The 65,067-nt window shown below is 37.2% G+C and overlaps 14 protein-coding genes across 16 annotated transcripts; 3 read left to right on the top strand and 11 right to left on the bottom strand.

Annotated features, from left to right (window-relative positions):
• Positions 1–886: 886 nt before the first annotated feature.
• LOC17876866 (protein CROWDED NUCLEI 4) lies at positions 887–5,381 on the bottom strand. Its single transcript, XM_006279882.2, has 8 exons — positions 4,996–5,381; positions 4,456–4,665; positions 4,115–4,368; positions 3,759–4,029; positions 3,563–3,646; positions 1,748–3,459; positions 1,434–1,653; positions 887–1,332 (listed from the first exon to the last, which is right to left on the bottom strand). Exons 1-8 carry the CDS (start codon positions 5,206–5,208, stop codon positions 1,291–1,293), a joined length of 3,006 nt encoding a protein of 1,001 aa, XP_006279944.1. The 5' UTR covers positions 5,209–5,381; the 3' UTR covers positions 887–1,290.
• Positions 5,382–5,707: 326 nt separating this feature from the next.
• Positions 5,708–8,467, bottom strand: LOC17876144 (lysosomal Pro-X carboxypeptidase). Of its 2 annotated transcripts, none has more exons than XM_006280247.2 (10): positions 8,009–8,466; positions 7,736–7,922; positions 7,508–7,641; positions 7,302–7,414; positions 7,096–7,219; positions 6,817–6,966; positions 6,570–6,725; positions 6,400–6,479; positions 6,268–6,317; positions 5,708–6,050 (listed from the first exon to the last, which is right to left on the bottom strand). In XM_006280247.2, the coding sequence occupies exons 1-10, from the start codon at positions 8,414–8,416 to the stop codon at positions 5,896–5,898; spliced, it is 1,557 nt and encodes a 518-aa protein (XP_006280309.1). In that variant the 5' UTR covers positions 8,417–8,466; the 3' UTR covers positions 5,708–5,895. The 2 variants fall into 2 exon arrangements, with proteins under 2 accessions (XP_006280309.1, XP_023637807.1); XM_023782039.1 differs by having other exon boundaries at positions 5,953–6,050; positions 6,404–6,479; positions 8,009–8,467.
• A 1,006-nt stretch (positions 8,468–9,473) lies between these two features.
• On the bottom strand, positions 9,474–13,936 carry LOC17875115 (2-oxoglutarate dehydrogenase, mitochondrial). The gene is made up of 9 exons (XM_006279506.2): positions 13,848–13,936; positions 11,878–13,522; positions 11,523–11,749; positions 11,116–11,448; positions 10,790–11,036; positions 10,586–10,714; positions 10,281–10,496; positions 10,071–10,194; positions 9,474–9,977 (listed from the first exon to the last, which is right to left on the bottom strand). Exons 2-9 carry the CDS (start codon positions 13,435–13,437, stop codon positions 9,736–9,738), a joined length of 3,078 nt encoding a protein of 1,025 aa, XP_006279568.1. The 5' UTR covers positions 13,438–13,522; positions 13,848–13,936; the 3' UTR covers positions 9,474–9,735.
• Positions 13,937–14,128: 192 nt separating this feature from the next.
• On the top strand, positions 14,129–16,133 carry LOC17874760 (E3 ubiquitin-protein ligase FANCL). Of its 2 annotated transcripts, none has more exons than XM_023786855.1 (10): positions 14,129–14,284; positions 14,374–14,444; positions 14,598–14,676; positions 14,755–14,829; positions 14,915–15,010; positions 15,105–15,162; positions 15,225–15,309; positions 15,429–15,565; positions 15,663–15,786; positions 15,863–16,133. In XM_023786855.1, the coding sequence occupies exons 1-10, from the start codon at positions 14,171–14,173 to the stop codon at positions 15,933–15,935; spliced, it is 912 nt and encodes a 303-aa protein (XP_023642623.1). In that variant the 5' UTR covers positions 14,129–14,170; the 3' UTR covers positions 15,936–16,133. The 2 variants fall into 2 exon arrangements, with proteins under 2 accessions (XP_023642623.1, XP_006279667.1); XM_006279605.2 differs by having other exon boundaries at positions 14,915–15,029; positions 15,229–15,309.
• A 1,171-nt stretch (positions 16,134–17,304) lies between these two features.
• Positions 17,305–18,680, bottom strand: LOC17877144 (probable xyloglucan endotransglucosylase/hydrolase protein 6). The gene is made up of 4 exons (XM_006280833.2): positions 18,468–18,680; positions 18,281–18,381; positions 17,937–18,133; positions 17,305–17,821 (listed from the first exon to the last, which is right to left on the bottom strand). Exons 1-4 carry the CDS (start codon positions 18,664–18,666, stop codon positions 17,437–17,439), a joined length of 882 nt encoding a protein of 293 aa, XP_006280895.1. The 5' UTR covers positions 18,667–18,680; the 3' UTR covers positions 17,305–17,436.
• A 1,082-nt stretch (positions 18,681–19,762) lies between these two features.
• On the bottom strand, positions 19,763–21,601 carry LOC17875342 (cysteine desulfurase, mitochondrial). Its single transcript, XM_006280378.2, has one exon. The coding sequence runs from the start codon at positions 21,471–21,473 to the stop codon at positions 20,100–20,102; it is 1,374 nt and encodes a 457-aa protein (XP_006280440.1). The 5' UTR covers positions 21,474–21,601; the 3' UTR covers positions 19,763–20,099.
• Positions 21,602–21,837: 236 nt separating this feature from the next.
• Positions 21,838–25,412, bottom strand: LOC17875334 (LRR receptor-like serine/threonine-protein kinase HSL2). Its single transcript, XM_006279884.2, has 2 exons — positions 22,447–25,412; positions 21,838–22,356 (listed from the first exon to the last, which is right to left on the bottom strand). Exons 1-2 carry the CDS (start codon positions 25,055–25,057, stop codon positions 21,974–21,976), a joined length of 2,994 nt encoding a protein of 997 aa, XP_006279946.1. The 5' UTR covers positions 25,058–25,412; the 3' UTR covers positions 21,838–21,973.
• Positions 25,413–30,974: 5,562 nt separating this feature from the next.
• On the bottom strand, positions 30,975–34,516 carry LOC17874817 (leucine-rich repeat receptor-like serine/threonine-protein kinase BAM1). The gene is made up of 2 exons (XM_006279881.2): positions 31,804–34,516; positions 30,975–31,688 (listed from the first exon to the last, which is right to left on the bottom strand). The coding sequence occupies exons 1-2, from the start codon at positions 34,403–34,405 to the stop codon at positions 31,276–31,278; spliced, it is 3,015 nt and encodes a 1,004-aa protein (XP_006279943.1). The 5' UTR covers positions 34,406–34,516; the 3' UTR covers positions 30,975–31,275.
• Positions 34,517–37,521: 3,005 nt separating this feature from the next.
• Positions 37,522–39,178, bottom strand: LOC17875771 (COMPASS-like H3K4 histone methylase component WDR5A). Its single transcript, XM_006279588.2, has 2 exons — positions 38,413–39,178; positions 37,522–38,085 (listed from the first exon to the last, which is right to left on the bottom strand). Exons 1-2 carry the CDS (start codon positions 39,076–39,078, stop codon positions 37,798–37,800), a joined length of 954 nt encoding a protein of 317 aa, XP_006279650.1. The 5' UTR covers positions 39,079–39,178; the 3' UTR covers positions 37,522–37,797.
• Positions 39,179–39,436: 258 nt separating this feature from the next.
• Positions 39,437–42,330, top strand: LOC17877349 (probable starch synthase 4, chloroplastic/amyloplastic). The gene is made up of 13 exons (XM_006280313.2): positions 39,437–39,608; positions 39,839–39,872; positions 39,949–40,027; positions 40,116–40,244; positions 40,331–40,535; positions 40,626–40,760; positions 40,853–40,957; positions 41,091–41,189; positions 41,290–41,419; positions 41,521–41,568; positions 41,648–41,758; positions 41,842–41,930; positions 42,016–42,330. Exons 1-13 carry the CDS (start codon positions 39,481–39,483, stop codon positions 42,116–42,118), a joined length of 1,395 nt encoding a protein of 464 aa, XP_006280375.2. The 5' UTR covers positions 39,437–39,480; the 3' UTR covers positions 42,119–42,330.
• A 250-nt stretch (positions 42,331–42,580) lies between these two features.
• On the top strand, positions 42,581–45,707 carry LOC17874917 (probable sphingolipid transporter spinster homolog 1). Its single transcript, XM_006280275.2, has 13 exons — positions 42,581–42,829; positions 43,144–43,275; positions 43,373–43,474; positions 43,569–43,673; positions 43,760–43,835; positions 43,923–43,997; positions 44,088–44,193; positions 44,292–44,388; positions 44,476–44,746; positions 44,825–44,944; positions 45,046–45,174; positions 45,282–45,360; positions 45,440–45,707. Exons 1-13 carry the CDS (start codon positions 42,735–42,737, stop codon positions 45,544–45,546), a joined length of 1,494 nt encoding a protein of 497 aa, XP_006280337.2. The 5' UTR covers positions 42,581–42,734; the 3' UTR covers positions 45,547–45,707.
• Positions 45,708–46,060: 353 nt separating this feature from the next.
• Positions 46,061–49,266, bottom strand: LOC17877231 (phosphoenolpyruvate carboxykinase (ATP)). Its single transcript, XM_006279421.2, has 9 exons — positions 48,797–49,266; positions 48,348–48,520; positions 48,093–48,246; positions 47,859–47,943; positions 47,195–47,768; positions 46,857–47,101; positions 46,606–46,775; positions 46,351–46,519; positions 46,061–46,265 (listed from the first exon to the last, which is right to left on the bottom strand). The coding sequence occupies exons 1-9, from the start codon at positions 49,093–49,095 to the stop codon at positions 46,122–46,124; spliced, it is 2,013 nt and encodes a 670-aa protein (XP_006279483.1). The 5' UTR covers positions 49,096–49,266; the 3' UTR covers positions 46,061–46,121.
• Positions 49,267–51,791: 2,525 nt separating this feature from the next.
• LOC17874766 lies at positions 51,792–54,613 on the bottom strand. Its single transcript, XM_006280025.2, has 2 exons — positions 54,006–54,613; positions 51,792–53,909 (listed from the first exon to the last, which is right to left on the bottom strand). The coding sequence occupies exons 1-2, from the start codon at positions 54,402–54,404 to the stop codon at positions 52,146–52,148; spliced, it is 2,163 nt and encodes a 720-aa protein (XP_006280087.1). The 5' UTR covers positions 54,405–54,613; the 3' UTR covers positions 51,792–52,145.
• A 5,629-nt stretch (positions 54,614–60,242) lies between these two features.
• On the bottom strand, positions 60,243–63,176 carry LOC17876026 (auxin-responsive protein IAA9). Its single transcript, XM_006279586.2, has 6 exons — positions 62,979–63,176; positions 61,829–62,412; positions 61,512–61,738; positions 61,263–61,404; positions 61,050–61,111; positions 60,243–60,722 (listed from the first exon to the last, which is right to left on the bottom strand). The coding sequence occupies exons 2-6, from the start codon at positions 62,371–62,373 to the stop codon at positions 60,679–60,681; spliced, it is 1,020 nt and encodes a 339-aa protein (XP_006279648.1). The 5' UTR covers positions 62,374–62,412; positions 62,979–63,176; the 3' UTR covers positions 60,243–60,678.
• Between the last annotated feature and the right edge of the window lie 1,891 nt (positions 63,177–65,067).

Raw genomic sequence — 65,067 nt, 5'->3', positions numbered from 1 at the left:
CAGTATATCTCAAGGCATCTATCTCTCTTCTATGATTCTTCTCCCATTTCTTTTCTCTTACTTTTCTTTTTTTGTAGGATCCATTTTACTTTTTGGAACCATTTTAAAGATTAAAATGTGAGAGTTCTTTGATATGACTCTCGTGACAAATGTACTACACTCTCCTTTTGTTACATGCACTAATCTATTTAAAATAGTTTATTAATACTATAAAGCATGCCATTATATCGTAATCATGAGATAATCATGACATCCTTTTACATAAAAAGCTTTACGTCTCCTCTTGTCGCGCTAGAAGCGTAAGACCCTCTCAGGTATAAAACGTTCTAATAATCACAGATTCGCTTGGAGTTCAATTTCAGAAATTAGGAATTAGAAGGATTTAAATCAGGATAGGAGGGAAATGAATGTGTCGGTCATAAAAACAGAGATAGTGGGGAGGGTTTAGATTAGATTTTGGGTGACTAAGTATGTAATTATTTTTATAAATTAAAAGAAACACACACACGTCAAGTTGCATGTACGTAGAAGCTGTCACTCATTAAGCAAATTAAAAAAAAAAGCCACAAATCAGTGCCGAGTTCTTCTCTCATTTCACACGCAATATGTTTCCAATTCTCCGCCATCACAAAGCTACATCATCATCCTTCATACATGTGCCTTTGAATGTTCCATACACTAAACAATTCCAACGATGTGATAGGATTTGAGAGACTATGATGTCTAAGTTTGGGGAATGAATGAAAAAAAAAAAAAGTTTGGGGGAATGAAACCACGTTTGGTTGATCTGATTTAAGGTTTTTGGTGGTTTATGTAAGTTGTGTTGTGTATGAGTTTAATTACAAAGAGAATTAAGAGAATAGTATTCTGATGATGGAAAGAGCTATAAAAGACATCACATCATCAATAGAAGAAGAAACAATAAAACCCGAAACTCTGATTTCAACTCTTTCAAGTCTTGAAACCCACACTTCATATTCTCTTAAATACACACGCTGCAACACACAAGAAACCAACGATATCTTTCCTACGCTACCTTACCTAATCAACACTACTCGCTTGAAATCCAAAGATCAATCAAATCCATTTACATACCCTTCTCCTCTCTTCTCTAAAAACCAAACTCCAAAAGGATTCATAGAGTTACTGCATCAACAGACAACAACTCTATTTAGTAACTTTGAACTTTCTAAGACCAACTGTGGGGGTGGGCTAACTGAGCCGTGCCTTATATGCAATCTTCTGTTCCAGCTTTTCCTAAATTGCTTAGTCATTCTTCATCAAGCTGACTCATGTTACAATGCCACCATCATCAGAAGCGTTTATCCCGCTCTACAACAAAATTATTATTAATTCACTTCATTCGATATGAAGTATGTTGAAAATACTATGAGGAACTTTTGTGATCATGAATGTGAGTTCATGAATACTACCTCATTGCAATCACTATCTGGTATCTCCTCTCCCATTCCTGCTTCGGTAGGATTTTCTGAGTAGTCAAGGGTTGTGACTTTGTTGGTGACCTCTGTCTCACAGGTTACTGTCGTGACCTTAACAGTCTCACTGATGACCACCATACCACTTGGCGTCTGGGTTTGGCTTGATGGCAGTTCATGTTTGTCTTCAGGCACGTTCTGAGGGCTTGATATGACACTGAGAAAAACAAGATGCAAGAGCTACTTTGGTAACAGAAAAAAACAAGAACGACAAAATTGTATAAATTTGCCATCAAAGTAACAGATTATACCTCTGCGTATCAGCTTCATCAGAAGATTTTTGGGTAACATCATGTTTCCTCTTCTTGTTATTGCTTGGTTCGCTAGTGTCATTTCCAGATGAATTACCTCTTCTTTTCCTTCCTGCTTCAAGTCTTTCTACTGCAATAGACAGCCCCTCGGTGTAAGCCTTTTCTTCTCTTTTCGATGAATCTAGCTTTGACTTTTCTGAAGGCAGTCCTCCTCCTCCTTCTTCTTCATGTTGATACATTAGGGGGGATTTCTCTGGAGAAGTCTTGAATATTAGATTAGTGCATCGTTTTATCCATGAAAATGGAATGGCAGATGAAGGGGTTGAGCCGTTCTGTCTTTCCATTGAAGAGTTGTAGCCATCTTCGCTATTACTCACAGTGCTGACTCCATTTTGCAAGTCTAGTTCATCATCCCGAGAAACAACCTTCTGCTTCAAAGCAGAGACCTTTTCCCAGCTACGCTCTAAATTCGACAGCTGCATTTTAGCCATGGACATATCATCTAATGCAACTTTCAGATTCTCTAATTTCTTCAACTCTTCAATCTCATGTCTGATTTCTTCTCTTTCAGCTCGAAGCATATGCCTTTGCTTCTCTAGCTTTTCTCTTTGCACCTTAAGCTCCTCAATAGAATCTTTTAACTCAGCCCACTCCCTCTCTCTTCTTTCTCGATCCAATTTGATCTCCAACCTCTCAGCATCCAACCTCCTTAGTTCCACTTGGAGGTGTTCTACTTCTTTCTCCACAGTTTCCTTGAGGGACTGTATACGCTCCTCCTCCAACTTCTTCTCTTGCTCAAAAGCCTTCTCTCTCTCCCTCGAAGAATTTTCCAGTTCTTCTCGTTTATTTTCAATGCAGTACTCCAACTCTCGTTTCTGCATATCAATACCCAACAAGAAGTCAGCACGCTCGCGTTGTATCTTGTTAAGCCACTCTGAATGCTCCTCCACCATCTTATTCATGAATTCTTCTCGCTCTTGGTTTAGTGAATCCACATCGTTTTTGTGTTGATTTCTTAATGCATCTCTTTCCTCTTTGATGTTATCACGCTCGTCCTTGAGATACATTGAGAAAGCCTCTCTCTGACGTGTTATATACTCGGCTTCTTTTCTTAACTCCTCCCTTTTCACATCAATGTGTTCCCACTCAGCTTCAAATTTAGCTTTCTCCACCTTCAATCTATCTGCTTCAGCCAGCATTTCAAGCTTCTGGGCCCTCAAATCATCTAACTCCTCCTTGAGTCTCATTTCCAGAGTAGATAAGTCGCTTGTCTCACTCTTCAAGGCTTCTAGTTTTTCTGTTGCAGAATCAACACGTTTTCTCTTGTCTTCTAATGACATCAAAGACTGCTGCAGATCTAGGTCCAATTTTCTAAGGCGTTCCTTCTCATTCTCCAACAGAGTTGCCTTATGGTTGTTATCTTCTTCTGTAGCAATCAAAAGCTTCTCTTTCTCATCTAGATTATAAGACTTCTCTGTTATATCCTTTTCTTTCTCTGCCAATTCTCTTAATTGAACTTCCAAGTCATGCTCCTTTTCACCAACTAGGTCTTCCCTCTGCTTGATATCAACCTCCCTCAATTCAGACGCCCGTCTCTTGCTCTCCATTTCATCTTCCACCAATTTGCTCTTACATTCCAATTCAGCTTCCACGTCGGATTTTCTTTTCCTCAGGATAACTTCTTGATTCGCTAAGACGTTCTGAATTAGTTCCTGTATCGATTTTTTAAAGGCATTTTCATTAAATCTAGCAAACAAATGAGCACAAAACTAAAACTATGAATGATAACTACAAGGTTGGTTGGATTGAACTCACAGATTCCTTGCTGGCAATTTTTTCTTCAGCAACAAGTAGTTCTTGCTCCTTCTTAAGTAGTGAAGATTCCTTTCCAGAGACAGCCTGTTTTTGCAAGGGAAAAAAAACATGAAACAGTACTATCTCTTCTGAAGTTTCTTTTTTATGATGTATTATGGAAAAAAAAGAAATAGCAGATATTTGTGTGTATACAAACCTCTTCTCTTTTAGCAATCAACGCTAGTGTGATCTCCAAATTGGACTTTTTGTTTTCGAAGGCTTTACGTTCCTCCTCAAATGTGGTCTTTGCAGCCTCTAGCCCCTTTTTAAGTTCAGCTAATTCCTGGGATCTAGCAAATATGTGCTCTTCTCTTTGATTTAGTGAAACTTGTGCATCCAATAACTTTTCATGCTCTTGCTGCAAGCTCGTCCGCCTCTCATTTAAATTCCGTCGCTCTATAATCATCTCATTCTCTTTCGTTTCAGATCTAAACCAAGTAAAGAAAAAACAAATTATACCACAACTTAATAGTAAAAGCCTTAAAGTCCATTTAACTGAGATGAAAGACTTACTCAGACTTGAAAGATGCAAGACGCCGAGTAAGATCATCTTCACGACTTTCAACTTCCTTCAATTTTCTGTCTGCAATTCGATGATAGCGGTTGGCCTCAGCTTGTAAAGCTTCTGCTGCACGCATTTTTGCTTCAGCATCTGCATATTTCTTCAGGGCATCCTCAATCATAATATGAGCTTCAGACATTTTACTCCCAGCAGAAACTTTAGTCTCCGCACATTCTGCACGCATCTCATGCAAAGTCTTCTCCAGCTGAGAGAAAAAAAGAACAATAAAAAAATTCAATAAAACAGACTGGAAACAACCAAGTTTTGCGAGCTAACAAAGTCATGGTCTTACACTAGAAATACACTCTTTCGCAACCCCTACATCCTTCTTCAAACTCTCTTCTCGTTTCTTCGCTTCAGCTAAGGCAGAGACATATGCAGATTGTTCTCGCCTGTGTGCAAGGTCGGCCTCATCCACAGATGCCTTAACCTCCTCATACTTTGACAGCAATTCGTTTTTCTCCAAAAGGAGAAGACCCATGTTGTGTTGGTAATCATAAACCTACATGAAAATGCGATCAATATAGCAATGCCAATAGGTTTTCTGATAAAACACCCAACATACGAAAATAAAAATAAAAACTGGCCAATTTAACAATGTCAAAGAGGAAACAAAATCGAAACTTTAAAACGTCACAGGCAAAGAAATAACTGCAGACCCATGAGTGTAACGGATATGACTAAAGAATCAACCTTAAAGGGCACAAGCTTATCCCAGTAATTATAACAGTCTCCTAAGTTAGCATCATTGTGTTCCCGCGTAGACTAACTACTCCAGTGCTACAGCCAAACAAAAGAAATAAAAAATTTCACAAAGAATCGAAAAGCAAACCTCAGATTCCAGCTTGGCTATATACGCAATTAGGGCAGCTTTATCCCTCTTCTTGATCGATTGTTCATCAAACCCAGCTTCCTTGAGACGTTTCCACATGACTTCTTCGGTTAAAGGGCTTTTCAAAACCCTAGAATTAGGGGTAATCGCCAATCTATTAGTAGCCGCCGTACTCGGCGTTATCGGGAATCGTTCCGAACGAGAAGTTGCCATCGTTTCTCCCAGCCGCACAATGAAGAAGAAGGAAACCCAAATTCCTCCGATCTCCGATCAAAAGCACGATGACTGTCTCTTTACTTTTTATCTCTCTTCCTCTAACAACAAAGAAGAGTTCTGTGACAGTGCGTCGTAGAGAAGTCTAGTCTCTATTTTTTTTTTTTTAGGTCGACGATTTAGTCAAAAGGGGTTTTTATTCGACCAGTCAAAATATGAAAACGTCGGCGTTTTAAAGCCTTCCCATCCTCGGTTTTAGCGGCCAATACAAAAATGTCAATTTAGTTCAAAAGAGGTGATTAATATGGTAATTAAATTTTCCGATTTTCCAAAAGTCATGACTGTACGGGTAATTCAATTTTAGATTTTTCTACTCGTAACCATTAATTGTCTCATACTCTGTCCTTCACTTTTAAATCAAATGTCACTGAATATTTAATATTTAAAACTTAAAATGATATGATTCTTTATGATCTTCTTTACTCACTTGACAGATGTGTTTGTGTGTTTAGCCAGCCACTCCTAACTCTTATTATTGTCTTTCTTTTGTTTGCGTGTATAATGAACATTACATAGAGACTAGAGAGCTTACATGGATATTTTAAAATTAAACGCGATGGGTTACAGAGTTCGCCAGCTTCTGAATTTCGTGGAAATGAAACTGAGACTATTCTTTACATTGTTCTCTTACCAAGCACGTTTTAACAGAGAAATCCTTGCTTCTTTTTCAAGTCGATAAGTTTCAATCCATCCTTGAATCAACCGTATCTCCGCTTCTCGCTGGTCTACAAGCCACTTTGGGTCTTCTGGTGTTGAAGGTCGTAGATCCAAATGATGTGCACCTGATGAACAAAGAATCTATGATCAACTTTGTTTCTAATTTGAAATAGAACGGATGATTTGAGATAAGATATATCAAACTAGTTCATAGCATTGATATGGATTGTGGATTTACAACAAGTGGACTACTGCTATGATGATTATTGATAAAACTGTTCAGTATTGCAAATGAACGATCAGATGAGTTACGTGAGAGATTGTGGAGGCTATGAGTTATACCTTCTTTTGTGACTAGAGCAATAATGGAATTCGACAAGTTCTTGAGAACACTGCAATTTACGAGTCAATCATTCATCCATTCCGAGATCTGTTTTGTAAAATAAATCTTTGTAAAAGGAGTAATGTACTTACCTACCACCACTCCAAGGATCTAGCAGACCATTTGAGAAAATGATGTTACTTCCAAACAACTTCAATGTCGTCTCTATGTCCTTTTACATTAGAGAGAGAGAGAGAGAGAGAGGGTAAAGATTCAGATTATAGCATAAAAGAATCTTGAGTTTATCAAAAAGATGTCTTACATGTCCACCGAACTCTGTTGTGACCCATTTGGGTCTTGGATTAACTCGGAATGTATTCCAGCATTCCTCTTTGTACGAAGAGTAATTGAAGTCATCAGCTGGAAACATGCTGTTTCCTTGGCTGCTAGACATGGGCATTACCATCTCCGTGCACGCCTATTATAAACAGATAGTGAAAGTGATTAAGTGGTCGATTCACTGACAATAATCGGAAAAGGAAGACAAATAAAGCAGTTGTTCTGCGTACCTGCCAGTTCCATCCATCCAAACCATGAGGGTCATCATCCAACTCGAAGCAATCAATATTCCCAGTGTAATTGTAGTACACACTTACTCCTGCATATATACGATCTAGGACGGTAGCATCACTATTAGCACCGTCAATTTTTCTGCAGACCTACAGAAAGATAATCAAATGATGACAATCCAAATGAGCTAAAGAATGTATTCTCATCCTTTCTCCTATTTTATGGTTTTGAGGAAAATATCATTGGAAAATCATAAAGTGTTACTTCCGAAAAGATACCTCTCTAATGGGATCTCCAGGCAAAGGCATCATAAAGTCAGCAGGATATGGATAGTCCACCATTGCCAAATAACTATAAGCAGAGTCCAGCCAGTCTGAAAGGTCATCAGTACTGTTCAACACCCTGAAAATAGAGAATACACCATTATAATAATACTACTTAATATGCTTTACAAGCTCACACTAACTCCGAATTATTTGTTTACCGACAAAAGTGAAAAGTTTTCGTCAGCTGCTGAAGGCCATTTTCCTTCTGACCCTCAGCTATTATTGCATCCCACGAGTTCTTAATAGTGTTGAAGCAGCTAATACTCTCACGCTACAGGGTTCACAACCAACAAAACAATCACGATATGAAACTAGAAAGACATTATAAAGTCAATTGTCTAACAAAGCAAAAACGTTATACTACCTTGAAATCATTTGATGCAATGTCATAAAACGTCTCAGGGGGTACAATATCTTCAAATTGAAGAATTGGAGCTGAGGAAGCTAAGGCTCCTATTGCAATGTGAGGATACTTGAGCCTCATCCATGCTGCTAACACTGTTGCATCAGTATCAACAAACACAAAATAAATAATCTCATTCCAAGCATTCATTCCACCAACACAAAAACAGGCATATGATGCCTTACTTACTTCCACCATATGATCCACCAAACAACACAACTGGGCATGCTTCCGCAGACAAGTTGCGTTTCAAATCAGTCACAAAAACAGCAAAATCAGCAAGAGCTTGCTCAGTTGTGAGATATGATAAAGTGGTAGCGTTCTTGTAAGCTTCATCCCTGCTTCCATAAGGCATCGACTCTCCATAATACCTATGCTATACCAAAATCCCTAAAATCAGTAACACCGAATTGCTATTTTCTTTCCTTGGGGAAATCAAAGAAGAGAAACACACAAACGAACCTCTGGGAAAACAAGCAAGGCACCAAACTTAGGAGCGATTTCCCAAATAAATCCAGAATTTGTAGCAAACCATTCAATATCACCTTCGTTACCGCAGTAGAGGAAGATAGGTGCGAGCGCAGAAGCACCAAGCCAGTGATCGGAATTAATAAGGTAGCGTTGAGGGAATTTGGGAAGATCGGCGAAGCTGAAATGGTCGAGCTGCTGAGAGAAGAACTTAGTCTCGTATCGGTACTCGTTTCGAACTCCCCGGAACGGCTTGATTCTGGCTCGGTTCTGGATAGTGTAGCGAGGGAAACGAGGTAAGAGGTTGGGAGAAGACAGTGGCGATGATCCGTGTGAAAGAGACGATAGAGTGATGAATGAAACGAAAGTGATGATCAGAAGCAAGCAAAAATGGTTCGCCATGACTCTCAATTTGAAAGCTGTTGTTCACCAACTACAAAGATTGCAAACGCCTTAAAGCTTTAGCTGATACTTAACACAGTTACAGTAACACTAAAGGATAGGCATAAAACCGAACCAAAAATCTCATAAAGGTAAAGGCGAAGTTGAACCAATTTATCATATTAACCCAACTGGTATACCGAGTCAACCAAACAAATCGAGTAACCCTCATTTTGTAATACTAAACCGAAATCTAAGTTTTTTGCGAACCGCACCAACTTGATTAACTGAATGTAATTCAATTTATAAACTCAAAATGATTTTCGGTTAGTTTTCCTAGTTTTTGAAATTTCCCATTAAACTTTCCTTATAAATATTTTGTATAATAAAAAAAATTAGTTAAATCAAAACTATTAACTTAAAAATATAATTTGCAAAACATTTATCTCAGATTCTCAGTTATAAAACTAAAAATATCATTGGTTAAAAACATTTTTATAAGATCAAGTGCAAACCAATTATTTTGGACGAAATCATAAAGGTTAATTAAGAAAGAAAAATAATCCAAAGAAAGGAAAGAGATTAAGAAAGCAATAGTACCTGGTCTGGTCGTGTCGTGATGATATCAACGAAACTCGGATTTTATGTTCATTGTTAGGCGACTCGTCACAACCATCAAACCTGCTACATGTTTTTACCTCTGAATCCGATCAAATCTTACGAATGAAGTTGTTGTGCAGAGAGTAGCGGATTACTTCAATGTGAGAGTCTCGTTACGAGAAGATTCTGAATGCATCACCAAAAAGTAAAAGATGAAAAAGATGATTTTCTTCGTTTTAGTTTAGAAGAAGGGACAGAGATAATTTTGAGTTCTCAAGCAAGAAGATGTTGCTGTAGCCTGTAGAAGAGGTGTGTGACTAGTGTTTTTATATAAGCAAAGCAAAGGTTCGATATTTTCCAAAAAAAAAAAAAGGAAACTTTTAGGTGTTTCCTTTTCTTACGAGGTTAAGAAGTTATTTCCTTTTTTTTCAGGTTAATGTTTTCCTTTTTTTTTTTTTAATGTTTGCTGAAAAATAAATAGATACTTGTCACAACGGTAAAGCTTCAAACAAATGGCAAACCTACAGAACAGAAGAAGTAACGAACATAATATAAAAAGAAAAAGAAAACAAGCTCTTCCGTTTTAAAGGACACAAACTCCTTCAATGAGATTAGCTTGTAGCAGCCCTAAAGTATGGCAACCATCTCTGTTTATTTCCGTCGTACCATCTGGTAACCAAAGATTCTCTCATGATTCTTTATTTTCTGTTGTAATCTGTTATAACTTAAGCTGTCTTTTTTTAAGGGATGATGGGAGTGATGGGATCAGGTTGAAGAGCTTTCTTCACAAGATCAGTCTGCTCTTTAACATGAAGCTGGTAAAACCCTGTGGCTGTAGCAGCTGAAGGAAGTCGACCAACATATTTTATGTCGTTGAATTTTCCTCTTTCCAGCGCTTTCATCGCTGTGCAAAGCCTTGGTGCTATGTATTGGTATCCTCCCATGTTCATCGGCTCTTCTTGACACCACACAATCTCTGCATCTGTTGTTAAACACAGGAAAGAACAAGTTTTCAGAGAGAATTCCAACCTTCAACCTAAACAATCAAACACAATCCTGAGCTCCGAAAACCTACTTGGATATCTCTTTAGTTCTCTTTGAATGAGATCGTAAGGGAATGGGCACAGTTGCTCTACCCTGCAAATGGCTACATCCTTTGTTGCAGACTTCTTTCTCTCTTCGTCAAGCTCATAGTAGACCTGATTCATCAACATTTACAAGTATTAATCTCAGAATGTCAGAACTTTGTTATCAAATGAAGGAAAAACTGGGTTGTTTACTTTACCTTTCCAGAGCAGAGGACTAGACGTCTTATACCTTCTTCAAGATCAGAGTGATCACTTTGATCTTTGATCAACCGTTTAAATCGAGTTCCTTGCTTGTCAAAACCAGGATGTCCTTTAACATCATCAAATTCTGAGAGATTAGATACACACTGTTTGTGACGAAGCAAATTTTTGGGAGCCATCACTATAAGAGGCTTGCGGAAGTCCCTGTGTATCTGCAAATGGATGATATCAAGTGTGTATGTGTGTAAAGAATAAAAGAATAACATCTCAACCTTCTAGACACTTCATATTAGTTTTTTACCTGTCGACGCAGAACATGGAAATAGTTGGCAGGTGTAGTAACATTAACAACTTGCCAATTACATTCTTGAATCTGCTTACGAAGAGTTGGATCCATCTCAGGGATAACATAGGGATTGTCATCACTCATCTGCAGTTAAAAATTAACAAATGAACACGAAAAGTAGAGACAAACTTAATGGTGAGTATCGGTCATATAATATACCTGAAGGAAACGTTCCAATCTTCCACTGGAATGTTCAGGACCTTGACCATCATATCCATGAGGAAGTAGAACTACTAGACCGGTTTGACGGAGCCATTTGGCTTCCCCACTGCTAATGAACTGATCAAACATAACCTGTGCGCCATTAGCAAAGTCTCCAAACTGAGCCTCCCATATCACCAGAGAATTGGGGTTCTCCATCGAGTAACCCAGTTCAAATCCAAGAACACCAAATTCTGAAAGAGAGCTGTATACACAAGAAGCGTGAGAATAAAGCAAAAACAATTGAAAATTGGTTACGATATCTAGAGATACACAAAACATGCCTGTTGCTGACAGTGAACATTTCAGGGTCTTGGTTCATTGTCAGGTGATCTAAGGGACAATATTGTTCGCCAGTTTCTTGATCATGCAATACTGAGTGTCTATGACTGAATGTTCCTCTTTCAACATCTTGACCACTTAGCCGAACGTGGTTGCCTTCCACAACCAGAGTAGCAAAGGCAAGAGCTTCTCCAAGTCCCCAGTCAATGCCTTCCCCTGATTCAATCATTTGAGCACGCTGTTCATAAACTCTTTTCACCCCTCTGTGTGGCTTGAAGTTCTCTGGGAAGGTTGAGATTGCCTTTCCCACATTCTTCAAAATCTCTGGCTTCACTCTGCAAGAAACAAGGATTCAAATAGACAAAAAAAAAAAGCAATGAAAATCTAGATCAAATGAAAATGTTCATACCCAGTGTTTCGGACCCTAGAAATCTGCTCCGGTGACTTGAATCCAGTCCAATGACTTGCCAGCCAGTCACGTTTTTGGGGAATATAATCTTTACTTGCCCCGAATTCTTCATTTAGGATAGAGCTTACTTTCTTTTGAATCTTATCAATATCTTCTTGGGTTACCTGTCCAGATTCCAAAAGCTTTTCCTGGTAGATTTGAAGCGAGGAGGGATGACTGCGTATCACCTATCAACAACAAGTAACATCCTTTAAGAATAAAAAATTACAAGAGAAGAAATCCTGAAAAGAACTATAATAGAAACTGGAATTTGGATAAAATTATTTCAAAGAGATTGATAATAAAATAGGCAGACCTTGTACATTTTTGGTTGGGTGAATGATGGTTCATCTATCTCGTTATGCCCAAAGCGACGGTAGCATACTAAATCAACAACAACATCAGAATGGAATGTCTGGCGCCACTCCGCAGCAAGCTCACATGCATGCACTACTGCTTCAATATCATCTGCATTCACATGGAAAATTGGGGCACTTAAAGCCTTTGCAACATCAGTGCAATACTGTGAAGACCTTCCTGCCCTGGGATCAGTTGTGAAAGCCACTTGATTATTCACCACAATGTGTACTGTTCCACCAGTACAGTAGTTAGGAAGTGCACTAAGATGCAGAGTTTCATATACCACACCTTGTCCGGCAAAGCTACCATCCCCATGGATCAAAATACCCATGTTCTTTGTTCTGTTCTCGTCTTTCGTGTAATATTGTTTCGCTCTGGTTTTACCCATCACAACAGGATCTACTGCTTCCAAGTGACTGGGATTTGCTACCAAAGACAAGTGGAGATGTTTGCCTCCTCTAGTTGGGCGATCATAAGATGTACCCAAATGGTATTTCACATCACCTGTTCCAGTGTAGAGCCCAACTTCATCCACTGGCCTAGTACCCCCGCTAAACTCGCTGAATATCTGACGTAGAGGTTTTCTAACAACATTACCCAAAACATTAAGTCGACCCCTGTGAGGCATACCGATGACAATGCTCTCTACCCCGAGATCTGCAGCCCTATCGAACATCTCCTTCATGCCAGGAATCAAAGACTCAGCACCTTCGAGTCCAAATCGTTTAGCAGTGGTCCACTTAGACGCCAAGAAATTCTCAAACTGTGTGCTCCAGGTAAGCCTATCATAGATAACCATCCGACGGTCACTATGGTACTGTCGAGGTGTTGGGGTCTCGATCTTGTCTCTTAACCAGTTACATTTTTCTCTATCAGCAATGTGCATATACTCATACCCTATAGTCCCACAGTAAGCCTGCTCAAGCCTCGAGAGTATAGCCCTTAGTGTTTGAACCGGACGGTTCTCAGAGAGAAAACCTGACATCTTCCATACACCAAGAAAGAATTCCCGATCAAGATCAGCCTCAGTAAACCCATAAAGACCTGGCGTGAGATCCTCTGGAATCTCTCTCTCCTCCAGACCCAAAGGGTCAAGCTTGGCCTTCATGTGGCCATTAACCTGGTACGCTCTAACTAGCAACAACAGACGCATGCTTTCTTGAATGGTTTGCCCCGAGATACCAGGCGCCGTAGAAGCCTGACCCACGAAATTCCGGAAGAAGTTATCCCAGGACTCATCAACACTGTTGGGATCAGCTTCCCAAGCTCTTTGTAATTCCTCTAGATACACACTGCTCGTCCCGTCCAAGAAACTCTCAGTTAGTTTAGAAAGTGGGACAGGACGTGGAACAGGTGCAGCAGATTCTGCCTTTGATTTGAGTATTGTAGAGTGAAAACATCTGGTCTGAGAAGGCAAAACCCTTGTTCTAGTGGCATAAGAACCACACCGAGACTGAGACAGTGTCCTTCTTATGGCAAGCTTAGCCACAGAGGAACCAGTTCTAAACCAAACCATAGCTTTAACTAATCTATGTGAAACAACAAATCATACAGCCCCGAGACTCGAGAATTTTCAACTGTTTTTTGTTTTTTCTCTGAACCTGAAAATGATCAATTAAACAACACCAAAATAATAAGTAAACAAATTAATTTAATGGCTAAACGAGTAACGACTTAGTTATATCTCATGCAAGCACCAAAAAAATAGAAATCTATTATGATCATTACATATCAATTCCACAGTTTCTCAGCGATCTGATTTATTCAGATGATCGAAAAATGAAAACTCCCAAATTTATATGGCTCAACAACTTTCATTTCTTAGAATTTTTCTCAGGGAAAAAAAAACAAACATAATAAACAAAAAAATGAGGAAGATAAATAAGAAAAGCAGGAAGATTCACGAGGAAGGAGAAGAAGACGAACCTGGGATCAAAAAGATTGGGGAGACTCAGTGAAGTGGCTTCTACAAGACAGAGAAAGAAAGAAAAGTAAGTGCACCGCCTTGAAATAATCCATGTTTGGCTACGAGGACAAGTAGATACCTAATCCGAATAAGATATTAATAGACGAAGAAGACTCGGGGAGATTTATTAAATGGGCCCTTATCAATCAAGATTCATCCTATGTATTGGGCTTATCGGCCCAAATCGTAACACTCGAGTTCTTCACAGAAGAACACCATTGCAGTAAGTTTCAGAGCTTGAAGATGATCTGAGTTGAGAATGAGAAATCTAGGTTTGAAGTAGATGATGATGATGAATACTTGTGGTAACAATTTATCGCAGGAATGTATAGGTGTACGTGAAAGATGTGAGGAATTAGCCAAATCGTCGTCGTTTTACCGGATTGTTTACTCGGAGGTTATCCATCTTTCTTCTCCTTCTTCGATTTCTCACAGTATTCAGTTTTGGTTTTGGTGAACGAAGTTAGATTGTTTTGGTTTTGTTAGATTGAAGAAATTGGATGGGAACTGCTAAGGAGATTAGGTGGAGATTTAACATTTTTCAGCTTTCACGTTCTGTAAGTTGCATAACAATAAGGGTTTTCTTAGCTACTTACTAGAATTGTTTTAAGATTTCTACAATGTGGCTGAACCTTCATGTGACTTGTTAAGCTTTGTGTTATGAGCATTGTCATCATCATCATCATGTGTATCGTCATGTGTATGTACAGAGATAAGAAGAGAAGGGCTCACATTTTAGAAATTCAACTGCATAGAGACTATCCTAAATCTCCACCTTCCGTTTCCGCGGTTTGTTTTTGCTTCTTTTTTTTTTTTTTTTTTTGTGTATCAATTTTTCCACTCTCTGTTAACTTTTGCTGGACGCAGGATGTGCCCTATATGTTTACTTTGGAATGGTCAACAAGCTCAAGATTGAAAGATGTGATGCACCAATTCCAAAAGGTTGTTATAAAAATTTGCTAATATTTTCTCTCTTTGTAATCACTAATCCAGCAAGTATGTAAATTGGTTTCTTTCTCCTTAACAGCATTTGGACGATCTTCAAGACTTCTGGTCTGTCTTGGACGATATCGACAAGTCTCTCTCTGTTGTTGATGCTAAGCAACCATCTCGTGCTTCTCCTGTCCGTCGGATTCATGCTGGTTTAACACCTTTTTATTTTGTTTTCTCTAACATTTTTACAGTAATTGTGTTATAACAATTCACTCTTTTCTCAGGGAACGATTGCATCCTCGTTATCCATATCAACTTCGACGACCCTAAGTCCTTACCAGAGTATGTTTCTAGATTGAAAACACACTCCCTTTATCAGCATTTTCTAATACTGAATTGCTTAGACAGGTGCCGGTTTATTGGTCCTGTGCCTCCAGCTACGCATATGAACAACTTACATAACTTATGGAGAAGAAATAGCAAAAAGTGGTAAGAATCTGTAGTCTCTTCCCTCCCATTTTAAATCTCTTTCGAGTTTTGGCAGAATTAGAAAAGTAAGCTTTATGGATTGTTGAAAGCAGGAATCACGATTAGTTATAATCACACAGGTCAAAGGAAGTCTCATTTCCTGAGAACCTCGAATGTATTCTAGGTACTGAGCTTCCAAAGCCTCCAGGTCTCCAAGAGGAAGATGATCATCAGCAGATTGAATGCGGAATCTGCTATGCGCAGTTTCTACCCACAGGTGATTTCTCAAACCACGTCAAAAAAATTGATTTTTCAGAGTTCTGTATAATAACTTTCTCTGATGGTTCACTAATTTCCCATTCACTTTAAACTAGATGCGGAGCTCGGAGCTAGAAGTGGGACGCGAACAGATTACACATGCGAAAGCATTAGTTGCAATAAGTCTTTTCATAGCCTTTGTCTCACAGACTGGTTAAGATCTATCACAACAACTAGACAGTAAGTAGAAACTCTAATCTCTATATCTCACATAGCAACACACACAAGCGCTCAAGTATGATCCAATTTATTGCAGGTCTTCTGATGTTCTGTTTGGTAACTGCCCTTACTGTTCAGACCCAGTCGCGGTGAAGATCAACAACAAATAGAGTAGGAAAACCATCAAAATTAGCTGATTCTGGATGTTCTAATGAAACGTGATACAAAGAGAAGGGTTAGTACAGTGATGAGTAGTAGTGACTAGTGAGGACAAAACTCCCTTTTTTACTATTTTTCCTCTGTACGTTTAAGATAGAACTCATGTAGCTTTCAAAGAAGAAATGTGAATGTACCTTCCTTTTTTTCCTTCTGGCCACTCAATTCCAAAGGCTGATCTATCAATCACCATCAATGTAAGGTTTCAAGCAATAACTCTTTTACTTAGTAATTTTGAAAAAATAAAATAAAAGAGTATTTGAATGCTATGATTTGCCTTTTTCTCCACGGCTGCATCCTTTTTCTCCAGCTGTAGTAGTACTGTCGGTAGCTTAATAAATCTATGTTCAAGAACTCATATCATAAGTCTTACTTATAAAGCTATAATCTAAACAAATTAATTACTCTTTTTGCCCAATCAGTTAAACTGACCAAGATTAAGTGGTTTTAGAGAAGATTGATATAGAGAGATGGAATTATGAAAGTGATTTTTTTTTTTTAACTTACTGGTTACTGACTTCGTACTTTCGTAGTACATACTACATACTACTAGAAAGTGAGATAAAGCTCACACCACTCACTGTGCTTGTAATGCTACTCTTTCCTTTACGGTTTAGATAATTCTTTGCTTTTTTTCTCTAAATATATAATGTTTTACATTTTCAATATTTTTTTTTGTTTTTACAGGGTTTATCTTATTTTATCATTAGCTATATAAAAATGTAATTCTAATCATCTTAGAAAGATATCTGATTAGTGTGCATTCAACATGAACATCTATCTAATTTTGAGAAAGGAAGAGCCTGGTATTTATTGAGGGAAAATAAATCAATGAGAACTAGTTCGATTTTGAAGTTGAATAAAAATTAGATATTACATCCAATCCCAATAAATTTCAAATGGTTTTCTTGGAAATTTCTTAATGAGTTCCACATTATTTCAACAAGTTCTGAACTTGATAAGACATTTTCTTCCTAATGTTAAATGCAAATCTGACGCCTTTGCTGGATATGGGACCATATAGCTAAACCAATAATATCTTCTTCCTGCAACAAATCTATCTATGTAGGTTTTGATTCTTTCAGTTTTTGTGTTCTGTTTGATTTGGAGTTAAGCTACATAAAAAGTGTTAACTCTGCATATCAAATATGGTTGTAAACTAACGCGAAACAACAAACAAATCGTGTGTTACGACATTTATATAGTAACATAATGAATTTTTTAACATAATGAATAACATTTTGTTATAAGCAAAATCCATGTTTATTATAAATTTTCAAATAACCACAAATGAACCATTATACATCTATACACATCGCGCACTAATTATCGTACGTCTGCACAATTGCATAAAAAGGACAATACAATCCACAATTTCCCAACAAGTTATATATATAAAAAAATTATCGTACAAAGATGAAACATGATCATTGCAACGTACGTATGGTATTATTTTCAAGCACGACACTCGGGTGGTGGGACTGGGAACCTAGACTTGTCGGTACAATAATCATAAACCATATGGTTAACTCTAACCCATCGGTAACGTCGAGCTTCGACGGCGTTAAGCGAATGATAAGCAAAACCTTCCCACCAATTGTGAGTGTTGGATGGACAAGAGGCTGGTCCAGGAACAGGACAGCCTTCGATGTCGAAATCTTTGTAATAAGCATAAAAAGGAGCTTTGTTCCAATCAATCTTCTCTAATCCGCCACGTGTCGCCCAATCATCGGCTTCCCATAATGTTGAGTAAACTCCCATAGGTTGTGATGTTGGGTAAGCTATCTTCTTGGCTTCGTTGTTTTTGTATTCTCTTATTGGCACATCGTCTACGTAAAATCTGATTAATCATCAAAATACATATACCCACGTTATTTTTTTTTCTTTCAAAAAAGTAAATGGTGAATTTATATGACTCAGTTAATGTTTTTGAAAATTTAATAAGAGAAGCTTACACAATGTGTTTGTGTGACCACAAGATAGTGTAAGTGTGGAAATCCAAAGCCGGGTCGAACCAAAGATTAACTCTTTGTTCTCTGTCTCCTTTACCATGAGCAAATATGTTTGTTTGCACTGAGTAAGGTTGACCACTTCGGTTTCCCAAGAACTCGAAGTCTAGCTCGTCTCTCACCGTGTTCGTATCGGAATTCATCTATAGACACACGAACGAATTGACCGTTAATGTTTCAAGAAGATGGTATGTAATAACAATGTTGGTCGAGATACAACCATTAATTTAGAGGTTAATGTGTAAATTTTGAAAAACTAATTAATGAAGTGAAATGATATATAGACTTACGTAGAAGGCGGTGACTGTACCGGCAGAGTCTCCCGGAATGAGTTTGATTTTCATGCTCACTCGTCCGAATAGATATTTTCTTTTTGAAGCAAACCCACATCCTTTTGAAAGACAAATATGGACATGTGAGGGTATGAAACATCACCCAAAATGATATTTAATTTATGTGAAACTTTGGTGTATGTACCTGTGCTCTGGTCAAGGACAAGCTGGATAGATTTCCCACCGTCCATTTGGCGGATGTGAGATTCCGACCATGCGGCTTTGAAATCCTCGGCGAATGATGTGGGCCGAGCAGAGATCGGGATGAACATTACCGTAAAGAGAGTAAGAATGCAAAGAACATAAGTATCGGGAAAAGAAGGGAAAAACATCTTAGCGGCCATGGGACTTTTGTGTGTGTTTTAAAGGGAGTAGAGAGTGATAAGTGTGCATGTATGTATTTATACACACACATTTCTTTTCTTTTTTCTTGTTGCCAATGGGATTTAAGACGCTGACGTGGACGGTAGCATCTAAGCAATTCACAAGGAGACATCGTTTAGCTTTCCACACAGCTAACTGCAAGCCGTCTCTTGGCCTACTCATTTATTAATCTTTGTAAGTAATTAATTTAAATTCTAAAATAATGACCTAATTTTGATGCCATTGAAATTCTAAGGATGAGAATGCTTATAGTATCATCATGTTGTTACGTTGCTCATGACGTTTCTAATCGTTGAACCAAAGCTACTATACTATATACACCATTCCACAAGTCAAATTAAAAGGATTTATCAATCATCATTTGGTCAGTTTCCTTATAAATTACCTACGTGCTATTACAAGACATTAGTTAAATGTTTCTCTTCTTTTAAAAACAAATTAAAAGAAGAAACAATGCGAAGAAATGTTAAGGAAGAAAAGGTATTATGAACGTGTGGTTTGTAAACGTGAAGGCATGTAATGTAATGTCTCAATCAAAGGATGGTTGTGGTACATTACATAAACCTATGGTTCTAATTATTTTGGCATAGAGACTTTATAATATAAGGTTTTGTATCCATTGGATGTTTCCCATGGGCCACCTACGACCTACTAAATTACTTGTTTCTATCCAAATTTGAATACCAAAAAACAGAAGAATATCAAAATTTATTACATAATTCGGATCATACTTGAGTTTTGTAGCAAAATGTCGACTCAAGTGTACGTGGATCCGAGAAAAACAAATAAACAATAATTGGTACCAAATCACATGGGATAATTATGGTCTACTTCGACTTTACATCAAGGTAAGAAGTAAGAACATTATTAGAATAGGTCGTGATGTTTAACCAAAAATATTCAATACACATTTGCTGTCCTCTTAATATCAATTTTTCAGTTTCATGCTTTGTTACTTCAAAAAATCATAATCTTAGTGAGTCGCCGACATTGAAGAGGTGAAAACATTCATCAATTCGGGTGAAAGGAAAAAACACAGACGATATACATAGAAAGTTTGAACGAGAGAAACTTCAAAACAAAACTTGAATTTTTAAACGTCTATTGTCAAACAAAATAAGCTAATAAGCTATAAAGGTTTAAACCACCTAGAATTTAAACATCAACAAAAGGATCACAATCCAGAAAATATAAGTTGTGTTCCTGCTCTGCTTTATTACAAAACCACACAAGAAACTATCACTTGGAATCTCTCTCTCGAAAGTAATATAGATAACTTACCAATATAACATAGTAAGAACTCAGGATCAGATCATCGTTCATACTCACATCTCAGCACGCAGCTGCGCACAGACCCGAGTTTCCCCGCATGGTTTGAGTGGAACTGTTGGAATCAGTGTTGAGACCATTGAATGTTCTTGATATCGATTCCTTCTTTAACCATTTCATAAAGCGGGCTCATTTCCCTCAACTTCACAACCTGTCTAACCGTAAGTTCGACCGCTTTATCGATCTCTTCCTTTGTGGTAAACCTACCAATCCCAAACCGAATCGAAGTGTGAGCCATGTCCTCATCTACACCCAAAGCTCTTAACACATATGAAGGCTCCAAACTCGCACTAGTACAAGCACTTCCACTGGACACTGCAACTTCCTTCAACCCCATCAACAGACTCTCTCCTTCAACATAAGCAAAAGACAAATTCAGATTCCCTGAATATCGACTCTCCATTGAACCATTCACCACAACACCATCAAGCTTCTCTCTAACCCCATTAAGCAGCCTCTCCTGCAACCCCTTAATCCACTTCTCATCATACTCCATCTCCCTCATCGCCAATTCACAAGCAGCCCCAAACCCAAGGATTTGTTGCGTAGACGCAGTGCCACTACGCAATCCCCTCTCCTGACCTCCACCATTCATGAGTGGCTCAAGCCTGATTCTCGGCCTCCTTCGCACAAACAGAGCACCAACCCCTTTTGGTCCATAGATCTTGTGACCACTCATTGACATCAAAGCAATATTCCACTTCTTAACATCAACAGGTATCTTACCAATAGCTTGAGCAGCATCAGTATGAAACGGAACATTATGCTCTTTGCAAATCATACCAATCTCTTCCATAGGCTGAATTACACCAATCTCATTGTTCACAGCCATAATAGAAACAAGCCCTGTGTCTGGCCTAATAGCTTCTCTCAACATCTCTAAATCGACTAATCCATCAGTTTTCACAGGTAAGTAAGTTACCTCAAAACCTTCTTGCTGCAAATGCCTACAAGAATCAAGGACACACTTGTGCTCAGTCTGCGTAGTTATAACGTGTTTCTTCGTGTCCCTGTAGAAGTGCATCACTCCTTTAACCGCGGTGTTGTTCGCCTCCGTTGCGCCGGACATGAAAATGATCTCCTTGGGTGAAGCTCCGATCAGTTTCGCGACCTGGATTCGTGCGACTTCGACGGCGTTCTCAGCTTCCCAACCGTACAGATGCGTTCGCGAGTGAGGATTCCCGTACTCATTGATACCAGAATCATTCATCGCATCGAAGACCCTAGGATCAATCGGAGTCGTCGCTTGCATATCTAGGTAAAGAGGCCTACCTGAAATTCGAACTCCTTTCATCAAAATCGATTCATCCTCGTAGGCGGTGGAAGTATCAGCAGCAGCAGCAGCAGCGACGGTCGATAAGTGGTGACGCCGGGAAACAGCGCCGTGTGGCTTGCTTAGGGCTCGCCGGATTGTCGAAGAAATAACCTTAGACGCCATTGATCGTACAACTCGGCTTGCGCTTTCCGAAGTTTACCAATTTGAGTAATTGGATTCTCTACGATTGCTTCCTGAAGAAAGAAGAAGAAGAAGAAGAAAAAAGATGCGATAGTGAAAATGATAGCGTCACTGACGGTCTCGTGACGGAGGCAACGTGGTCGTCTCCCAAACCCTAAACTGAGTCGGTAAAAGTACAAAGCCTATGTGAACAGGCCTGTTAATATATAATGGGCTTTTCGTTACCCAATACTGTTTTAAAAAAGAAAGATAAAAGTTCAGTAGTTTTCGAAAGGAAAAAGAATGGGGTATTTTAAAGAAGGGATTGGGTAACTTGTAAAACCAAATTGGGTAACTAAAAGCCCAGTAACAAAGAAAAAAATAAAGTTTTCATTAGTTTTTATAGGAAAAAGCCCAAATTTTAAAGCAACGTCCAACCTAGATAATCGAATTTTGTACATAAGACAAGCCTACGGATTAAAATCAGACAAAGATAAGCAAAGTCACTCGAGTGATTTCTTCTCTTTGAGCAACTCTACTACTTTCCTCATGGTCGGCCTGTTAATCGGAAATGATGACGTACAGAGCAATGCAACGTCAAGAACTTTCTCTATCTCTTCATATTCTCTAGTCGAAAGTTTCATCTTTGGATCCACAAGCTTCCTAAGATCTCGATAATTTCCAGGTGGTGAATCTTGATTCATGGCTCCATCTTCTGGTGACGAAAAACAGTAACACAAAGCTGCTTCCATTGCAAACTTGACAATGTCCTTATTCTCCCCAAAAGACGAATCGTTCGGTCTTTTTCCGGTTATCAATTCGAGTAAGACCACCCCAAAGCTATAGACATCACTCTTTTCATTCACTTTTGACGTATAACCATATTCTGTATAACCACAAAAAGAACAATACAAATTTCAAATAATGCTACTAAAAAGCTTAAGGTTATTTGTAATAGAGTTCATAGAATCGTTACCAGGAGCAATGTAGCCGTATGATCCAGCAACACAAGACATCGTAGAAACATCGGAGACACCATCATTGTCTTTTCTCTTCAACGTTTTAGCTAAACCGAAATCGGCGACACGTGGCTTCATCTCATGGTCCAACAATATGTTATTGCTTTTAACGTCACGGTGAACAATCGGCGGAACAGAGTCATGATGTAGATAAGCAAGTCCTTGAGCAGCACCAACCGCGATCGAAAACCGTGTCGTCCAGTCAAGTGAAGAAACGGCAGAATGTTCTTTCTTTGAATGCAAAACGTCACCCAAGCTTCCGTTTTCCATGAACTCATACACTAAAAACCGAAACTCTTCGCCGTTGCAGCACATAAGAAGCTTCACGATGTTTCCATGTCTGACCCGACCCAGAATCTCTACCTCGGATCTGAAAAGGGATTCGGATTTAGGTTTCTGACCCGCTCCTCCCCAGAGTTTCTTCACCGCGAGCGTCTGACCTGACTTGAGTTTTACTCTGTAAACCAAACCCGATCCGCCCGACCCGATCATGTTGTCTTCCGTTAATTGCGGGTATATGTCTTCCTCCGTGAACTCGACCCGTTGAAAAATGGTTATTTTATTGGTCTGTTTCGGTTTTCTCTTGAACAACGATTTGGTTTTGATGAATAGACAAACCAAAGCTCCGGTTAGTACAACGATGCAAAGGATTGTGATCGCGAGGATGTACCGAGTTCCCGGTTTGGTTCGGCATGGTCGTATCGGATCCATATTCGGGCCACATAGATTCGGGTTACCCAATAACCCCGATCGAAAAATATCCTGCTGAAATCCCGAAGGGATCTTACCGTAGAGTTTGTTATCGGAGATGTTGAACTGATTAAGCTTCAGCTTCAACAGCTCCGACGGAATCTCACCGGTGAGTTGGTTATTGGAGAGATCTAGGTAGTTCAAAACCGGTAAATCACCGAGTTCTTGTGGTATTCCGCCGCGTAAACGGTTGTTCGAGAGATTCAACTCGGTTAATTGGGTGCACGAACTCACCGAACTCGGAATCTCGCCGTCGAGCATGTTCTCCTGCATCTCCAGTCTTTCTAGATCCTTCAATTTGTTAATGCAACTCGGAAGAGATCCTGAGAAGCGGTTTCGGCTAAGATCGATGACTCTGAGATCTCCGAGATCACAGATATTGTGGGGAATCGCACCGGAGAAGTTGTTACCGGAGATTTCGAGCTGAGACAGATGACTAACATTGGATATCGAAGGAGAAATCGAACCTTCTAATTGATTGTTGTTGGCTAGCTCGAGACGAGTAAGAGGAAGTTCCCAAAGCCTAACCGGAACTTCGCCGGATAGTTTGTTATCCGCCATACGAATGTAAGTAAGCGACTTACAATCGCCGTAAGATTCCGGAATTTTCCCGCTCAATTGATTTCTGAAGCTGATTAACCTCAGAAGCTTTCTTCTGTAGCAGAGATACGGCGGCAATTCGCCGGAGAATTTGTTCGTGGAGACATCGAATTCAGATATACCGGAGAATTTTCCGAAATTCCTAGGTAACGTACCGGTGAAGCTGTTGTTGAAGATCTTGAACTCGACGAGATTAGGATTCAGAGCTACGACATCTGGTAATCCTCCGGTGAAGAAGTTATCGTTGAGATTGAATGAGATTAGTTGCAGAGCAGCGATTTTTTCCGGCAATTCACCGGTGAGATTATTCTGAGAGACATCAAAGTTCCTCAATTCGGTTAAATTTCCGATACTCTCCGGCAATTTTCCAGATAACTGGTTACCGAATAGCTCAATCTGATAAACCGATTTGAGTCTTCCGATGCTGTCAGGTATTTCTCCGGTGAGACCGTTCATAGCTAAATCGAGATTCTCTAGCAACACCAGATTCATGATCGAATGGGGAATTTCTCCGACGAGGTTCGATTGAGTTAGCCGTAGATCACTCAGCTTCTTCAAGTTCCCAAAGATGGATGGGATTGGACCAGGCTTGAAGCTGATATAAGCGAGATCAAGACGAGTCAACTCAGTCAGATTACCCAAAAATGCAGGAACGGTTCCACTGAGCGGGTTGCCATTAAGGTTGAGAACTTGGAGAGAAGTTAATCTTCCGTAACTTTCAGGAATCTTGCCGGTGAACATGTTTGATTCCAATTCAAGAACTTGTAGATTACGAAACTCCGGCGAGAACTCAGGTAATATACCGGAGAAGTTGTTAACATTGAGGATCAAAACCTGAAGTTTAGAACAGAGGGAGAGAGGAGCAGAATCAATCGTACCGTTTAGATTGTTTTGAGAAAGAGTGATGTTGATGAGTGTACGAATACGGCAGAATCCGTAAGGAAAACCACCGGAGATATTAAAGCCGGAGAGGTCTATGGCTGTGACGGAGCTACTGTTTTTGATGATGTCGCATGTGATACCAGTCCAGTTACACGGACTACGATTGTCTCCGGTTACGACCCAATCTTGCAAATTTCCATCCGGGTCAAAAAGTCTGGTCCTTTTAACACGGCTCAAAATCTCAGCATCTCCATTGGAAGAAACTTGGAGAAAACAAGAAAGAAGAAGTAGAGAGAGGAACAAGGAAAGAGTAGTAGTAGCAGTAGTGGTGATCATCGTGTTGGGAAGAGAGAGTGATGATGGAACAACACGATGAAGGTGAAGAGAGAATGTTGTTCATGGAATCGTGATAAAAAGAAGAAGAAAAAGGTGAGTAACGTTTAAATTTGAGATTGTTGATTTAAAGATGAACGGATTTGCAGGTTTGTCCAATGGGACTTTGGTTCTCTATTTTTTTATGCTTTATTTTGATTCACATGGGAAGTAGGTTTAGTGTGAGTGACAGTTTGTTTTGAAGAGTTTTGTGGGAGTGTCTTAAAGATAAGTTGAAAAGGAATCTAGAAAACTTTTATTAAGGCCAACATTATCTCCTTTTTTGTTTTTGTTTTTTTGTTTTAGTTGTCGTTGGGTGGATGAAACTAATAATATAATTAATGTATGTATATGTATGGTGAAATCGACTAATCTTAGAAAGACTATCCCTTCATACGTTTGATACGAAAATGGTTATTGTTTGACGGAAATTGAATTTTGTTTGTCATTGTTTGGGTTATTAGATATGTAACGGTACGACTGTGAAGAAAGTGAAGTAGTGCGAGCAAAGCGTGAGTTACAATGTCGTGATCTCTTCTTTTTTTGGATTACAGTTACAGACAACCAGAGAAATTTGAATGAGAAACGAGTTTGAAATTTCCTCTTCTTTTCCAATCTTGTGTGTGTTTCCACCAGAAAAGAAAAAACTAGTGAGATGCCGAGTAAAACACGAAAACATGTAATATTAACACGCAAGTTATAATAAGAAAACCGTACATTAGCGTGGACGTATGTAATTGTAACGCTTTGATCACCCTTTTTTTTTTTGGTAAAAGGTTAAATATTGATCACCCTTTTTCCCACTAATTATAACCCAAGTGGCTTTTGTGTGTAAAATTTTCTCGTAATCGTAATTGCACTCTAATAGACTATGTACATTTCTAGCCTTAAATTGGTTGTTTAATGATTAGATTTGCGTTTACATAACTAAATAATATGCTCGACTTCAGAGTCTTTCCATGTGTTTGTTAAAACCGGTCATATGAAGTCAGTAAAGTCAGAGTCTTTTACGTTTCACCGTTTTGTCTTTTAAAAAGAGAATATAATTTAAAAGAAGATGAAGCTTGAAGTTATGTTTGATGGTTAATCGAACAACAGTTAGACAGTAGCTTTCACTAGGGGAGGATGGTAAAGTGTCCCTTAAATGGATGCATTTAGAACAGAGAATGTTTAGGTAAGAGTAAGACTTTTGTTTGTTCAAAACTCTTCTTTTAGTCTTCAGTTAGGCGCAGTTAATGTCTAATCTTATAAGTTAATAATTTAACAGTGTTACAAGACTTCGGTTAGGAGTATTGATTTAAAACCATTAAACAATCTTCTAGAAGGCAGTAACAGATAATTTGGTGGTGAGTGTAAAAAACTTTATCTTCAGAATCATAATAAATAGGAAGGGAGACACGAGATATCCAGATTCACGTACGACTCATTGGAATCTGAGGCTTTCTCTACTTAATTAGCAATAAATTTCGAACTTGTATACAGTACATCTTCTTGTTTTTACATTGGAATATGCAATCTCCCGGAAGACACTCAATCTACGTCGCCGTGAAGACTCTTCTGTCTGAATAAAAGCAGTAATCTTCTTAGTCAACATTTGTCTTTTCCCAAAAACATCTTCTAATTTGTTCTTACGTCAAATAAATGCGTTTTTAGTCACTATTATAAGGAGTACACTATAAACGGTCATTTTAGGTTAATTATAAAAACTGGTACGTTACTTAACAATAAAAGTACTTAAGTAAGACTTCACCCACATCGAATTTATTAAAAATGGATAAGAAAATATGATAATGTACGTTGGTGGTTTATCAGTTACATTTTTTATTTTATTTTTCTTGGTTTATCAGTTACATGCAATCCCATAATAACTTAAGAAGGTTGTTGAACTGCTCTTATTCTTCTTCTTCTTTTGTCTTTTTTTTCTTTATCACTTGCTTATCCTCGAGGACCACGACACTCTCTCTATCCAACTTGTGTGTTGTGTCGCTTCTTGTGCATGTAAAAACATCATTTTATGTGACTACGCGTGTTTTCTCTTTAGCAAACGTTACTCTATTGTTTTGTTCCAAAAAGAAGAAGAAACTATAATAATGTTTATATAATATAGCCAGCTGAATGAATCTCTGGAACCGGACAGAGCGGAACAGAACAAATTTATCTTTTGTCTTCTATATATGCTGACTGCTGAGTAAAGTAAGTATTTCAACAACACTGGAACTCGCGGAACATTGAGGGTGTTTAGTTTAGTCGATAAATTGGGCTTTAGTCTTCAAAATAAAGCCCATTCTTTCCTTTTTAGTGATCCTGGCTCCTTAATTAGTTGGGCTTTAAGTCTTTAAAAATAATACATGGGTCGGGGGAAGGTAGGCCCATATATTAGGCCCATATATTCCTGGCGTAATATGAATAATTTTGGTGTAGTATGTCACGTTTTTTTTGAAAGTGGTCACTTTTACTCAGCTCATCATATAAAAAAACTTTCACGGGTTATGCAATCATATAAAAACACAGATAGGTGTTTTTGGTGTGTGGGACTTTCTCGTGTATACAGAGTATAGTGTCGTGTGATCTCTCTCATTTTTGAAAAGAATATTAAAAGCCACAAACCACTAAAAATATGCAACAAAAGGAAAGAAAAATGCAAAATAAAGAAGAAAAAGGAAAATCTGAATAATGAGTCTCTCGTGACGCTTTATAGATCATAGAATGTTTGTGAGACACGTGTGGGAACTCACGTGTCAAGTTGACTGGGTCTTCCCTTTTTTGGAGGATAGTCATTGGTGCGATTTTCGAATCCAATAGAGAAAGTTTTTGATTCGCAATTATAACAACTTTGCTTTTTCAAAAAATGTTTTAGTATTTGATGATACATTCAGTTTACTGAATCTGTAATCATTATTATACTGCAAACGTTAAAAGAGTCTCAACGGATACGAGTTCAATCCCCACTTGGTAGTAAAATACAAGAATATATATAAACACTGATTAGTTAAGATTTATTCTAGTAGTAGTAAATTAAGTAGTAATTAGTACTAGTACTTAGTTGTTTCATATTATTATCATCAGTCGACATTGTTGTTAAGGCATGCTTTGCGATAGCGCAAGATGTTCAACATAACATTGATTTGAACCTGTTAAATTCGATTTTCAGAAAGCTGATAGATACTTGTTTTATGCATGTGCAAAACTTATAATGATGGTAGTAATAATTACATATCCAAAAAAAATAATAATAATAATAATAATAATAATTACATATCCAGACAATTAATTATTAGGAGTTAGATCATGCCTAGTAATTAATAAAAGAAGGATAGATCATGCAAACATTATATACCATGTATAGTGTGGTTAGTGAGCTTTACAGCTAACTATAATTTAAATTATTTTCTAAAGATGCATATGTATGTGCTTATAATTCAGAAGGATAAGAAGCATATGGAAACATATTCACGTTTGATCTTTAAAAGATGTCTGTAATTAAACAAATTAGAAAAGGGGGCAATAACCAATGTCTCTTCTTCTTTTTGTCCTTTCAACGTCACCTCAATATTACTACTTTATAAATTTAACCACTGATTATTTGATCTCTTCGTTACAAGAATATACTATCATGAAGCATCTCCTGCATTTTCTTTATGAACAATATAAAACAAAAGTACTCTGCAAATCATCATAGATAAGTACATTATTACTCGTGAAACTTATGAAGGTTCATAGTGAACCCTTTGATTTTACGTAAGTCGATGACTAGTATGACGAATCTCTCTACCTAACATCAGTTTGCGATATGACACATAATTTTCACACACACACATATCGCATTATCTATCTTGACCTACGTACGATGAATCAACTTCATCTACTAACTGTTTACGTCCTTTATCTTAAGTTAAGTTCAGTCACATGTCAGGGCAAAACAATAATCGGTTCGTAACTTACGAAGTCATTGCATTTTCAACTCCACTAATCATACATTTGTATTAACTGGGATAGAAACACATACGCACCATACGAATTCAAAACGAAATGAGGAATATTTGGGCCAACACAACAGCCACTAGTATATAAAATCATGGTAAAAAGCGACGATCATTATTATCATCTTACATAGTTAGGCACTTCCGTAGATTATTATATCGGGTTGGTGAGTGATGGCAGGTAAGACGATTAGATAACAAGAGCGGCTAATACCAAAATATATACACATAATTCTATTAGCGGTAATGTTTCAAATATCAAATCAACGTATAAATTTTTTGAAAAGTTCTAAAAATAATGTTATTGTGTAAATTATAACATTGGTGTAAGGATTCTCTAAACAACTACGAAGGATGGGACATAACCATGTCGGGGAAAACAATGAAACCAAAGAAGATGACAAAAAGGACCCATTCAAAACCACACAGTGGCAGTGCACTCCTTTCTTTTTCTCTTCTACGTACGTGTCTCTGTCACATCTCAATCATATATTCCACGTGGCTTTTTCCACCTTCGAAACTAACCAATGAGAAATGTTTGAAACTAATGATATTTATCTTTGCTACGTGTAAACTGGTATAGGGCCTATGTAGCGTAGACACAGAGTAAAATTAAGTTATAAAATTGGGAGTTATAATTTTCAGTGCTTATGAGTTGTCACGGATGAAAATTCTTTGAGATAAGTAACTTTATAGTAGTATTTTTTTGTTATTGTTTTTGTCCGGAAATTACGCATAATGTGAGAATATAAATTTTAAAAAGCTGATAAGGAAAAGACATTTGCTAACTATTCTTTTTCCCTCTTTTGTTTTCACCTTTGTCATCCATCGAACATGAAACAATCCCATGGACGTATTGTTGTTATGCGCGATGAACTCGTGATCACACACACGCAATGTATGTTTCAAGGAAACCAAAAACACTTTTTGTTCGTTTCTGAAATAAAACGTTACAATTTGTTTTTAGATATATATATATATATATAAATTTGCAACGTATATCACTCTTTAAAGCCACTAGCAGCAATAGACTTTACTAAGAATGATTGGATGATAGTGTTTCAACGGAGGACTGTTACATTATAGAAAATGCTTACCAACTATACAAGTAAATTAAATCACAATTATTATCATAGAGTTCCGTGAGAATCCCTATCAAAGCTTAATTACAAGTTAAACCATTAATTAGGCAAACTCTAAATATGAACAAAACATGAACAAAGCTACATGTATCATGTTTGGTCCAAAACTTCTCATAAAGAAACCTAGACTAAACTAATAAGTAAGATATATACAATCATCATTTGGAAACTAGGTACAACCAAACAAAACCATATAAATGTAAGTTGGGTGTGGCTTATTATGAGCGACGAGCTAGTGAGGATTCATAAATGCGTTACCAAGACTAGGAATTGCTTCATGAGAAGGGAAAAGAATTAAGGCAGAGAGAGATCCCATTAAAGACTTACTACGACTTGCCATATACATATTTTGCATGTGGGGGGGGGGGGGGGGAAATATTTGTGAGTGAGAGAGCTTTTACTCTTCTTACCTATACGACTCTCCGATTTATTAACTCAGAGAAAAACCCAATCATTATTCTCCCCACCACATTTATATACCTTTGACATCTCCCCCGACACATGCTCTGTTCTCTCTTTGATTATTTCTTACAAAGCTAGAAATTTTCACCTAAACCACAACTTTTACCGCTCTCAATACGACGGTTACTAACGATGCCAAGAGCCCAAGACAAATTACCAAAGACAAAAATACATCAGTGGCAGATGCGTAACGGATACAAGTCTTGACATGCGGGGGTATTCATGCTACTACACTTGCACATTTTCAACACCAAGTCTTGGATTTATAAACTCACATTATTCAAGACAGACTTATAATTTTTTCGAGAATTATATTCTTTTTCCCCTCAGAAAAAAACTTCAACTGTACATTTTCATTCATACAAATTACAAACTAAAATAGAGCCACGAATTCGATAATTAAAAAAGAAAAAAAAAAGAAGATAAAAGTAAAAGCCGAGCAAAATGAAAACACACTTAAAAATAGTTAAACAATTATAACACTAAACCGAACCAAAGCATAGAACCAGACTAACAAACCAAAGCTCATCGCTAAAACCTTTCTTAAAAAGACGAATTTACCCTTATACCCCCTAACTTTACCTCCGGGAAAAACTTTTCATAGATTAAGCAGATCCGGTGGACCTTCGCCACCGGCCTTCGGCGAAAGCTCACTCTCCGGCGTCGATTCCGTCGTCGTCTGATCCTTCGACGGTGGCAACTTCGGGATCTCGGTGAGAATCTGAACGACTTCTCTCATCGTCGGCCTCTCAACAGCTTGTTCTTCAACACAGAGCATCGCGACGTAGAAGACGTGCGTCACTTCATGAATCGGAATCGAAGAAAGTCTCGGATCAAGCACTTTCAGAACCGACTCTTTGTTCGAGTCTGTCATTTTACGAACCCATTGAACGATATCGACACCGTCTCCGAATTCCCCGACGGGTTTTCTTCCGGTGACGAGTTCTAAAAGAACCACACCGAAACTGTACACATCGCTCTTCTCATCTACCTTCAACGTATACGCATATTCTGTACAAACAACAAAACAGAGCAAAAATATCTTCAAGTTAGAAGCTTTTCTTAGAAAAACAGAGCAAGAGATTGTAAAGTTGGAAACTTTTTTTTATTTTGAAGATTTCAATACCTGGAGCAATATAGCCGTATGATCCAGCGATTGCAGACATACATTCAGAAGTACCGGAATCTTGAAGGAACTTAGCGAGACCAAAGTCAGCCACATGGGCTTCAAAGTTTGAATCGAGGAGGATGTTGTTTGATTTGACATCTCTGTGAACGATCAAAGGTGAACAGTCGTGATGAAGATAACAAAGTCCTTTTGCAGCTTCAAGAGCAATCTTGTAACGTGTGTCCCAATGCAAGTGTCCTCCTTTCTTGCCGTGGAGCACCTCACCGAGACTACCATTAGGCATGTACTCATAGACAAGAAGATTTGTCTCGTGGTTAGAGCAAAAACCGAGAAGCCTCACGATGTGTCTGTGTCTTATCCTCCCTAAGGTTTGAATCTCTGCGTTGAATCCGTGGTCGTGGGAAGATCCACGAGACATTGCAGCTAGTCTTTTAACCGCGACTAGATCACCGTTAGGCATTACGCCTTTGTAGACAATACCGGCTCCTCCTTTGCCAATAATGTTGTCTTCTTTGAGAGAATCCAAGACATCATCACATGTGAAGTCTAGTCTCTGGAAAGCTGTTAATCTCCAAGCTCGTGACTCGCTCGCCTTTTTCAATGACCTAGCTTTGATTATGGCTGCAACCGCGAAAGCAATCGAACATACGAGTAGTCCAAGGACTAGCAATAGCTTCATAGAAGCTGATAGAGGTCCTTTGCTATGACTCTGGTGAGCTCCTTTAGAAACACCATCTTTACAAGGGCCAAGGTAAGGACCACAGAGATCAGAATTGCCCAAGAAAGATGTGTAGTTGAAGTAACTGAACTGTCCGGTTCCCGGAACTAAACCAGAGAGATTGTTGTAAGAGAAATCAAGTGATGTTAAGCTCTGCATTGACGAGATCGAACCAGGGATTGATCCAACCAGATGGTTTCTCGACAGATTCAAGTAATTCAATATCTTCATACCAGTGATCTCGTTTGGGATTTCACCAGAGAGCTCGTTCCGGCTCAGATCGACAAAAGTTAAGAGCTTACAACGGCTGATCTCTGGCGCGATTCTTCCGGAGAACAAGTTGTGACTGAAGTCAATCTTAGAGAGCTGCTGAAGCTTCCCTACCTCTGAAGGAATTGGACCTTCGAACTTGTTTCCGTCAAGGAGAAGTTTTTGAACGCCAGTGAAGTTTCCAATCGCCGGAGGTAATGGACCTGAAAGCTGGTTGTTTGATAAACTGATCTGACCTAGATTGACGGAGACACCTCCTGCCACCGGTAATTGTCCGGAGAGATAGTTATCTTGGAGCTCCACTTGAGTTAACTTGGGTAATCCGAATAGTCCTTTAGGGATTGACCCGTTGAGGAAATTTTCACCCATTCGGATCCGGGTCAAAGACTCACATTTACCAAGAGAATCAGGGATTGAACCAAAGAGGAAGTTTCCAAGAGTGATTAAAGTCTCTAACTTGTTACCGGAGCACATGTTCGGCGGTAAAGTTCCGGTGAGCTTATTGGAAGAGAGATCGACGAGATTGAGTTTACCATTTTCCCCTAACTTCTGCGGGATGCTTCCGGTGAAGTTGTTCTCCCAAAGCTGTAACACCTCAAGCTCCGGCAAGACTCCGATGAACTCCGGTATCTCGCCGTGAAGTTTGTTTCTGAAAAGATTCAAAAGCGTGAGGTTTTTAAGCTCTGCGAAACTTGCTGGAATCTCTCCGGTGAACATGTTGTTAGACAAATCCATTGATTTTAAGCTCGAAAGCGTTCCTAGCTCCCAAGTTAACGGACCGGAGAAGACATTCACTTGCAAGAAAAGCGTGTCGAGCTTCTGAAGCTTCCCGATCTCCGGCGGAATCTCTCCGGTTAATCCGCAATTAGCACCGTCTAATCGGACAAGCTCCGATAAATTTCCGATCTCTGGAGGTAAACCGTTTTCAAAAGCGTTGTAGTAGCCGATGTAAAGCTCTCGGAGAGTTGTTAAGTTCCCGATCTCTGGAGGAATTTTACCGACGAGCTCGTTGCCGGAGACAGCTAAATACTCGATAACCGGCCAGCTTCCGTACGAAGGCGGGATCTTTCCAGCGAAGTAGTTCCCGCCGAGGTGAAGATGCCGGAGCTGAGTCAGATTGGTGACGGAAACCGGCAAGTCTCCGGTCAAATTGTTGTTGTAAACATCGAGGACTCGGAGATTCACTAATCCATACGAAAGCTCATCGGGGAAGGAACCGTTGAAGACGTTGTTGGAGAGATTCAGGTGACGAAGACCGGAGAGATTCGAGATCTCCGTCGGAATCGGACCGGAGATCTGGTTTTCAGCAAGCGAGAGGTTCTGAAGAAGACGCAAATGCGAAACGTCTGGGGAGAGAGTACCGGAGAGGTTGAGACCGGAGAGATCAAGAGAGGTCACGTGACGGCGAGAGACGTCGCACGTGACACCAACCCATGTACAGAAGCTTGTCGAGACTTTCCAAGAGGAGAGAGGCGAGTTCTTGTCATCACTTCCGGCGCCGGTGAGAGAGGATTTGAGTGAGAGAAGGGCACGGAACTCGGAGATTGGTCGGCTCGTGGTGAAGGAATGAGAAATGTGGAGGAGAAATAGAAGGAGAAGAAAAAGTTTCATTTTTTTTTCTTGCTATATCTCTCTCTCTCTATTGTCTGTGAGAGATTAGGGCTGTGTTGTGTGAGAGAGATGGTGTGAGGAGTGTGGAGATGGTAGTAAGTGAAGAAGAAGAAGATGAGGGACGGTGTGTATTTGTTTTATATTGGTTTAATTTCTTTGTGCTTTATTTTTTTGGAATTGAAGATTCATGCCACGTCAGATTTTGATTTATGTTACATTACTTTGATTTTTATAACTAAAAAGTAGTAATTGGTGGTGGGTAAAAACAGTAAACACGAAATTACAAATCAATAAATTTACTAGTCCTGATTTGATAAAAGAGTGAAGTGATAGACTGCGAAGAAAACAGTAAAATAGGAGTATTAAAATATAGAGATTTCACTAATATTCGTTAAAAATTTGGAATTTTAATTGAAAAAAATGAAACGGAGTTAACTATACGTTTATACAAATAATTCAGATTCTAAACCATATATTATTTATGCTTAGACGAAATGAATATTGGTATTATTTACAGGTGACTTGGTACGATTGAGAATATACTATTATCAGAGAAGGTTCATTTATTTTGTTTTGGAGCCATGTTGTTCTTGAAACATTTGAAATGTGATGTTCTCATGTCTTGACAAAAAAAATTCCCTATACTTTTCTCATTTCATACTACTACACTTTTATTTTGTTTTTTAATAATCATGACTTGATTTCTCCAATTAAACTTGCGCATGTTTAACTGTGATTGGTAAGGTAAATAACATAGATTTTCACTTTAATTATTTTTGAGAAACCAACAATATAAATATGGAAATCACACAGAAATACGAAAACAAGGACAGGTGATAATCTTAGAAATATGGTTTTTTTGGGGAAAACGACAAAAGCTAAAAAGATCGTTATTGGTAATCAAATCCCATACGTATTATTAAGTTAATGATGCTTTAAAGCAAAAAAAAGAAGGAAAAACCCAATAATTAAAATTAGATGAACGGTCAAGATGCAATCGGAATCCAATGGGATAGTCAAAAAGTTGTACCAAAGCCGGACCCGCTGTTTTAAAAGAGAGGTTTATAGTAATTGGGCCGTAAATTTGGGCCCATGTGTCCGAAAACACAATAGTGAATTAATTATTATGTTTTGTTTTGTACTTGTGTTGCCTTTTTAGCTTTAACAATTGGGGTCGTATTTATTTGATTTGGTCGATGATATGTAATAGAAAAAATTGAAGTACATTTCACAAAGTAGTTTTTTAAAAAGATATTTATACACCACCATTTCAGACCGTATAATAAAATTTCTCTGTAACATAGCAATGTATATATATATAAAAACTAGCAGATATATTAAAGTTTGGAAAGCTACGTGAAGTAAAAGTGTAAATCGATGAAAAGGAAAAAAGAAAGTTGTATGAAAAATAAAAATTAAAAGAGATTGAAAATGATTGATAATTATTAAAAAGTAATAATTTTGCTGGTGGTAGGAAAAAATTAACAGAAAGGCTTTGGTCAATTATTTTGTTTGACTGAATACATTCTTGACCATGGAACATTTATATAATTACTTCTCTACCATCGAGTCTAAACCATAACATTGTCGGTTTTGGGATAAACATATGAAATGACGAAAAGCTCTCTAATTCGTCGTCATTGATGAAGGCCGAGACTAAGGGTGTGATCGTAATTGTAAAGTGTCACTGCTCTACTCTACTCTAATCATTTCTCCATTGTCGTTTCAACAGTTTAAAACATTTTAATACTTTTACAAACTTGCTAGGCAGAATAAAATTAACTTCTTTTGCTTGCAATATCACACTAAACGTTCATTAGCTTTATGAACTAAACCTCAACCATTTTCGAAACAAAACTGAGCCAAATTCATTCATACTCGTATTATTTACATTCGGATTTTGTAATCAAAGCACATGTGAAAGGAGCTTTATATAAGAAACTTTATGAAAGTTCTGGGAAGTAGTAGGTGCTTAAGGAGAGATTCGTTTTTTGATTTTTACACCTTTTTTTTTTCCTACTCTCTTCCCTATTTCCAACTTTTTTTTATAAATTTAAAAAAACAATTTGTCTTGAAAATTGAAAAAAATTTAAGTCGATAGAAAATAGACTGAAATGAAGCATAATGAGATAACATTGGTTTAAGAGTTCAAATATAGAGAAGAATCCAAAGCCAAAAGCAAAGTTGTTTAACTATAGATGGAATCACGTTGTATCCAACTATATCCATTAACCAAGTTTTTTTTTGGTTTGTTTTGTTTATTCTTTACCGCATCGTCTCGTGTTGTGTTCCTTTTTGTCTCCTTAAATGCACATCTCTATATCCATTCAGGATTCTTATTACCAACACAATCTTGATTCATATCTCTTTACTCACCAAAAAGATCACTATCATTAGTAGAGTAATACGTAGTCCGAATGGAATGATTATTATTACCATATTCCATGATAGTCTTTTTTTCTAAGCTAGCAATACCATGTGAAATCTTTCTTTCTTTTCATAATTTTTGTATGCAGTCGTTGGAACCGAGAGATTAAACGGAAGAATAAAGAAAGCTCAACAACCATAGTTGATTTCAGTACGATTACGAAAATTTTGAAAGTTTATTATTGTTATTAGGAAAGACTGAAAGCACAAAGCTAAGGTTTAGGCAGTGATATGTTTTGCTTCTTTTGAAACCATGTACGTTAATAATAGAGAGAACATGTTCTGAAAGTGACGCATGATGAAGCAAAATAAACCAAGACAATGGTCTCTCAACAAAAGTCAGTCATCTTTTTTTTTTCTTTTGGTTTGAAAAATTGAGATATTAGAAAAAAAAAGGTGTTACTGATTTTTTTCTCTCTTCAGTTTCTGCTAGTGGTCCATTTTAAAGGTGAAATACGATCCAATAAAAGTGAAAATGGGACCATAAACTTGACATCTTCACATCACCCACTCTGTTTCTGAGTCCGACCATCACGGATATAAAACATGGCCCAACTAATTTGATACAGTCCCCATAACTTATCTAATACCAGCTACTCACTCAGTATGATCACTTTGGTAAAACACTGTGTAATACTTGAAAAAATGTATTTTTGCATTGGGAAAAAGAGAGAACCAGAGAGGGAACATGTTATGGACATTTCCTGTATTAACTCTCGCAAGTCATTTTCCATTTGCAGGATTTGCTTCAACCCCTCGAATGGTGTCAGATCGAGTTTGTGTCTCTTTTACAACTGTATAGCACTTTCTAGATTCTACATCACTAGACAACTGATGAAAGAAAAAATCAATAAGAACAGAACTACACTAGCAAGAACAGGATGATACTGCATTGGATCACTGATGGATGTACCTACATCTCTCTATAAAGATGGGTTTAAAAGAGAGGTTTTTGTTGTTGTTCTTCATTCTTTCTTATGTGTCCAAATCCTTATTGATTTGTCGAGTGAGCCTGATGCAATCAAGTTCTCGGTTGGGTGGGATGCCACCGTTGTGACTGTTTCGGTGTGGCCTTCTAGTTTCTGAAGCATTTGCTTGGAATTCAACTCCCACATGTAAACACAGTTGTCCTCGGATCCGCTAATGATCCGCTTTCCACTTGTGACAGAGAATGCAGATGAAATGCAGTATTCTGAGTTTGTGTGTCCGGTGTATGTCTTGACGAACTTAGCTGTAGAAATGTTCCACAACCTCTGTATATTGAATACCACAGAGAAAGAGATTAGTGAAGGATCCCTTCAAATTCAGAGATCAATGGTATATGAGGAAACCAAAGGAGGCAAAAAACACGATTCCTAACAATGTGAGCTTCAACTTCAAATCCACGTTAAATCACCTCTAAGTTAAAGCTAAACTCTAACACAACACTATCCACCCAAAATGAAACTGGAGAGACCACCATTGATGGCTGTACTATCCATTAACTCCTTCTACTACTATGTCAAGAGTGAATTCCTAGATCATAAACACAATGCCGTTCTAGTATCATTTCGATTCGATTCTATACGAGACTCACTCACCAGCCTATTGTCGAGTGTGCCAATGAGGATGTATTTGCCGTTGGGAGAGAACTTAACGAAGGAAACAGGAGGATTCTCATCGTCGATTAAGGTCTTCACACAATGCCCAGTTCCAGAATCCCAAACCCGACACAACCCATCGTAGCTACTGGACACAACTAGAGACCCATCACGATTGAAATCAACACAAGTCACAGGATCAGAATGCGCAGGAAGAACTTTCAAGCATTTGCCAGATTTCACATCCCAGATCCGAACAGTCTCATCAAAAGAACCAGATACGATCATGTTGGATTGAGGATTGAAGTTCACACAGAAGACGTAGTTAGAGTGTCCCCTAAGCGTTTTGATGAGAGAACCAGTTTCAACGTCCCACAGCTTAAGGGTTTTGTCATCGGAAGCTGAGACGATGAACCTCGCGTCGGAAGAGAAGGCGATGTCCGAGACGCCGTTGTCGTGGCCGGAAAACTCGCGAACGGGGCTGCAGATGGAATCTTCTTGAGCAGTGTCGATTGCGTAAGTGCGGATTGTTTTATCGGCAGATGCGGAGGCTAAGAGGCGACCGTCGGAGGAGAATTTCACGGAGGAGACGGCTCGATCGTGGGAATTTAGGGTTTGGGAGTGAATGTAAGGTGTAAAGCATCCTACCCTAGCTTCCTCTGCCATGAGTATCAGTAAAAGATTTGATCTTTGCTCGACAAATCGGAATCTGAAGAAGGGGTTTGGATGTGGTTCTCGGCTTTCTGGTTCAATAGTGTTAATTTAGCCACACCCACACACTGCAAAATTATGGGGTGAGTTTCGAAAGTAATAACAACATTTGGGGTACTTTAGAAATTACATATGTTAAGACGGAAGAGTAGTTCAGAAGTTATATGGTGAAATTTTAAAGAATTAATAATATGTAGGTCGAATAGTGAATTATTAAGATATTTGGGGTATTTTCGAGTTTCCATATATTTAAAGCTCCATTATTAATGAATTTCTGGTTGTTTTCTATTTTGGTCGTTCCCGGCAAATTTGGCTGAAGTCACTAAATTTCGCCGGCAAAGATTCGAACTTTGCCAAATGATGCAAGCAGCAGCGGCGGCGTCGAATGTTCCGGTGATATGGAATCTCTCGCTGCGTGGGTCATCCTCCAAAGTCCATATACTGAACCCTAAGAATCAAAAGTGTCACGCTCTTCACTGTTTGAGGTTGATTTCGAGTTTCGTCTCGTTTGATTTCTCTTTCTAATCTTACTTGACACGAATTCGTCAAGTTAATAGTATCATTGCTTATCTTTTAGTCATTTACAATTGATTTTACAAATGTGGATTATAATTTCATGAAATCGTTGTGTATCTAGAGTGAACCTTTGGGTTGTGTTGAAAAATGGATTTTTTTTTTCTTTCTCTTCAACTGAACTAGATTTTTTTCACTCCAGATCAGAAGGGCATGAAGATTTGGAGAATTCTCAGGTGCTTTTATTTGGTTTGAAGTATGTTAATCTCCTATGATTTGCTTGCATAAATAATGTAATTGCTAACTTTACAGGAAAATATTGGACTACCTTCTGTTACAAAAGAAGCAAAACAAAAGGATATATGGAACCTTTTTAGAGAAGCTCAACAAAGTAAATAAATTTGGATGTCATTAGTTTTGGTTTTATATTCTGGAAAGATAATAACTTACTGATTGTATTGTCGTTGTTGTGTGTTTAGATATCCTGTTCTTAAACAAGCAACGCGTAGCTGCAGTTGAGGAGCTGGAGAAGCTGAAGAAGGAGAAATATGAATTATTAGAAAGGATAAACCAGTTGGAGGAAGAAAGTCAGATTGTTATCAAGAAAGGTTCTGTTTTTCTTTTTTCTGCAAGTCATGCTTTGATGATTCATAAATATGTTTCTGAATTGATATTTCCATGTATGTATAAGTAGATAAGTCGTCTCTATTATGGGAGCTGCTTCTCCATATTGATGCTATGGTGATCAATGGATTAATGAACATTGAAGAAGCTTCATCCATGAGGAAATTGATTAAGGAGCATGAAGTGAACATCTCCGAGTTTCCCCTTGATGTCCTGCAACAAGGAGATGCCAAAATTCTAGCAGAGCTCAGACGGTTCCCACATAAAATCAAAAGGTGCAAATTCTAGTGTGCTTTATTTTCAAACTCAAGTCAGAGTCTGAGTTTCTATTTATGTTTTGACTTCTATTTGCCATTTGATTCCAGGAATGGTCTCCATGTGATTCATATATGCACCGAAATGGCTCCACTAGTTTCTGTTGGACCTTTGGCCTCATATATCACAGGACTCGCTTCTGCACTCCAAGGAAAGGGCTACTTGGTTGAAGTTATATTGCCAAAGTATGAGTCAAATTCTTTGGTCAAATATATACTTTCAGCAACGTTATTGTGTGAAGCAGAATCCTATTAATGAATACTGTATTCATTAATAGATATTCTACACTTGATTTGGACGAAATTGAAGGGCTCCGGGAAATCGAAGCTGATGCATATTCTTATTTTAATGGTCAGCTGCATGCAAACCGAATATGGAATGGGTGAGTGAGTTGTTGGAGTTTAGTTTTCTTATTTTGCTGATAATTTTTTTTTGGAAGAGAAGAATCAGCAAAATACTGTCAAAAATTCCGTTTTCTTCCTCAATTTACGGCAAGCAGAACCTTGTTTATGCAGAGTTGTCTCTGGAATAGGAGTGACGCTTATTCAACCACTGTATTACTCGTCAATGTTTAGCCGTGACAAAGTATATGGCTATACGGACGATTTTGATAGGTCAGTATTTCAGTTTGATATAATTGAGCTTGAATCTTCATTTGCTTTTAGACTGGTTTGGTTCATATGTGAGGTTGTTTTACCCTGTTAACAAAGTCAGGTTTGCATACTTCTCTCGTGCTTCATTGGATTACATTGCAAAGTCTGGAAAGCAGCCTGATGTGTTACATATTCACAACTGGCAAACTGCAATAGTTGGACCTCTGTTTTGGGATGTTTTCGTAAACCAGGTAAAGAACTCTTCAAACTTCAACTGTTCAACATTCGTTTAACGACCACCATTGCAGTAGTACTAGTTATCTTATTGCCAACTCTCTGCAAATTACTGTAGGGACTTGAAGGTACTAGAATACTCTTGACGTGCCAAGACTTTGATAAGGCAAGCCACTTTGCTTTTCCCTTAATACTTATACATTTTACATTGACAAAATAGATTAAGAACTGCCTGTGCTTTTAAGGGTCTTGCGCCTCCTGAAAAATTGGAGCTATGTGGGCTAGATCCAGCTGAGCTACATCGTCTTGATCGCTTACAAGATAACAAAAACCCACATTTTGTAAATATTTTGAAGGTAAATGTGGAAGGAAGATACAAAAGAATAATCTCTAAGTTACATTCTGGTTATCACATTTCTTTACTTTGTCCATTACTTAGGGTGGTGTGGTCTACTCCAACAAAGTTGTAATAATGTCATCCTCACGTAGCTCAATCCCTGGTCTCGAACCAACATTAGCCATTCACAAGTAAGTAACTGACACTTTTGAGTAAGGGATCTCAATACATCAATCACGGTGTATAACAATTGCATCCTCCTCTCTGAAAATCTAGGGACAAGTTGGTTTTATCTCCGTTTGGACTGGAAAACCCAATGGAGAAAGACTTGTGTTGTGACCTTCACGTCTCTGCATATACTTCCATCAAGAACCTCTGAAACTAGTAAGAAACAAGATGGTGAACATATTACATTATTTATCATATTTTTCACACAAATAAAATTAAACTATTGTGTACATTGTCAAGAGGCCAAGTAAGAAAATTGTTGTGTCCATGTGTTTAGTCAAATCGGTTGTATCTTTGATTTGTTTTTCCAACTAACATTTTGACTCCTGAGTGAATTACAAATAGGTTTTAATTATTTTTTTATTTGTTTTTGTCGTCACAAATAGGTTTTATTTATGTTAAGATTAAAAACAAAAAAGGAAATTGCAACTTTTCTTTGGATCAAAAGGAAATATTTATAACCTTTTTTCCATAATTCTGTTGATAAAAAAAAGGAAAATCAGAAACCGTAAGTAGAAGAAGATATTGCTGGGAATTAATTTAATTATCTGAAAAAGTGATAAATAGAATTAAATCCGGATAATGAGAGAGTTCGAAAATCATAGTTGGTTGCATAAGTAAAAGAATATACCCAAATCAAAACAGGAATCAGATTCATATAGAGAGAGAGAGAGAGAGAGCTCTCTGTATATATCAAAATCAATTTGTTCCTTCTTTAGTAAAGGAAAACAGAGTGTGAAATTGAATCTGACAGCGAGAAAGAGATAATGACGAAAGTTGGCCTGAGAGATTCTCCGGCTAAAGAAACAGCTTCGACGACGACGGCGCCGCCGACAAAAAAACGATTTTTGACTCCGGGAAGGTAAAAAAGTCAGCAATTCTGTTTTTTTCGTTGGTGGGTTTTTGAAGACGATTACGATGATGACGATTATGATCTCTCTCTCTCTCTTTGTGGTCTGTGAACACGATTTAAGCGTGTTTGTGTGAAAAAGACAAAAATTATGAATTGGGTGTGTTTCGATTTCCAAAAAGTAAGGCAAGAATTTCGTGATATGAAAACTTTTAGGGTTGTGTCATGTTTTGGGAAGATTTCGTCTTGGTTTCCTATATTGAATTTTGACCTAGTTTTGTTTGTTTTGATTATTAACTCTTGACGACGGCTTTTATTTGTTGTAGATTCGTTACAATTTTATGTATCATTAACTTGATCAATTACGTGGATCGAGGAGTGATCGCGAGTAATGGTGTTAACGGAAGCTCAAAAACATGCGATGCCAAAGGTGTTTGCTCTGCAGGAACTGGAATTCAGTAAGTCTTTTGCTTTTTTCTAACTTCCTGGTTCTGAGTTTGATTGATTGTGATTCTGAGAAAGACTTGAACCTTTGTTTTTTTGGTGTTGATGCAGGGGAGAATTTAGCTTATCCAACTTTGAGGATGGTCTTTTGTCATCTGCGTTTATGGTTGGACTTCTTGTTGCTTCTCCAATATTCGCTGGATTGTCCAAAAGGTTGAATTTTTATAAACAGGAGAGTTTGATTTTAGGTGTATTACTTTAAGAGTCATTGTTTTGATTATCTCTGTCTTTCTGTTATTGCTTGCAGAGTTAATCCTTTTAAACTAATCGGTGTCGGCTTAACGGTTTGGACGATTGCTGCTCTTGGTTGCGGGTTTTCCTACAACTTCTGGATGATTGCTGTTTTTCGAATGTTAGTATTTATTTCTTATTACCCGCCTTTTCAGTCCGGTTTTTGTATATTTACTAACAGTATTTTCTTTCATAACTTTCCTATAGGTTTGTTGGAGTTGGTGAGGCTTCGTTTATAAGTCTTGCAGCACCCTATATTGATGATAGCGCACCTGTTGAAAGGGTCAGTTTTCAATTTGGCTGCTGAAACTGTTACAATTTTTTGCTATTTTACTCACCTAACTTGTTGATTTTGTGTCTTTCTCTCCAGAAAAATTTCTGGCTTGGACTGTTCTACATGTGTATACCTGCCGGAGTTGCTCTAGGCTATGTGTTTGGTGGATACGTAAGTTTTATGCTGAACTCTTTTTCTGGGTCAAAGTTTTCTGCCTCTGGGGAAATATATGTTTATATTTTATTTGATTTCCCTGATTAGATTGGAAACCATTTGGGCTGGCGTTGGGCGTTCTACATTGAGGCAATCGCAATGGCTATCTTTGTCGTTTTGTCCTTCTGTATCAAACCACCGCATCAGCTAAAAGGTGATACTAGATGCCTTTTAATCTTAAGTATATAAATCCTTTTTGAAGTTGTGCCAGACTGCCAGTTTTTATTAAATTTTCTTCTTCGTTGTGTATAGGTTTTGCTGATAAAGGTTTGAAGAAACCCTCTACATCTGTTGAAACAGTAGCTCTTACAGATGCAGAAGCTTCAAAAATTAAAACCAAAACTCCTAAGTGAGTTTCTCTACCTTCTCTCCATTGTTCTGATCTATGCAAAAGACAACTATGCATACTGATATCCTCCTCTTTTTTTCTGGGCAGATCAAAGAACCTGTTTGTCGTATTTGGAAGAGACTTGAAGGCTCTTTTCAGCGAGAAAGTATTTATCGTAAATGTTCTTGGTTACATCACCTACAACTTTGTGATTGGAGCTTACTCATATTGGGGACCAAAAGCTGGTTTTGGTATCTACCAAATGAAAAACGCAGACATGATTTTTGGAGGACTTACAATCATCTGCGGGATAATTGGAACATTAGGTGGGAGCTATGTGCTTGATCGCATAACCGCTACACTTCCAAACACCTTCAAGGTACAACGAAATTCATTTAATTACAATGAATGATTATCATCTTTTTTCTGACTACCTCTTAATTAATCGTTTATACAGTTACTAGCTGCATCAACTTTACTCGGTGCTGCGTTTTGTTTCGTTGCTTTCTTGATGAAGAACATGTATGCCTTCATTGGTTTATTCGCACTGGGAGAAATTCTAATCTTTGCACCACAGGTAATAATTAACGATATTCTTGAAAGAGTTATAAGACAAAGCTAAACTCTGTTTCATTTTCTGACGAACAACATCTGTTTTTTTTTTCCCTCTTTATGCAGGCTCCAGTTAACTATGTGTGTCTCCATTGCGTTAGACCAAACTTGAGACCACTATCAATGGCTACTTCAACTGTTTTGATCCATATCCTAGGCGATGTTCCTTCTTCTCCACTTTATGGAAAAATGCAGGTTTGCATTTGTTTTGATTAATGACTACACAAAGATTTTAATTCACTTTTTTAGAGTTAGAAATTTTGTTATTAACTCTCTGTCTCAATGCTTTTATGCTTTTGCAGGATCGTCTCAAAAATTGGAGAAAATCAACTCTTATCATTACTTCAATCCTCTTCCTCGCAGCTATTATTTGGGGACTTGGTAAGGACTCAAATTTTTGTTTTCTTTCTACTCATCTCATAATCTTTTTGTCTGTTATCTTAAGTAAATTTGTTTGTAGGGATATTTATGAATAGTGTGGACCGGTCTAATGAAGTAAGTGAAGATGATGAGGTCGTAGAAGAAGAGAAATTGGAAAGCAAAGCAGACAACTCTCCTCTCGTCTAATTTTTGAAGACATTTTATCATTTTTTTTTTCTTTTACACACGACCAAATAATTCTAATCTCTACACAACAATTCATTTCATTCAATTTTCTCTTCCTTTAGATTCTCAGTTTCTTTTGTGTACATAAACCTAATTTTTTTGGAATAAATTTTTGTTGTTTATTCCTATTATTCTTTCAGATTATTTTAATAAAGGTGTTTAAGCTACATCTTAGTTATACAATATTTGCTTCCTAAATTTGGCTTCTAAGTTTTTTGTGTTCTATGTTAAAAGCTGATTTAACTAAAACATGTTGAAATATTTCCAAACTTTTACAATCATGGAAGAAGGAAAGAATTGATCTCATTTCAGTTTGAAACAATAGGAACAAATAAGTCAATGAGCCACCAAACAAATTGTGTTTTTCAATGACATCTGTCTACTAATATTTTTTGAGTTCTTTTAGATTTAATATTTTTGCAGAAGTATCTCATTAAAAAATAATGGGGGAATCTTGAAACAAAAAAAAGAAATATATATGAAGTTGTCTTATTTTGAAACAAAGGTTTGTTTGTATTCATCATCATCATCATCACTTAGAAGTTAGGACCAGCTGCAAGAATCTCTTCAGTCAAGTTTCCATCATCACCAATCTTATGACTTGTGAATGTCTCAAAATTGTTTTTAAACAAGCCAGCCAGTTTCAACAATGTGTCCTGATATGCATCTTTGTCTTTCCACTGCAACAAACACACATAAACCATAAATGTCAACTCATAAACCAAAAAAACGTCGAGTTTTTAGAAATGGCCTGTCTGAACTTACTGCATTGATAGGTTCCAGAATTTCAGAAGGAACTCCTTCAACTTCATCTGGAATTTCCAAACCAAAGATATCTGTTTTCCGGTAAGTTGCTTTCAAGAGACTACCCGAATGTATAGCATCAATGATCTTTCGTGTATACGCCAACTTGATTCGGCTTCCAGATCCATAGCTGCAAATTTTATTACCAATCTTGTTAAACACTTGTAGTTTTGTTTTGGTGTTATAGTTGAGAACCAGTTCAAAGATGGTTTTTACCTTCCACCGGACCAGCCGGTGTTAACAAGCCAACCGGTGGCTCCTTGGGCCTGCATTTTCTCGGCTAGCATAGCAGCGTACTTGGTCGGGTGAAGCATAATGAAAGCAGCACCAAAACAAGCTGAGAAAGTAGCTCTAGGCTCTTTAACTCCTTCCTCTGTTCCCGCAACCTGAAAAAATCACTCTCTCATCATCAGGCATCGGTTACAAGACAACCGAACCAAACCAAACCAAACAAAACCGGGACTTACGAGAGCAGTGTAGCCACTGATGAAATGGTACATAGTCTGAGCGAGATTGAGCTTGCTAATTGGCGGCAACACACCGAAGGCGTCACAAGCCAATAGGATCACGTTCTTCGGGTGTGGCCCTACGCACGGTATCTTCGAGTTCGGGATGTACTCTATTGGATAAGCCGCACGTGTGTTCTCTGTCACTGATTTGTCACTGTAGTCCACTTCTCGTGTATGCTCATCAAACACAACATTCTCCAAAACTGTCTCACAAAACCAAGAAAACATTTATCAAACATGAAGATGCTATTTTGTAACATTGTAAAGGTAAAGATAGAAGAAGAGGTTATGTTTACCGGTTCCAAACTTGATAGCATTCCAGATATCAGGCTCTTTCTCCCTCGCCAAATCAATGCATTTCGCGTAACAACCACCTTCGATATTTGAAACTCCGGTCTCACTCCAACAATGCTCATCATCTCCGATTAAATACCGGTTATGATCAGTGGACAATGTAGTCTTTCCGGTCCCAGAGAGTCCGAAAAAGAGAGCAACATCTCCATCTTTGCCCATGTTACAACCAGAGTGAAGTGACAAAATCTTTCTCTTAGGCATCAAATAATGCATCACACCAAAGAGTCCTTTCTTCATCTCTCCAGCATATTGTGTGCCTAGAATCACCATCTCTCTTCTTGCTAGGTTGATGTCCACACTCGTCGAAGATGTCATGTAATGAGTGAAACGGTTACACGGGAATTTCCCCGCGTTGTAAATCGTGAAATCGGGTGTCCCGAAATTCTCTAGCTCCTCAGGTGTTGGACGGATACACATGTTGTGCATGAAAAGTGAATGGTAAGCTCTTGCTGAAACAATTCTCACTTTGAGTCTGTTCTCAGGGTCCCAATTTAGGAATTGGTCATTCACAAACACCTGAGAGGAATAAAATAAACAGGCTTTAATAAATAGTCTATATAAAATCCAACTACTACAATCTCATTTCGTATGTCTATGTTAAGTTACCTTGTCCAAAGAGTTTAAGTAGTCAACAGCTCTCTCTCGGTTCACCAAAAAAGTTTGTTCATCCATTTCGATGTTTGGTGATCCTCTGTAATAAACATTATATATATGACATTTTATATTAGAAGTGAGTAATAATAAATTAGCCAATATGTTAATGTATGTGTCTATTAGGGGGGGAAAATAAACTAAGTGAATAGCACATTTGCTGTCATTTGTAAATGCAGGGGGACTTACTTTCCCCACCAGAGCTCGGCCGCAGTGGTCTCATCCTTAACCACACGCTTGTCTTTAGGAGAACGACCGGTTTTGGCTCCCGATAACGTAGCCAACGCACCGGTAGATGTCACAAAGGATCCTTTTTCATATTTGATAGCCTGCTCGTACAGCTCTGCATTTATAAGGTGATATGTTTTTTTTTACTTAGAAACATGCAACAAAATCAGATATTGGTCCTTGAATAAGAAATGGTGGGGTTTTAGGGGGTGTTACCGGCAGGGGAGAGGTTGTGAAGGACGTGGGTGAACTTCAAGCCGCTGTCGCTGACGTCAGCAGCCGGAACTGACGTAGGAGTATGTGGCACGTGTGCCACTTTCGCCGCAGTCGCCGGATCTCCTCTAATCAGCTTCGGTCCTGTCTCTCTCGTCAACGAAGCCAACGATGCACTGTCCATTCCACCAAATTATACACTCGTATCATTGTTTTCTCTAAATTCATTTGTTTTTTGTATGACTAAATTACAATATACATAACATTAAATAAATAAAATACAATATACAAAATACATGCATGCAAAACTAAAAAAAATAATCATAACCATAAATCACGATTCCTTGTAATTTATATACTGTATTGTGATTGGTTAAAAAAATGCGTAGATGGCAAGCATAGATATGGCATGATAATTAGACCTTGTGCCATATTAATAACATATCATATACCTGACAGATTGAAGCATGCTCTCGCCGGAGACAGGAGTGGTCGGTCCGCTTGTTCCGGTGAGTCCGTTGGCATTCGCATTTGTAAGAGGAGTGGTCGGGGCAGATCGTTTCTTCTGGAGACTATGAAGCTCGTCGATGGTCTGAAAGTTGACCCTCGGTGCGGTGTCGTCCTGGCACACCTCTCTCGGCGTCGGAGCTTTGGCTCCCTTCTCAGTCGTGATCCTCGGAAGCGCATCACGCGCCGCCGCAGCCGAGAAACTGAAGTCTCCACTTGTATTCTCGTTTCCGTTTCCCGCCATTTTCCCGCTAACTTTGGATAACTAACATCAAAACACACACGATTAACACATATACACGTATATATGAATCTAAAGAGATGTATGTAGAACAATGTGTTAGTACCCAAAAATTGTGTTTCTTCTTCTTTAGCTTTGTGGGAAAAAAAAAAGATAAAATGTATAAATACGAAAAAACAAACAAAAATGTGTCTCAAAGGAGAGATCAATGGCTGTGCTGGGGAAGAGGCAGGAGAGGCCACTTTTATAGGCTTCCTTTTTGACTCAGTTTCTTCTTCTTTTCATCAAATAACGCGTTTTAGATTTAACTCTCACCAACTGTAATTTGTCTATAATAGAATGATGATAATTACGTTACTCATTTATAGAAATGTTTATCATATATTGGAGATTTTGTAGACAATACTTTTTAAATGTTATGTGGATAATGCTACCAATTAGTCCACTATATATGATAATTAGATGACTAGGCATTACGTTTGATTTAGACACATTTAGCAATTACTAATTATGTAGTTACTTGTGAGCACATGGGTAGATCAATTTGCATTATACATGTTGTCCAATCACCGATGGATGAGACTATTAGAGTCTAGTATTCATGTCTTCACGTTTACTATTAAGAAACAAATCCAATAATATTCAACTAATTACGGCAACACTTTTTTTATAAGAAGTTTCATGTCATTTTCCTAAATCTTATCCGACATATTATTTATATATATTAAAGCAAGTTTTTTTTCTCTCTCTAACCAAACGTGCGTACATTTTGTCTCTAATATATGTACATGTTTTTCATATATAAAATACAAGTTTGTAATAAAAATATGAATTTAGCCTGATTAATATATATTAAATGTTGATGTCTTATAATATTTTATATATTTAATACGGTAAATCAAAGGGAAATTAAAGACTATCAGTCAAAATTAGCATCATTATATAGCTGTGTTTAAAAATTTTATTTTTTATAAGTAAATAGTTCTCCTTATAAAAAGTCCACCGCCAAGTAAAGAAAAACATATTTTGGTTGTTTGTTTTAAGTCGCGAAAGGTCAAATAAGAGTTTAATTGGGTTTTACGATCTGCTAATCTAATGTATATATCATGTATGACATATACTTTGCATTTAAATTGTAAATGTGTGTACTATAGTCTATAATTTATGTTGCTAGTTGCAAATCACAAGTTATTAATCAATCAATAAACAAAGTTTAGAAATAAAATCCTTGATTTATTATATATTAAAGAAAGGTAGATAATAGATCATCCAACGTGGGCTGTAGTAAAAGGAAGCATAACTTGAAGATTAGATAAAATTAATTATAATTAAGTAATTAACCTTATGGAAAGCCAAGTGTCAGTATGCTGATCTGGACCGTTGATTGTTAGGGGACGGCGATCGTAAGGTCAATGTTCGACAGCTTTCCGCACATCAGAACCACGTCAGCTGCCTTATCTCTGCGCCGCGATACGAGTAATGTAAAGGACACGTACACCTTTTTAGACTTTAGAGTTGACCTAACAAACTGATCAAATCTCATAATTTTATTATTAAATAATAAATTTAATAACTTCGGTGATTAACGTGCAAGGCCATAACTTAAACTATTTGGGCTTTAAGCCCATTATCTCTTATTATGGACTTTTCTTTGTAGAGTTAAAGGTAATCTTATTTGTGGGTCTTTTTTGTTTCGCGCCACGAACGGTGAAGGCTTTAATTTGGGGAAAGGCCATAAATACCGGGCTTACACGTACATTGTCCCTAACGAACTTTAATCCCACGAAGCTATAACATAATTATCAAAATTAAAAAAAAAAACTCGAAAATACAGTACAAAAATGCCCTAATTTATACGTTTTTCAAAGTTGGGTCTCTTGTGTTTTTTAGACTACTTTGATATAAGAATTTTTTTATTTAACATATATAGATTTTAACCTAAACAAAACAGAAGTAATAATAATTTCCCCCCTTTTATATTAGTTGAAACTAAACATGATCGTATGCAAAAATGCAATTGAGTGATGGAGGATAGATTGAAGTTTTGATTTGACCATATAAGTTCGAGATTCTTCGGCCACTGAGAGCATTTTAGAAAACATATCCGAGTAGTGGACCTTTGACAATATGTTTGATCATTAATAACACATAAATCATTGCCTTAAAAACAATTGCAACTTGGTGCTAGCTACTACGTTCATATATAGTTTAAACTTTAAAGTGACAAGAACTAAAGAAGCATTGCAACATTCCCAAGTGGCGCATGACCACCGACCCAACGGATGTCACCAACAACCCCAAATCCACATGCCCGTGCCCCACGCACTAATATAAATCCTCCAAACCCGGTGCAACCAACAACACCGTGAAAATAGGCTCGTAGCCTGGTACGTATCCCAATCAAGATCCGTTATATATATATATATATATATTAGAATAAAACAACCTGGAAATACACTTTTTATGGTATCCTACTAAGTTTTCTATTAACAAAATAGACTATAATGATGATCACATGACTAATCATGATCATTCGTATGAAAAAGATATAAAAAGTACTAACCATTTAAGCTTAAACGGCATGATAATATAAACTAAGTAGAAGTTAACTTTTGATTTTGAAGTCCAGCATTATAAAGCACACTCTAATCCACTATAACTCCCTTTTCTATAAAAAAACATTTTCATTAATTTTATCTACAAAACTTTTTTTTTTATATAGCTTTTCAGTCATTAATAATTGGATTTTCTGAAGATTACAAAAAGGAAAAGGATAAAATACAAAAAAAACTAAAAAGACCAATTAATTCTCTCATGTAGGCAGGGGTCCCAATCTCACTCTGCATAACAAAAGGCCACACCCGTCGGCTACTGCTTGTCGCTATCATGCACCTAAGGACGAAGCCTGTCCTTTTCTAAATCATAATACTTCTCTATTATTTTTACTTATAATTATTGTTCTTTTTTTTTAATATCATTCTATATACCAAATAGATATATATTCAAAAATCATTGAAATGGAATTATAGAAAAGAAAAAGAAAAAAAAAAACTTTAAAATCTGGCATTTTCCAAGCCGTGCATATCGCTGACTCGATTTAAATGCTTCCTCATGATAGCCACTTTTGCCAACTTCTCTGCGGCTCTCCAAGCCGAAGTCGGCGTTAGCTGCTCCGGTTTCTCTTCTGCTCGGTTTACTATACCATTTCTCGGTTTAATCCGGCTCAGCTCACCTAACTCAGCCTCTAAGCTCCTTAAACAATCATCCGTATGGGTTACGTTGGACCGAGCCGTCGTTAGAACCTGATACGCTCCAGCTAAATCTTCACGCTCTATAAGTCTACGTGAATCAGCTACTGCGCGGCACACCGAGTGTATATTCCTCAGCCGTTCGATGCTCGAAGATACGAATCTGACCGACTCTGGCCGTGGGATCAGAAATCGTTTCTCTTTTGGACACGTCATCGGCTGATGTGTCATGGGGTCAACGATCGTAGACTGTACGGACATTACATGGTGGGAACCACTCGACGAAGTCGGCACTTTGAGCTCAACGAGAAACTCTCTCTCCTCCTCCGCGAACATATCTCCGACCACCACCACCGAACCGGATCCGAAACTCTCGGGTCGACCCGTCGTTGAGTAAACCGATGAAATCTCAGTCAAAGGTGATCCGTTGACTAATCCTAGATTAAGCTTCACGTCATGGAGAGCCACGTTGAGCAACGAAGCTATACGCTCCGTGAACGCGTCTCGAAGCGGCGCGTGATGCAACGCTCCTGGAGAAGCGATGTATACGGAATGCACCGGGATCTCCGGCCGAGAGAAGCGCGTGGTCGAAACGACGAAAGGCACCCGCGTTGAGTTTAGTTTGGCTTTCAAAACAGCCTCCGGTTGATCCTGACCGTCCGATAAAACGAAGATGCTCGCCGATGGATTCTTCTCCCTTCGATCTTCAACGACTTTAACCGCTTTTTTCAACGCATCGTTAACGCTCATTCCTACACCGCCGGTGCTTTCAATTCCGACGAGTGCGTCGACCATCCGCCGCGCTGATCTTCTTCCTTTGGCCGTCATCCGTCGTAACGGCATTAACCGTTTTGATCCTGTCGAGAAAACGACGATTGATAACCGATCCATCTCTCGGAGCAAAGAGATCACCGATCGCATTGCGTGCTTCACCGTTTGCAAATTAGCTCCGTTGTTGCTCAAATCGAGAACCGTTACCAAATCTATCGACGGCCTTCGTGCTTTCATCGCGTCTGTGATCGAAGACGGCGACGTCGAAGCTTTCAGTTTCATAACGACGACGTGTGTCTCCTTCCTCTTCTCGGTTTCCACAACTGCGGATTCAGGTTGCAACCTGACTTCCAGGTTCCCGGAGATTGAAGGAGTCGGATCAGTCAAAGAAGGCGCAACTGAAGAATCGGCGAAGAATCCGGGGAATTCATCGTCATCGTCAACGTCGTCGTTTTCGTCGGATTCATGAATAGTGTTGATCTGAGCAAGAGAAACTGGTGAATAAGCTAACGGCTCATCGTCGTTGTAAACTCTCAGAGATTTTCCTGTCTTGATTTCTCGGATCTCGGGTCGTCTATTCGGGTCGGATCCGAAGTTATTAGTGAGAGCGGTAGTAGAATTCGACTTGGGCGTGTGATTCCACGCGGCGGAGCAAAACGGACAACGCTTGTCTTCTAATCTAACGGCACAAGAGAGGTGAAAGGAATGTGAACACTCAGCCGTGAAAATCGCCGCCGTCGAATTGGTTTGGTTTGAGTTCACTCTTTGCAAACAAATCCCACATCTGCTACTATTACTCTGTAAACCATACACCAAACAAAACAAAACAAAAACAGAGCTTTAGACTAATTGAACTGATTATAACCAATTAAGCTCGCAAAAACAAGTAAGAACCTTGTTGAGAAGAAGCGTGGCACGGAGGAGAGAGACGCCGCCGTGAGAGGAAGAAGAAGAAGATGATGATTTAGGAGAAGAAGGGTTAGAGAAAAACTTGGGACTAGAGCTGTTACTTGTCCTTGGAGTAGCATTGCTTGTGGTCCTGCAGTGGAGTCTTGGACTAGTTGGAAGAGATGGGATAGTGACAGCGGTGGAAGCAGAGGAGCGGCATCCGGTGCCAGCACCACGAGATCGGAGACGTGGAGTTGAAGGGTTGGATAAAAATCCAAACTTTGATCGGAATCTTGGAGTGGGAATAGGAGGATCAGTGTGTAATGACGATGATGGTTGTTGTTTAGGTTTATCTTGATTACTTGGAACGGAAGTGCAAAACGCTCTTCTCCAACCAAACACCATTTCCAGCCTCAAAAAGAAAAAGACTTTTTTGCTTCTTCTGATTCCTTCTTCGTCTGCTTCAATTTGTGGAAGTAATAATTATAGACAAGGAGACGAAGAAGAAGAAGAAGGACTTTGGGGTATGTATGGGATCATAAGGAAGATGGAGAAATTAAATACTAAGATAAAGACTTAGAGAGAGAGAGATATTGTTTCTTTTTTTTTTTAGTGATGCGGTTTGATATTTGATACTATTTTAATTGTAGCAAATATTATAAGGTAAAAAAAAGGGGGTTTTGATTTTAAAGGATGTTTTTTTAAAAATTTGTCCTTTTATACTTTCTGCGATAAATTGTCAGTTATACCTAAATTAACCTTTTAAATAAATAAAATTAATTTTTAATTAATTTTTAAATTAAAACATATCAACAATTAAAGATTAATAAGATTTAATATTAAACAAAAGAGTTTTGGATGAAAGTATGTTGATTTTGATATTGAAAAAATCATTATGCAATATTTAGAATACATCTTCTGTATTCTAAATATTTTAGATTATGAATTCTGCACACTCTACATGTTCTAAAAATTGTAGATTACAAATTCTTCGCATTGCACTTGTTCTGAAAATTTTAGAATATATATATCTTCTAAAAAAATTAGAACTCAGGTTTGGTTGGTGTTCTACAAATTTTAGAATTTATTTTCTACACTTTACCCTATATTCTGCAAAAGTTAGATCATCAATTCTACACTTTACTCTTCGTTCTTCATATTTTAGAAAATGTATTCTACGAATTTTTAGAACTATCTTATACAAGGAAATTGAATCCTAAATTAAAAGAAACAAAATATTTTGTATTCCCTAATATCTAGAAATCATATATTTTTATTTTGAGTGAACGTTAGGTGTATATACAGTCCTTGAGTTTGACCAAAAATTAAAAACTAACAATATCAAAGAGCTAGTCTCAAACAATCTTCCTAGTTTAGGTTTGATAATCACGAACAAATGAAGTTTTTATTTTTCAGAAAATTTTGACATCGTCGAGTCTATCTTTGGTTTTTTTTACCTTTTTACAATATTAAATGAGAAGAGTTTTTTTTTTAAAATGAAAAATAATATATGTTTTTGATTTTTTTAGATTTAAGAATATCTTTTTTTTCTTACAGAAAATTTCCTAATTTGATGTTTTTTTTTTTTCAAAAAGTTTGATGTTTATTTCCATATAATTTAAGTAATGATATAATTGAGCATTTTCCTATTCTAAAACCTAATATACCAAACTTAAAAAAAGAAGACATAAATGGACAAATTTAAAAAAAAACATCCTTTAAAATCAATTTTCCCTAAAAAAAAATGTGACTTTATGCGTCTGAAATGGCTTTTGTTTCCATTTGCATGTAAATATTTTTGCCTCGGAAGACAAAAACCATCGCTGAATCACTGATCCTTCTTTACGTACCCTTCTTTCTTCTTTTCCTCTATTTTTTTTTTAGAGTCAAATTTGTTATTTTCTCTTCTTGTATCATTGGGATGGATGATGAAAAGTAAAAGGTCAACGGTATAACCGACCATATGCAAAAATGAGATTTCAATTAACTTAAGACGCGGAGATCTTTGTTTCCAATTTGCATGTAATTTATCATACTTAACAATTACTATATTTTTTGCAATCTTTCTGTATTGTATACTATTCCTCTCTTTGATTTGAATGTTCCACAATGTTCTTTGATTATTTAAATGATGGATTCTTCGAAATGCAAATTATTATGGTAGAGTGAAAGTCAAACTTGTGGCACGTGATATTTAGAATCTGACTGAGCAATAAACGGCAGAGAAGCCTTTTTATTTCGACAACAACAATATATATATATCAAAATGAAAAATTACATTAGATAAATAATCATACAAAAATATGTCGGAATGAGAAATTATTGTTTGAATCTCTGTGTAACTTCTTCATCTACACTTTCCATATATTCGAGTTATCTATCACTATAAGTTGATTGAGATATATTCTTTTGGATAACCTTTACATTATTACATGCTGACTAGATGGATGAATTTCAACTTACAAATTTTGGACTTGGGATTACATACATTATACTAGCCCTGGGCACGAAGCGAATATTCGAAAAATTTGTGATATTTGTGATTTGCTTCGCTTCGACCGAATAGTTGATTTTGCTATTTGCTTCGCTTCGTAAATTTTCGAGTATTCGGAACTTCGAATATTCGAATATTTTTCGTAATATTTGCGAATTACTTGCTTCGCTTCGCTTCGACCCATCTAATTTTTTTTTTTAAACTAAAAACATATAATACACAAATATAAAGTGCAAAATATGAGATATTAGAGGTTCTTGTTTGACATGTTTTCAAAATAAGAAGAAAATGTAACTACCGTCCATAGAATTCTCACATTTTATTTTTAATATTGATTTTTCTATAAAGTTTTATTTGCTTAACAACAACATTTAGCAAAAAAAACCAACGGACCAAAATATAATAATTTGAATAAAAAGCCTATAAGATATATACCCAAATCTATAAATACACATATTATATATATATATATTATAAAATGATTTATATTAATACATATATATAAATATACGAAGCGAAACGGATATTCGGCACTGAGAAAATCAATATTTGTTATTTGCTTCGGTTTTCACGAATACTACATTTTCATATTTGCTTCGGTTCAATATCTTATAGATATTTGAATTTTTCGAATCGAATCGAAACGAATATCGAATCGAAGCGAATCTAACGAATATTTTGTCCAGGACTGCATTATACATTATGAAGGAAAAGTTTCCATGTTTGATGGAGAAAGATCGAAATGCATACTTTTTCATTTATTTAATTACCAACAAACAATAAAATATATTTTTTTCAAACATTTCGAAACATCCAAGTAATATAATTATACGATGAGGACAAGAGCTAATGATATGACATAAAGATTAGACTGGTCCAGGGCCAGCAAATTTTGAATCCTATAGACATGGTTTTGACTTCGGATAGTACCTTTTTGTTTATTAATTTTTTTTTTTTGATTGGCTAATCAAGTAATGAAGATAATTCTATTGGCTGGTCAAGTGATTAATATAATGCGATTACTAGATCAAAGGTATGTAATAAAACTCGAAAACATAAATGTGGCATTAAGTGTTTTGGAACTATTCTGACGAGCTACATGAATGAATAAAACAATATGGGCTAAGACAAGTGGTAAGGCTAATAATTCTGAAACATAAAACATATCAAATGCATGATTTATAAACACAGAAAAAATGAGTATTCTGTCATTTAAAACATTGAAGTGAGTCAAATACTTAAAATTGCAGTAAAAATTTATATGCTGACAAAGAAAATAAAAAACTACTAGATTATCATGAATTGGTTTATAGGTTAATGTTCATTAGTTACCATGTTTTAGTATTTCTTTTCCTTATTTATTAGTTGCTAGTGTTACGTTGCTATCGTGTATTCCTAAGAATATTAAACTAAATCCAGACAAGTGTTATGCTCGTATGCGCAAAATATCCTCAAACGGCCTAACTATGAGTACGTACGTGCTAAAGGGGTGCTAGATCAAAATTATCATTTGCAAACCGTTTGGTAGGTTTTATGTGGCTGCCATATATTGTTGTGGGAGCACATGACTTCGTGCGTGCATGACATGGGATCATTGATTATCATCCAAATAGAAAATGAAAGAGAAAAAAAAGTATTGAGTTTGTTAATTTAATTTAGTTGGATTTGATTTAACAATTGAAAGACAAATTCTATACGAATTAATTCGGAATTAATTCGAAAACTGTATGGAGGATCTTTGAATGACCTACACAATCACAAATGTACATATACTTGGTCTGTCCGGACAAAATTGCTAATCAAACCTTTCAAAAAACTATTGAGAAAAATAAAAACTTTTAACTAAACAATAATAATGCTGATACGATTTTGTCCATATATAAATAGATCATGACCTCCCTAGTCCCTCCCTCCCATGATTTGATAACTGATAAGAAATCTATGGATACCATCCGTTCGGTGGGTTGTTGAAGAAGGTCTACCAAATCGAAATATACACATTCATTCTCATATATAATTGTACTTTTTTACATTTATCAAGCTTCTATGGTTCTTTGATATTTTGTTTTGGTAACTCCGTAAATTTGATATGTTTTCCTAGAGTTTGAATCTAACCGCATGCAAACACAGTTCATTCAGACAATTCGATGCTCAAGACTCAGTTGAATATCCTTTAAAAGGAAAAAAAAGATTCAGTTGAATAGTTTTACCTAGAAACAGGTGTGTGGAGAGTTTCGATGAATAGAACACTTGATGTATACCTAGAATGTGAAAATTGAGATAATCAAACCACATGTACCTATGTTGATCAGTTTATGTATATTCCATCTCACTCATACGTTTTGTTGGGTTTCTTGTTAAATAACTTTGGGAACCAACCATGATATAGATGAGTGTTAAAGGTAACGCCACGTTCCATTGATGAGATGCATAATTCAGTTCATATCCTTTGGAGACAAATTTGACATGTCATTCCCTATGTCTATTTCATATTTAATTGTATAAACAAAATGAATAAAAACTATATAGTTTTCATATATCGACTTATATAATTATATATATAGTATGTCCCATTCGAAATAAGTGCATCAAAACGAAACGAATTAAATGAGATTCACGACCAATGATTGTTGTTTTATGTGTATACTATTAAGTTCACGTGAAGCTACAAGAATCACACATACTCTCTCATGATAGACTACATGCATCATTTATTTGGGATTAGAGTAACATGACTGATTTAAAAATTCGACCCGTAGATTCTCTTATAATTATATCGATCGAATATATGCTTTGGAATTTGATTAATTAATGTCTCTTTGAAAAAAGGATAGTTGAACATATAACTTTCATTTGGGTGGGGTTTAATCATATGGTTTTGTCAACGCTACGAAAATGATTAAAATGAGCATTAAAATAAATGATATAACACATTTCTTTAATAAAACATTAATAATATGCAAACCACCATTGCCGTTTACCAAAAACCAATGGCGCACTATCACTATGCACTATGCAGCAGCACCCTTCACGAACAGAATGAGAGATTTTATTAGATAACAATTTCTTTCTCAACGATATTATTCGATACTATTAAAGTATATATTGTGTGATTCACTGAGTTTAGAACCGATTGGTTGCAGCAGTTTAAGATATATTTTCACGTGGAAATTGTATATATAATGCTGATGAGTTCATACGCACTCATGATCAGAGAGTAAACATATTTTTATGGAAGGTTAGCAATTTTGACGAAGATATCAAAACCTTTGTTTCGAAAGACTGACTATTCATGTTGGTTTTAAGATCATTCATATTGGTTTAGTTTACTGACAGTTATAGGCAGTTACTTATTTCACGGTCTTGATATTTCATACTATTATAAAGTGTGTTACAATGCAACAATCCACCTCGGTCCTCGAACATGCATTGCAAGTATTTATCCATATATAAGATTGTTTTGCAAATGCACGCACAAAAATGGTACCACTATTTTTATCTTGCAGTTTCAAAACAAATGGTCTCGTAATGATGCAAATGCAGGAAAATCAGAAGACGAGAGATAAGAGTAGAGCGGAGAACAAAACTGTTAATATAATACATATAGACTAAACCGAACTTGAACCCAAAAAAAAAAAAAAAAGACTAAACCGAACTGAACCAAACCAAAATGCTTAAACAAAGTGGAGCGCAGAGTTCGTTTATAAACCGATTGGTTCCGTCAGTTAGGTAACTCAAACTCACAACCAAATCAAACCAGAAGTTTATTAATCCAGACCAAACTAGTTGGTTTTTTATTCGAATTCAGGTTTTACAAACAGTAAAAACAACCGAAAATCAAATCAAAGCCGAATCGTTAAAATCGGACAAGAAACAAAAACATTACATCAAATAATAATAATTCAAATGTAAAAAAGTCAACGAACCACACATATCCAAAACAAACCAAAAACCCGAAACAACGACCAGTTACTGGTTCGAACTAGAGCAACAAAAATTAAGATCATTTTAATTCTTCTTCATCTTCATTTCCTTACAAACGTAGTCTTTACTTACTTCTCTTTTTGCTTTTCAAATCTCAGATACTAAAAGATATCGGTGTTTCCCAATTAAAAAAAACACCACCAAAAGATCGCACATATTTTTTTTTGTATAATTAGAAAGCTTCGGTCATGTTCCATCTTTTTAAGCTCTCATCTTGGATTTCTCCACTGCTCTCGGAGCTGCAGCTGCAACATCACATTAAAGACATTTCAGAATCAAAGAATTAGACCAAGCTCCTCTTAAATAAGAAGAGCCTAATACTGTTATATCTCTGGCGTCCGTTAGCGATTTACATACTTTTACATATTTTGTGTTAACTCCCGAAAGAAAACAAGTGATCAAACATGGTTTTGCAAATTCTAAGTTGGCTCCTAGTTACTTTACCTTACATACAACAAATCACTAATGCATCATACACACACTTCTATTAGCGGATCTTAAGAATAAATTTTAGAGAAAGCAGTTTTGAGTTGTATCTTAAGAGCAGCGGGAGAAGAGAAGATAAAACTTACCTAACCCAATGGCATCACAACCTTTCATTATCTTCAGCTTCTTGCAGACATCAATAAACATCCTGTAATATACATTGGCAGCAAATCACTCAGGAACGCTAATACCAATCACCATGATTTAATCTTCTATTGTATGTAAAATTTGGTTCTTAGATATCTGGCAGAGAGTTTAAAGCTTGTAACAAGTTTTGCAAAATAAGAAAGGAAACTTACTCCCACGGAACATCTCCAACAAGCATCCAATCTCCATCCTTGTCTTCATAAGTGAGCACATAATCTTTTCCATTCAAAAGATCCTTTAGCTTGGTCTCACTAAGCATATCCTTCCCAGCAGCTCCATTAGAACCACATTGACCTAAACATCAAATAAACAGTGCAGGTTAACCACTTTGATTGCAATCACTGATCCACCAATAGAATTTCAAACAAAGATCATCACTAGCAATCACTGAAACATCTCACCAAGAGTGAAAGTGGTGAACATTTTCTCTAAGGCTGAAGAAAGCTCCCCGTAGTTAGTGTAGCTCCTCAGGTCAACTTTCCTCAGATAAGGAGCACCATCCATACTGACCTTCACGAAAAGGGCACCAGCACCTGGCCTCCCATCAACTTCATCACTGTTCTTACAAGTGGTGGCCAATGTGTTCTTCCTGTAGGATCTCACAGGAGGCCAACCGACAATTTGTGCCCTGAAAATTCCAGAAATTAAAAAAACCAGTTAGCAGATGAAAGTAATCCATATCAAAATCTGGTGAATGATCCTATCTTTGCGGTCATACTTGGCAGCAGGTGGACTAGAGCTGTTGTTTGTAGTGCTGGAATGTCCTTTAGGCGTGCTTTGTGGCACATCCTTCTTTGTTACAGACTGAGTGGCTGCAACTTCAGGGAACATCCAGTTCTTCTCAGTATACACAGAACTCTTAGCTTCAGCAAACTGATCCATTGTGTCAGAGAAACCTCTTTTGTTTCCTGAGGCATTGTTTTTCTGTGAGGACGAGCAAATCTCATCTTTAGAAGGAAGCAAAGGAAAGAACGGCTTCTCATCTAGCTTTACTGGGGTCATTAAGTTAAGATCTGTGTCTCTGGCAGGAGATTGTGATCCGGGAAGGCCAAGTGTCAGCTCTGTAGCCTTGAGGCTGATAGTGGCTTTGTCATCATCCGCAAGGCCGGAGAGAGTGGAGCTTCCGACGGAAGATGAACAATCAGAGAGACCCAAGTAGTTATGTTCTTTAAGTCCACCTACTGTGCTTCTGGAGATGCAATTGCTAGTAGGTGAGGAACTTGCCACAGAGACATTGCTCTGTAGCTCCTCTTCCGTAGACATTGGATACTTAAATGTTCCTTAAACTGCAAACCTGGTTACCTGATGATGATTCCACACAACCAAAAAAGAAGTAATCCCCATCAAAATTCACATCTAACAATCATAAATCCTCGAAAAAAAAAACCCTAGATTACTAAAATAACAAATCAGGAAGCCAATTCAATTTCTACCAAAATAAAGAGATAACATAAAAAATCAGGAAGCCAATTCTCACAAGACAGAATCTAGAAAAAACGAAGCTGAACAAAAGAAAAAAATGGAAAGCAAGAAATTAACAACAACAACATCAAAAAAGGAAAAGAAGAAAAGAAGTCAACTCAAGGTCAGTCGAAGAAACAGAACTCGTCAGATACATTTTTTTTTGTCTAGCTGGATCTACAGATTGCACCTTCCCACAATTTCAATCTGTGCACCAACTAAAACCTAGCATAAGAGCTCACAGAATCCAAAATTGGCCATAGAAATAACCTCAGCAGTGAAAGAAAAACCCGAAAAAGAAACCCGATAGCTCGTAGTAGATCTAGTAATTAGCAACACATATTCATACGGAAAGATCTCAAGCTCGGTTACAAACATATAAAGACGAGAGAGGAAACAGATAATACCTCAAAAGAGAAAACAAATCGTAAATGAAAATGGAAGCTTAGAGAGAGGCTTGATCGAAGTTAAGAGTGTCTCAGATATTATTTTAGCAGAGGGAGAGAATAATTTACAAAATTGTAGAAGATGAATAGCAAAGAGATAGAGAATGAGAGAGAGAGAGAGAGAGAGAGAGAGAGAGAGAGAGGTGTGTGTCAAGGTCCTTCCATTAAAACAGAAAAGGGAAAATAAAGCTTAATTATCATCACCCAGAAACTCGTAGCCGAGATCAATTAATTAATTTTTAAAAAAGAGGAAAATTAAAGAGAGTGGCAGAATAGTAAATAAGTGGAGAAAGTTGCGCATATTTTGGAGCTCACGAGGGGATTCTAATCCAACGGCTCAGATTGGATGATTTGGATGGAACGTGAACCGTCGGATTAAAAAAAAAAAAGAAAAGAAAAGAAGGTGTTGGTTGATGTAAGGTGTCGGATCTCTTTCTCTGTAAAACGTTCGTGGCTCCACCCGAAAGGGGATGCTTGTCTCCAAATATTAAATCCCGATTCTATCCTTTTGTATTTAATGACTGATACACCCCTCTTTATAATAGCAAAGCGAATAAAGAATAAAAGGGTAAAAGAGTAAATAGAAGAGTAAATAGGGAAGGGGGGGGACAAGAAAGCGGCATTCCAAGTCGGTTTGCCGGGTGGTGAATGGGACATCTAACCTCCTCCACTCTCTCTCTCTCTCTCTCTCTCTCTCTCCACTTTACTAATCTTATTAATTAAATTTTTTAAAAGTAATGTTTCTAATTTGTAGTTTAAATTCTTCCTAAAATTTCTTTAACTTTCATAATTGCATTTCCTTATCTTTTGCTTTTTTATTTTATTTTTACTTAGATTGGCCCAACTGTATGGGGCCCAATTAGACAAATGTTAGTCACCCAAACTTGAAATACTTTCTTCTCTTTTTTCTTTTTTTTGGGTTCATTAAGTCTTCTAGATACACTAGATGAATGGTTTTTAAAAAAAGAATTTTAAAATGATGATAACTTAATTAAGTGATTTACTTCATCTCTAATAGGGTAACGCCATCCCAAAAAAATGCCTTTAATTATTTAACCCTTTTTTAAAAATTCATTCGGATTTTCACGGTTCCATTGTTCGGAGTCTGGGAAACTATGGATTGTATATTTTAGTATTATATATCATTATCATTCATAATAGGGATGGTAAAATAGAAGTAAAATTTGTGGGTAGGAATGATGTAAATAAAAAGAGAAAAAGGTAAATTGTGTAATGAAAATAAATAAAAGGGAAAGAATTGAAAGAAATGGAAATGGGGGAAGGGAGCATAATAATTTAACAGCAAGTGGGGGGGGGGGTGAAACGAGGGTTGGGAGAGAGAGAGAAGGAAACACGCATGGGAAGCACAAATATCTGACCGTTGGATTTAGAGAGAGAGAGAGAGAGAGAGAGAGAGAGAGAGAGGCCTGTGTGTGTGTGTGTGTGTCCGTTCGTTCATCATCAGCTTCTCTGACTCCTTTTCTCATCATCACTCTTCCGTACCTCTCACGTTTTCTTATTTTCTTTTTTTACCCCTCCTCTCTCTCTCTTTCTCTCTTTTTTCACACCAACATCTCTCTTAATAAAAACTCGAAAAGAACTTTATGCACGAAGAGGCAAACAAAAAATAGTAACACTGTATATATACACCGTCAACAAATTAATACTACTATAGCTTTTCTTTCTTAATATCCCCCGCGTCAAAAGTTTCGCCATGTTTCTTTCTCACATTTTAAATTCAATCATCGCATTATATATAAATCTAGACCCCAAAAAACTTCAACCATCCTAAAATGAACAGTAATTTTGAATGTATATGATAAGAGAAGATTCAAACTCATATCGAATGACGATGACAAATAAAATACTCTTAAACTTAAAAAAAAAAAAAGAATTATCGTCATAAAAAAATAAAAAAATTTGGAGGAGAAAAAATGTAAAGAAATTGGGAGGGGAAAGGAAAAAGGTGTAAATCGGATCGGAGTTCATTAAACTAATATTATTAATAATAAGAGGATAGCCTAAAAATGGGTGGCTAATTAAACACAGT

This window comes from Capsella rubella, unplaced genomic scaffold (assembly GCF_000375325.1).
Source record: "Capsella rubella cultivar Monte Gargano unplaced genomic scaffold, Caprub1_0 scaffold_8, whole genome shotgun sequence".
NCBI lineage: Eukaryota > Viridiplantae > Streptophyta > Magnoliopsida > Brassicales > Brassicaceae > Capsella > Capsella rubella.
Note: the sequence above shows the minus strand (reverse complement) of the source record. Positions and strands in the feature narration are given on the sequence as shown.

What these genes read in the sequence shown, in the direction of transcription:
- LOC17877144 (XM_006280833.2), bottom strand. Translation starts at nt 18,666, where the DNA reads ATGGCCGCTAAGATGTTTTTCCCTTCTTTTCCCGATACTTATGTTCTT. An exon ending in GTACAGTCACCGCCTTCTAC is followed by an intron (nt 18,134 to 18,280) that starts GTAAGTCTATAT and finishes GTGTGTCTATAG; the next exon opens with ATGAATTCCGATACGAACAC. An exon ending in TGGTCACACAAACACATTGT is followed by an intron (nt 17,822 to 17,936) that starts GTAAGCTTCTCT and finishes ATGATTAATCAG; the next exon opens with ATTTTACGTAGACGATGTGC.
- LOC17876866 (XM_006279882.2), bottom strand. Translation starts at nt 5,208, where the DNA reads ATGGCAACTTCTCGTTCGGAACGATTCCCGATAACGCCGAGTACGGCG. An exon ending in TAGCCAAGCTGGAATCTGAG is followed by an intron (nt 4,666 to 4,995) that starts GTTTGCTTTTCG and finishes ATTTTCATGTAG; the next exon opens with GTTTATGATTACCAACACAA. An exon ending in CAGATAGTGATTGCAATGAG is followed by an intron (nt 1,333 to 1,433) that starts GTAGTATTCATG and finishes ATTTTGTTGTAG; the next exon opens with AGCGGGATAAACGCTTCTGA.
- LOC17874817 (XM_006279881.2), bottom strand. Translation starts at nt 34,405, where the DNA reads ATGAAACTTTTTCTTCTCCTTCTATTTCTCCTCCACATTTCTCATTCC. An exon ending in ATACGGCTATATTGCTCCAG is followed by an intron (nt 31,689 to 31,803) that starts GTATTGAAATCT and finishes TTGTTTGTACAG; the next exon opens with AATATGCGTATACGTTGAAG.
- LOC17877231 (XM_006279421.2), bottom strand. Translation starts at nt 49,095, where the DNA reads ATGGCGGGAAACGGAAACGAGAATACAAGTGGAGACTTCAGTTTCTCG. An exon ending in ACTTAAACTCTTTGGACAAG is followed by an intron (nt 47,769 to 47,858) that starts GTAACTTAACAT and finishes TATTCCTCTCAG; the next exon opens with GTGTTTGTGAATGACCAATT. An exon ending in TTCTGGAACCTATCAATGCA is followed by an intron (nt 46,266 to 46,350) that starts GTAAGTTCAGAC and finishes TGTTTGTTGCAG; the next exon opens with TGGAAAGACAAAGATGCATA.
- LOC17875771 (XM_006279588.2), bottom strand. Translation starts at nt 39,078, where the DNA reads ATGGCAGAGGAAGCTAGGGTAGGATGCTTTACACCTTACATTCACTCC. An exon ending in GCACACTCGACAATAGGCTG is followed by an intron (nt 38,086 to 38,412) that starts GTGAGTGAGTCT and finishes TTCAATATACAG; the next exon opens with AGGTTGTGGAACATTTCTAC.
- LOC17874917 (XM_006280275.2), top strand. Translation starts at nt 42,735, where the DNA reads ATGACGAAAGTTGGCCTGAGAGATTCTCCGGCTAAAGAAACAGCTTCG. An exon ending in TTCGCTGGATTGTCCAAAAG is followed by an intron (nt 43,475 to 43,568) that starts GTTGAATTTTTA and finishes TATTGCTTGCAG; the next exon opens with AGTTAATCCTTTTAAACTAA. An exon ending in ATGATTGCTGTTTTTCGAAT is followed by an intron (nt 43,674 to 43,759) that starts GTTAGTATTTAT and finishes ACTTTCCTATAG; the next exon opens with GTTTGTTGGAGTTGGTGAGG.
- LOC17875115 (XM_006279506.2), bottom strand. Translation starts at nt 13,437, where the DNA reads ATGGTTTGGTTTAGAACTGGTTCCTCTGTGGCTAAGCTTGCCATAAGA. An exon ending in GATTGGAACGTTTCCTTCAG is followed by an intron (nt 10,715 to 10,789) that starts GTATATTATATG and finishes TTTTAACTGCAG; the next exon opens with ATGAGTGATGACAATCCCTA. An exon ending in TAGTCCTCTGCTCTGGAAAG is followed by an intron (nt 10,195 to 10,280) that starts GTAAAGTAAACA and finishes TTGATGAATCAG; the next exon opens with GTCTACTATGAGCTTGACGA.
- LOC17876026 (XM_006279586.2), bottom strand. Translation starts at nt 62,373, where the DNA reads ATGTCTACGGAAGAGGAGCTACAGAGCAATGTCTCTGTGGCAAGTTCC. An exon ending in GTTCACCACTTTCACTCTTG is followed by an intron (nt 61,405 to 61,511) that starts GTGAGATGTTTC and finishes TTTGATGTTTAG; the next exon opens with GTCAATGTGGTTCTAATGGA. An exon ending in GTTGGAGATGTTCCGTGGGA is followed by an intron (nt 61,112 to 61,262) that starts GTAAGTTTCCTT and finishes TGTATATTACAG; the next exon opens with GATGTTTATTGATGTCTGCA.
- LOC17876144 (XM_006280247.2), bottom strand. Translation starts at nt 8,416, where the DNA reads ATGGCGAACCATTTTTGCTTGCTTCTGATCATCACTTTCGTTTCATTC. An exon ending in CCTTGCTTGTTTTCCCAGAG is followed by an intron (nt 7,923 to 8,008) that starts GTTCGTTTGTGT and finishes ATTTTGGTATAG; the next exon opens with CATAGGTATTATGGAGAGTC. An exon ending in CTGGAGATCCCATTAGAGAG is followed by an intron (nt 6,967 to 7,095) that starts GTATCTTTTCGG and finishes ATCTTTCTGTAG; the next exon opens with GTCTGCAGAAAAATTGACGG.
- LOC17875334 (XM_006279884.2), bottom strand. Translation starts at nt 25,057, where the DNA reads ATGATCACCACTACTGCTACTACTACTCTTTCCTTGTTCCTCTCTCTA. An exon ending in ATACGGCTACATTGCTCCTG is followed by an intron (nt 22,357 to 22,446) that starts GTAACGATTCTA and finishes GTGGTTATACAG; the next exon opens with AATATGGTTATACGTCAAAA.
- LOC17874766 (XM_006280025.2), bottom strand. Translation starts at nt 54,404, where the DNA reads ATGGTGTTTGGTTGGAGAAGAGCGTTTTGCACTTCCGTTCCAAGTAAT. An exon ending in CCACGCTTCTTCTCAACAAG is followed by an intron (nt 53,910 to 54,005) that starts GTTCTTACTTGT and finishes TATGGTTTACAG; the next exon opens with AGTAATAGTAGCAGATGTGG.
- LOC17877349 (XM_006280313.2), top strand. Translation starts at nt 39,481, where the DNA reads ATGATGCAAGCAGCAGCGGCGGCGTCGAATGTTCCGGTGATATGGAAT. An exon ending in TTTTAGAGAAGCTCAACAAA is followed by an intron (nt 40,028 to 40,115) that starts GTAAATAAATTT and finishes TTGTGTGTTTAG; the next exon opens with ATATCCTGTTCTTAAACAAG. An exon ending in ATTTTGTAAATATTTTGAAG is followed by an intron (nt 41,759 to 41,841) that starts GTAAATGTGGAA and finishes TCCATTACTTAG; the next exon opens with GGTGGTGTGGTCTACTCCAA.
- LOC17875342 (XM_006280378.2), bottom strand. Translation starts at nt 21,473, where the DNA reads ATGGCGTCTAAGGTTATTTCTTCGACAATCCGGCGAGCCCTAAGCAAG.
- LOC17874760 (XM_006279605.2), top strand. Translation starts at nt 14,171, where the DNA reads ATGATGATGATGAATACTTGTGGTAACAATTTATCGCAGGAATGTATA. An exon ending in TGTCCGTCGGATTCATGCTG is followed by an intron (nt 15,030 to 15,104) that starts GTTTAACACCTT and finishes CTCTTTTCTCAG; the next exon opens with GGAACGATTGCATCCTCGTT. An exon ending in GACCCTAAGTCCTTACCAGA is followed by an intron (nt 15,163 to 15,228) that starts GTATGTTTCTAG and finishes TTGCTTAGACAG; the next exon opens with GTGCCGGTTTATTGGTCCTG.